Here is a 72089-nt window from a genome sequence, read left to right on the forward strand (position 1 = left end):
TTGGAATGCTTGAAACAAGTAAATATAACAAAGCTTACCTTTATGGGAGGTGAGGACACTTGAACGTTACAAACAAAACAAGGTTAAATATTTTTAAATAACATTTTGACTATAAATAACTTCTGGTACCCTGCCGGGTATTCTACTAAGTGCAAATTCTGAACAATAATTTAACTTTTCCTTTAAGGGCGTATAAGCTGAACCCACTAAAAGCCTACTATAAAGTACTATAATACAAGCTCAACTTTTCTTCTCGTTCTAGTTTCACCAATGCAGGACCGCCTAGCTCCTTGGCTGGGCCTACTGCCATTGTCTTTCTATCAGCAACCAACTATCGTTCTACGGTTCTCAGGAGGACTCTCTCTCTCTACCCCCTACGAGTTTTAGCAGCAAGTAACAAGAAAAACAAGAGGTTAACTATTTACAAATGTGGGCTTTCGAGGTTTATTTCTTTGATGTTGGTGGTTGTAGCTCCGCAGGCAGTAGTGGGCGGGGCCACCCACCCGGGCACCTGTGGGCACTCGGTGTGGTCACAGGAGATCCTTTGCTCCAGACAGGGGTCTGGGTGGCGATTGTTCTGAACCTCGCAAGAGTCGGGTACTAACTACTCCTGAGGCGGGGCTTTCCGCCACCACGGTAGTGGTGGTGTCCACGGTGCAGGTGGTGGTCTTAACGATGGTGCACGTGGGGGTCACCACCGTAATTTTGGTGATGGCAGTGGTCCGGACACAAGAGGGCACCCTTGCCACAGGGGACGGCTTCTCCGACGCTTTGTCTGATGGTGTCACGGGGCCCTGCCGCTTGTGTACATTCAGGGCGAACCACCCCCTTTCCCCAAAGTGTGGAGTGTAGGTTACCTCGTTCCCCGGGTAGAGATCCCGGTCCGGGTGGCCCTCTCTGAGATGGAACTCCACATGGAACTCCACATCCCTCCGGTTGACGAAGATCTCGGAATACAGGTCCGGCTCCTTGATGAAGTCCCATCCCCCACGGAGCTTGAAATCCACAACGGTGCCCTGCCTGCGCGGGGCCTGGTGGGTGGTGCGGTCCTTGCCGGCCCGGTCCTTCACCGCGAGGTCCCACCAGTAATGGGCCTCTCGCTGGGCCTGGTACTTCCTCTCCTGCTCCTTCCACTGCCGATCCAGCTGGGGCTGGTATTCTTCCCAGCTAAGGGCCTCCACTGTTATGATCAGGTGGCCTTGGAGCAGCATGAAATGACCTTCGCTGGAGCAGTGGTAACTTTACTGACCGCAAACCCTGATCCTATCACCGCAACTAAAAGTAGCCGTGGGGTGTGCCTAACCAGACCTAGATACCTCGACACAGCCGGAGAACTAAATATTCCTAAAGATGGAAATAGGAAAACTCTCTTGCCTCAGAGTAGACCCCCAAAGGATAAGTAGCCCCCCACAAATAATGACTGTGAGTAGGAGAGGAAAAGACACACGCAGACAGAAAACAGGGATAAGCAAAGGAGGCCACTTCTACCTAGATAGGAAAGGATAGTACAGGATACTATACAGTCAGCAGAAAACACTACAAAATATCCACAGCAGAAAAATACAATACAATACAATATAAATGTGGAGAGTATATCTGCGACTCCAGCGAATCCAACTAGACTGAGAAAAACATCAGGCACAGTCTTAGCAGGAACAAAATAGAAACAAGATCAGCACAGAAAATAAACACACAGCAGTGTGTCTAAAAAATGAAGCAAACACTTATCTTTGCTGAATTGGCAGCAAGCAGGAGAGGCCAGGCAGGGACCAACACTTCCAAAGGAACATTGACTACTGGCAAGGACTAATGAGTCCTGCACAGCTAAATACCCCAGTCAGAATTGCAATTAGCAGAAACACCTGTCCAAGACTGCTGCTCAGGAATAACTGCATTACCCTCTACAACCACCGGAGGGAGCCCAAGAGCAGAATTCACAACAGTACCCCCCCCCTTGAGGAGGGGTCACCGAACGCTCACCAGAGCCCCCAGGCCGGTCAGGACGAGTAAGATGAAAGGCACGAACCAAATCAGCGGCATGGACATCAGAGGCCGAAACCCAAGAATTATCCTCCTGGCCATAACCCTTCCATTTGACAAGGTACTGAAGCTTCCGCCTCGAAAAACGAGAATCCAAAATCTTCTCAACCACATATTCCAACTCCCCATCGACCAACACAGGGGCCGGAGGATCAACAGAGGGAACAACGGGCTCCACATATTTCCGCAACAAAGATCTATGGAAGACATTATGGATAGCAAAAGAGGCCGGAAGCGCCAGACGAAAAGACACCGGATTAATAATCTCAGAAATCCTATAAGGACCAATAAACCGAGGCTTAAACTTAGGAGAAGAAACCTTCATAGGAACATGACGGGAATATAACCAAACCAGATCCCCAACCCGAAGCCAGGAACCAACACAGCGACGTCGGTTAGCAAAACGTTGAGCCTCCTCCTGAGACAACACCAAATTGTCCACCACCTGAGCCCAAATCTGCTGCAACCTGTCAACCACAGAATCCACACCAGGAAAGTCAGAAGACTCAACCTGCCCAGAAGAAAAACGAGGATGAAAACCAAAATTACAAAAAAAAGGCAAAACCAAAGCAACCGAACTAGCCCGATTATTAAGGGCAAACTCGGCCAATGGCAAAAAAGCCACCCAATCATCCTGATCAGCAGACACAAACCATCTCAAATAAGTCTCCAAAGTCTGATTAGTACACTCGGTCTGGCCATTTGTCTGAGGATGAAATGCAGAAGAAAAAGACAAATCAATGCCCAGCCTAGCACAAAAGGCCCGCCAAAACCTAGAAACAAACTGGGAACCTGTGTCGGACACAATATTCTCAGGAATACCATGCAAACGGACTACATGCTGAAAAAACAACGGAACCAAATCAGAAGAAGGCAATTTAGGCAAAGGCACCAAATGAACCATTTTAGAGAATCGGTCACAAACAACCCAGATAACCGACATCCTCTGGGAAACAGGAAGATCGGAAATAAAATCTATAGAAATATGCGTCCAGGGCCTCTCAGGGATCGGCAATGGCAAAAGCAACCCACTAGCATGGGAGCAACAAGGCTTGGCCCGTGCACAAGTCCCACAGGACTGCACAAAAGACCGCACATCACGTGATAAATAAGGCCACCAAAATGACCTACCAACCAAGTCTCTGGTACCAAAAATGCCAGGATGACCAGCCAACACAGAACAGTGAACCTCAGAAATCACTCTACTAGTCCATCTGTCAGGAACAAACAGCTTCCCCACAGGACAGCAGTCAGGTTTGTCAGCCTGAAATTTCAGAAGAACCCGTCGTAAATCAGGAGAAACGGCAGAAGGACCACCCCTTCCTTCAAAATACCGACTGGTTCCAAGACCTCAGGAGAATCAGACAAAAAGCTCCTAGAGAGGGCATCAGCCTTAATATTCTTAGAACCCGGAAGGTACGAGACCACAAAATCAAAATGAGAAAAAAACAAGGACCATCGAGCCTGTCTAGGATTCAACCGTTTGGCAGACTCGAGGTAAATCAGATTCTTATGATCGGTCAAGACCACAATACAGTGCTTAGCTCCCTCAAGCCAATGTCGCCACTCCTCAAACGCCCACTTCATAGCCAACAACTCCCGTTTGCCGACATCATAATTGCGTTCAGCAGGCGAAAACTTATGGGACAAGAAGGCACACGGTTTCATTAAGGAACCAACAGGATCCCTCTGAGACAAAACAGCCCCTGCCCCAATCTCAGAAGCGTCAACCTCAACCTGAAACGGAAGAGAAACATCCGGTTGACGCAACACAGGAGCAGAAGTAAAACGATGCTTAAGTTCCTGAAAGGCAGAGACAGCCGCAGAGGAACAATTCGCCACATCAGCGCCCTCCTTTGTCAAATCAGTCAAGGGTTTAACCACGCTGGAAAAATTAGCAATGAAACGGCGATAAAAATTAGCAAAACCCAAAAATTTCTGAAGGCTCTTCACGGATGAGGGCTGAATCCAATCATGAATGGCCTGAACCTTAACCGGATCCATCTCTATAGACAAGGGAGAAAAAATAAAGCCCAAAAAGGAAACCTTCTGCACCCCAAAAAGACACATAGACCCTTTCACAAACAAGGCATTGTCACGAAGGATCTGAAATACCATCCTGACCTGCTGCACATGAGACTCCCAATCATCGGAAAAAATCAAAATATCGTCCAAATATACAATCAGGAATTTATCAAGATAATCCCAGAAGATATCATGCATGAAGGACTGAAAAACAGATGGAGCATTAGAGAGTCCGAATGGCATCACAAGGTATTCAAAATGGCCCTCGGGCGTGTTAAACGCAGTTTTCCAATCATCACCCTGCTTAATACGAACAAGATTATAAGCCCCCCGAAGGTCAATCTTAGTAAACCAACTAGCTCCCTTAATCCTAGCAAACAAATCGGAAAGCAAAGGTAAAGGATATTGAAACTTCTTATTCAAGAGGCAATAATCAATACAGGGTCTTAAGGAACCATCTTTTTTAGCAACAAAAAAGAACCCTGCTCCCAACGGTGAAGAAGATGGCCGAATATGCCCTTTCTCCAAAGACTCCTTAACCCCTTCCCGACCTTTGACGCCACGTAGGTGTCATGAAAGTCGGTGCCAATCCGACCCATGACGCCTATGTGGCGTCATGGAAAGATCAAGTCCCTGCAGATCGGGTGAAAGGGTTAACTCCCATTTCACCCGATCTGCAGGGACAGGGGGAGTGGTAGTTTAGCCCAGGGGGGGTGGCTTCACCCCCCCGTGGCTACGATCGCTCTGATTGGCTGTTGAAAGTGAAACTGCCAATCAGAGCGATTTGTAATATTTCACCTATTATAACTGGTGAAATATTACAATCCAGCCATGGCCGATGCTGCAATATCATCGGCCATGGCTGGAAACACTAATGTGCCCCCACCCCACCGATTGCCCCCCCAGCACTCCGATCTGTCCGGTACACTGCTCCGGCTCCCCTCCGTCCTGTGCTCCGCTCCCCCCGTGCTCTTGTCCGCTCCCCCCGTGCTCCAATCACCCTCCCCGTGCTCCAATCACCCCCCCTGCACTCCGATCCACCCCCCTCCGTGCTCCGTTACACCCCCCGTGCTCCGTTCCACCCCCCCGTGCTCCGTTCCACCCCCCCGTGCTCCGTTCCACCCCTCTCGCGCTCCGATCCACCCCCCTATGCTCCGATCCCACCCCCCGTGCTCCCCCCCACCCCATCATACTTACCGATCCTGCCGGGGTCCGTCCGTCTTCTCCCCGGGCGCCGCCATCTTCCAAAATGGCGGGCGCATGCGCAGTGCGCTCGCCGAATCTGCCAGACGGCAGATTCGTTCCAAAGTGCATTTTGATCACTGAGATAGACTATATCTCAGTGATCAAAATAAAAAAAATAATAAATGACCCCCCCCCCTTTGTCACCCCCATAGGTAGGGACAATAAAAAAATAAAGAATTTTTTTTTCCACTAATGTTAGAATAGGGTTAGGGTTAGGGGTAGGGTTAGGGTTAGTGTTAGGGCTAGGGCTAGGGTTAGGGCTAGGGTTAGGGTTAGGGGTAGGGTTAGGGGTAGGGTTATGAGTAGGGCTAGAGTTAGGGCTAGGGGTAGGGCTAGGGTTAGGGGTAGGGTTAGGGTTAGGGCTAGGGTTAGGGTTAGGGCCAGGGTTAGGGCTAGGGTTAGGGTTTCGGTATGTGCACACGTATTCTGGTCCTCTGCGGATTTTTCAGCTGCGGATTTGATAAATCCGCAGTGCTAAACCGCTGCGGATTTATGGCGGATTTACCGCCTTTTTTCTGCGCATTTCACTGCGGTTTTACAACTGCGATTTTCTATTTGAGCAGTTGTAAAACCGCTGCGGAATCCGCACAAAGAAGTGACATGCTGCGGAATGTAAACCGCTGCCTTTCCGTGCAGTTTTTCTGCAGCATGTGTACAGCGATTTTTGTTTCCCATAGGTTTACATTGAACTGTAAACTCATGGGAAACTGCTGTGGATCCGTAGCGTTTTCAGCAGCGTGTGCACATACCTTTAGAATTAGGCTATGTGCACACGGTGCGGATTTGGCTGCGGATCGGCAGCGGATTGGCCGCTGCGGATTCGCAGCAGTGTTCCATCAGGTTTACAGTACCATGTAAACATATGGAAACCAAATCCGCTGTGCCCATGGTGCGGAAAATACCGCGCGGAAACGCTGCGTTGTATTTTCCACAGCATGTCAATTCTTTGTGCGGATTCTGCGGCGTGTTACACATTTTCCTCAATAGGAATCCGCAGGTGAAATCCGCACAAAAAACACTGGAAATCCGCGGAAAGTCCGCAGGTAAAATGCAGTGCCTTTTACCCGCGGATTTTTCAAAAATGATGCTGAAAAATCTCACACGAATCCGCAACGTGGGCACATAGCCTTAGGGTTAGGGTTGGAATTAGGGTTGTGGTTAGGGTTAGGGGTGTGTTGGGGTTAGGGTTGTGATTAGGGTTATGGCTACAGTTGGGATTAGAGTTAGGGGTGTGTTGGGGTTAGTGTTGGAGGTAGAATTGAGGGGTTACCACTGTTTAGGCACATCAGGGGTCTCCAAACGCAACATGGCGCCACCATTGATTCCAGCCAATCTCGTATTCAAAAAGTCAAATGGTGCTCCCTCAATTCCGAGCCCTGACGTGTGCCCAAACAGTGGTTTATCCCCACATATGGGGTACCAGCATACTCAGGATAAACTGCGCAACAATTACTGGGGTCCAATTTCTCCTGTTACCCTTGTGAAAATAAAAAAATGCTTGCTAAAACATCATTTTTGAGGAAAGAAAAATGATTTTTTATTTTCACGGCTCTGCGTTGTAAACGTCTGTGAAGCACTTGGGGGTTCAAAGTGCTCACCACATATCTAGATAAGTTCCTTGGGGGGTCTAGTGTCTAAAATGGGGTCACTTGTTGGGGGTTTCTACTGTTTAGGCACACCAGGGGCTCTGCAAACGCAACGTGACGCCCGCAGACCATTCCATCAAAGTCTGCATTTCAAAAGTCACTACTTCCCTTCTGAGCCCCGACGTGTGCCCAAACAGTGGTTTACCTCCACACATGGGGTATCAGGGTACTCAGGAGAAACTGGACAACAACTTTTGGGGTCCAATTTCTCCTGTAACCCTTGGGAAAATAAAAAATTCTGGGCTAAATAATTATTTTTGAGGAAAGAAAACGTATTTATTATTTTCACGGCTCTGCATTATAAACTTCTATGAAGCACTTGGGGGTTCAAAGTGCTCACCACACATCTAGATAAGTTCCATTCGGGGTCTAGTTTCCAAAATGGGGTCACTTGTGGGGGGTTTCTACTGTTTAGCCACATCAGGGGCTCTGCAAATGCAACGTGACGCCCGCAGAGCATTCCATCAAAGTCTGCATTTCAAAACGTCACTACTTCAATTCCGAGCCCTGGCATGTGCCCAAACAGTAGTTTACCCCCACATATGGTGTATCACCATACTCAGGAGAAACTGGACAACAACTTTTGGGGTCAAATTTCTCCTGTTACCCTTGGGAAAATAAAAAATTGCAGGCTAAAAGATCATTTTTGAGAAAATAATTTTTTTTTTTATTTTCATGGCTCTGCGTTATAAACTTCTGTGAAGCACTTGGGGGTTCAAAGTCCTCACCACACATCTAGATTAGTTCCTTTGGTGGACTAGTTTCCAAAATGGGGTCATTTGTGGGGGATCTCCAATGTTTAGGCACACAAGGGCTCTCCAAACGTGACATGGTGTCCGCTAATGATTGGAGCTAATTTTCCATTTAAAAAGCCAAATGGCGTGCCTTCCCTTCCGAGCCCTGCCGTGCGCCCAAACAGTGGTTTACCCCCACATATGGGGTATCAGCGTACTCAGGACAAACTGGACAACAAAATTTGGGGTCCAATTTCTCCTATTACCCTTGGCAAAATAGGAAATTCCAGGCTAAAAATCATTTTTGAGGAAAGAAAAATAGTTTTTTATTTCATGGCTCTGCGTTATAAACTTCTGTGAAGCACCTGGGGGTTTAAAGTGCTCAATATTCATCTAGATAAGTTCCTTGGGGGGTCTAGTTTCCAAAATGGGGTCACTTGTGGGGGAGCGCCAATGTTTAGGCACACAGGAGCTCTCCAAACGCGACATGGTGTCCGCTAACGATGGAGATAATTTTTCATTCAAAAAGTCAAATGGCGCTCCTTCCCTTCCGAGCCTTACCATGTGCCCAAACAGTGGTTTACCCCCACATATGAGGTATCAGTGTACTCAGGAGAAATTGCCCAACAAATTTTATGTTCCATTTTATCCTGTTGCCCATGTAAAAATGAAAAAATAGAGGCTAAACGAATTTTTTTGTAAAAAAAAAAGTACTTTTTCATTTTTATGGATCAATTTGTAAAGCACCTGGGGGTTCAAAGTGCTCACTATGCATCTAGATAAGTTCCTTGGGGCGTCTAGTTTCCAAAATGGGGTCACTTGAGGGGGAGCTCCAATTTTTAGGCACAGGGGGGCTCTCCAAACGTGACATGGTGTCCGCTAAAGAGTGGAGCCAATTTTTGATTCAAAAAGTCAAATGGCGCTCCTTCCCTTCCAAGCCCTGCCGTGCGCCCAAACAGTGGTTTACCCCCACATATGAGGTATCAGCGTACTCAGGACAAATTGGACAACAACTTTCGTGGTTCAGTTTCTCCTTTTACCATTGGGAAAATAAAAAAATTGTTGCTAAAAGATAATTTTTGTGACTACAAAGTTAAATGTTCATTTTTTCCTTCCATGTTGCTTCTGCTGCTGAGAAGCACCTGAAGGGTTAATAAACTTCTTGAATGTGGTTTTGAGTACCTTGAGGGGTGCAGTTTTTAGAATGGTGTCACTTTTGGGTATTTTCAGCCATATAGACCCCTCAAACTGACTTCAAATGTGAGGTGGTCCCTAAAAGAAATGGTTTTGTAAATTTCGTTGTAAAAATGAGAAATCGCTGGTCAAATTTTTACCCTTATAACTTCCTAGCAAAAAAAAATATTGTTTCCAAAATTGTGCTGATGTAAAGTAAACATGTGGGAAATGTTATTTATTAACTATTTTGTGTCACATAACTCTCTGGTTTAACAGAATAAAAATTCAAAATGTGAAAATTGCGAAATTTTCAAAATTTTCGCCAAATTTCCGTTTTTATCACAAATAAACGCAGAATTTATTGACCTAAATTTACCACTAACATGAAGCCCAATATGTCACGAAAAAACAATCTCAGAACCGCTAGGATCCGTTGAAGCGTTCCTGAGTTATTACTTCATAAAGGGACACTGGTCAGAATTTCAAAAAACAGCAAGGTCTTTAAGGTCAAAATAGGCTGGGTCATGAAGGGGTTAATATAGCTCCTCATGGCAGTATGTTCAGGTACAGACAGGTTGAAAAGTCGGCCCTTAGGAAACTTACAGCCTGGAATCAAGTCAATAGCACAATCGCAGTCCCTGTGTGGTGGAAGCAAACTCGACTTGGGCTCATCGAATACATCCTGAAAATCAGACAAAAACTCCGGAATTTCAGAAGAGGGAGAAGGGGCAATAGACATCAGAGGAACATCATTATGAACCCCCTGACAACCCCAACTCGTCACGGACATGGACTTCCAATCCAAAACAGGATCATGTACCTGCAACCACGGAAAACCCAGCACGATAGCATCATGCAAGTTATGCAACACTAGAAATCGACAGTCTTCCTGATGGGGTGGCGCCATGCGCATGGTCACCTGTGTCCAAAACTGGGGCTTATTTTTAGCCAAGGGTGTAGCATCAATGCCCCTTAAAGGAATAGGGTTCTGCAAAGGCTGCAAGGGAAAACCACAACGCCTGGCAAACTCAAAGTCCATTAAGTTCAGAAGTAGCCGTGGGGTGTGCCTAACCAGACCTAGACATCTCGACACAGCCGGAGAACTAAATATTCCTAAAGATTTAAATAGGAAAACTCTCTTGCCTCAGAGTAGACCCCCAAAGGATAGGTAGCCCCCCACAAATAATGACTGTGATTAGGAGAGGAAAAGACACACGCAGACAGAAAACAGGGATAAGCAAAGGAGGCCACTTCTACCTAGATAGGAAAGGATAGTACAGGATACTATGCGGTCAGCATAAAACACTACAAAATATCCACAGCAGAAAAATACAAAAACTCCACCACCTAACTAAAGATGTGGAGAGTATATCTGCGACTCCAGCGAATCCAACTAGACTGAGAAAAACATCAGGCACAGTCTTAGCAGGAACAAAATAGAAACAAGATCAGCACAGAAAATAAACACACAGCCGTGTGTCTAAAAAATGAAGCAAACACTTATCTTTGCTGAATTGGCAGCAAGCAGGAGAGGCCAGGCAGGGACCAACACTTCCAAAGGAACATTGACTACTGGCAAGGACTAATGAGTCCTGCACAGCTAAATACCCCAGTCAGAATTGCAATTAGCAGAAACACCTGTCCAAGACTGCTGCTCAGGAATAACTGCATTACCATCAACAACCACCGGAGGGAGCCCAAGAGCAGAATTCACAACACTCCACCATCTCCCCTTCCTGCATCTTCACCCCGGGGAACCCCATGAAGTCAGGTCCCGGGTTCACCCAGCGGCATACTGTGCGCTCGGCATAGACCTCACCTGGCATGGTGATCGGCTAGATCGGGGCCTTTAAGAAGTGTTCCATGCCCATGGCCCGGTCCCAGTGTGGAAGGCGCTGACGGGTGTGGGGCCCAGGGGAAGGGGGTACCGCGACGAGGCCTATCAACAGGTCCTCTGCCTGCGGAAAGGGGTCAGCAGACTCACCGACCGATGCGGCTTCCTCCCTTGCAGCCGGCTCCAGTGATGGTAAAGGATCTGGTGTCGGGGGTTCCTCCGCCAGAGCCTCCTGGCACGAGGCCTTGGTCTCCAGCCGCCACTGGAGAAGCTGCTCCATGAGATCCTCCATCTCGCCCTGCAGAAGACCGGTCCCAGCCGTCAAGATCTGGCTGCTGTGCTCGTCCGGGTAGCTGGGGGAACCCTCTGTTTCAACCCCGCATTCTGGGTCTGAGCGACTGGTCATGGCGTCCTCCATGTGGGTCGCTTCCTGGTCTCTTTCCCACTCTCTCCTTCGTGGGCGGTTCCGTTTTCTCTGTCTCTGCCCTCCATTGAGAATCAGGAGGCGGATCTCGGCCGCTGACAGACACGTCCTCAAGGTACAGAAATATTTAGACTGGGCGGTCATTGTCGTTCGTGCTCTTCAGTTCTTTCACGCCCACTTCCACGCCCTTCTTCTTCTCCTGCGCTCCTTGTGGCGCTGTAATGGCGGCGGTTTTGGCGGGAATCTTGCGGCAATCAGCAATACACAGTCCTTGCAATAAATCATGGTTCAGCGTTTCCAAGGCACACATGACCTGATTCTTCAGGCTTAAGTACAATCATGTTCGTGACGCCAAGTTATAGCGTCCCCAGACACAGGGCCACAGGTTACTCGGTACCGGTCCTTTCTGTCTCAGTTCTGGGGTTGTCACAGTGGCTAGACCCGGTCCGTGACCCTGCTAAGGGGCGTCCAATAAAAGAGGTGATGATAATTTGTCAAGGTTTCGTGACGCCACCTGTGGTGTTCGGTCAGGGCGACCGACGCTGCTTGGGGTCCGCTGGGGTGATGGAATGGCAGCTAGATGGTATACCTTCCCACAGGTGAAGTATGTCCCCAGGGCTTACCAGTAAGGTGGATGGTGATGGTGTGAGGTGCAGACAATAACGAGGACACAAGGTTGCAGTCTCTTTACCTCTTTACTGAAGACTTCAGGATCCACAATCCAGAGCACGGTTAACAGGGCTGTCTGAGACCGGCCGGTCCGAAGGCACTTCCAGAGTTCTCTTTGCAGGTGGAAATCAGTGCCTACCACTAGCGCCTGTGTGTTGTAGTGCTTCCCTGCTGAGCATTCGGGATAGTCCTCAGAACTTCTATTCTCGTTTGTTCGTTCTAATTCGTTCCAGTTCTTTCTAGTTCTCCGTCCCCCAGGTATGTTATGGCTAGGACGCACCCATTTGACGAGTAGGCTCGGAGTTCTTCCGGGACCCTAGAGACGCCCCTCTCCACGCGTTGCCCCCTATGTCTGCTTAGGTGATGTAAGGTAGACAGCCAACCTATAATTAACTGTCCTGTGGAGTTTGAAGTAAGGCATAGAGTCAGTTACTTGCTCGGTGTTCCGGCCACCGGCTACGCGCCTCAGTAGGATATTGTCGTCCTCCGGGCATGACTCCCACTGGCTCTCCTTTGTGCTTGATCTCATTTCTCTCTGTCTACAATATCCTTCGCTTCGTGTCTCTTTCTTAGGATACCGCTGCGGGGTGTGCAGGCGCGGTTCTGTAACGTTCTATTCTGGTCGCTAGGTACCTGCCAGGTTCCCACGCCTGACAGGGCCCCCCCTGAATCTTCTCCCTGCAACACCCCCTGCCACGGGATGTTGCCTGAATCCAACCCAGTCAGTTTCTGACTAACTTCCTATCCAACGCCTAGTTTTACCAGTGTGAGGAGTGGCCTAGTAAATAAAACCTTTTGCTCCCCCTAGTGGCCGGAGTGTGAAGTGTAATGTGTGCTGGTGATACCTGGTCAGAAGAACTCCTTTAGTGCCATCAGACGTACCATCACTCCCCTTAGCAGCAGAGCGTCATACTGCAACGACCAGGTCTCTGGGGTGCTGCAAAAGGATATGCTGTTTGAAGGAACAACGGATATAGCAGGGGTAGCAGTTCAGGTAGGGTTAACTAATCCAGTCAGTCGGGTTTCAGGCTGTGGGGGTTTAAAGGCAAGTGGTGGCATCAACAACAGCTGACACAGGTTTGGTCCGGTGAAGTCCTGGAGTGAATGATGATCCGTCTTCCGGTGGCAGTGGTTAGCCTCTGTTACCCCGCACTGGGCTTCAAGTCCACATACTGATGCGGCAGAGCAGAAATGGGCCACAGCAGTGTTTGAGCCTAACGTAGCTCAGCAAATATATACCAGAAGGTCAGGACACAGATAACAGTAACACACTCGGTGTTTCTCAGGTGGCCCACATGCTGTACTTATGGGTCCAATGTGTTTGGCACTTTGCTCTGTCTGGGTCAGTGGGCACACTGCACATCTCTGTGCACAGTCTCAGCGGGGGGCAGCGAGGATGCTCGAACGCAGGCCTGCGTGGTGGCCATGCTCGAGGAACGGAGCACTCTCTTCCCCCTGCTGCATGCTGTCTGTCCGCTTCTGCACGCGCTGTGGCTTTATTACCAAGTCTAGGTCTGGTCCCCTAAGCTTTCCCCCGGACAACAGAGGTGATAGCCCCAACAGTTCCCGACCCGGCGCAAGGAAGGTACCCACAGCCTGATCCTTCTGCTTACAATAACACCAAAACGTTTTCTCCACTCATGGTTAGTGGTTCGGTGAAGCCATTTATTGTCAAACTACTGTGTTTTCTCTTTTTAAATCATAATGACAGCCCAAAACATCCAAATGACCCTAATCAAATGTTCACATACCCCATTTCTTAAAAAAGTGTATTGCCCCCTCTAACATCAATGACAGCTTGAAGACTTTTGTGGTAGTTGTGGATGAGGTTATTTATTTTCTCAGATGCTAAAGCTGCCCACTCTTCTTGGCAAAAAGCCTCCAGTTCCAGTAAATTCCTGGGCTGTCTAGTATGAACTGTATGCTTGAGATCTCCCCAGAGTGGCTCAATGATATTGAGGTCAGGAAACGAGATTGCCAGTCAAGAACCTTCACTTTGTTCTGCAGTAGCCAATGACAGCTCGACTTGGTCTTGTGGTTTGGAATGGATCATTGTCATGCTGGAACGTCCAAGTATGTCCCATGTGCAGCTTCCGGGCTGATGAGTGCAAATTTGCATCCAGTATTTGCTGATAATGTGCTGCATTCATCTTTCCTTCAACTTTGTCCAAGTTTCCTGTGCCTTTGTAGCACACACATCCTCAAAACATCAGTTATTCACCTCCATGCTTTACAGTAGGAATGGTGTTGCTTTCATCATAGACCTTGTTGACCTCTCTCCAAATGTAACGTTTATGGCTGTGGCCAAAAAGTTCAATTTTGGTCTCATCACTCCAAATTACCTTGATCAAAAGGTTTTGAGGCTTGTCCCTGTGCTGTTTTGCATATTGTAGGAGAGATACTTTGTGGCATTTGCACAGTAATTGCTTTATTCTGGGGACTGGACCATGCAGCCCATTTTTCTTCAAGTGCCTTTTTATTGTGCATCTTGAAACAGCCAAACCGCTAGTTTTCAGAGAGTCCAGTATTTCAGCTGATGTTATTTGTGAGTTTTTCTTTGCATCCCAAACAATTTTCCTGACAGTTGTGGATGAAATTTTTGTTGGTCTACTTGATGGTGGTGTTGTTTTTACAGAGCTTCTGATTTTCCATTTGTTAATCACAGTTTGAATGCTACTGACTGGCATTATCAATTGCTTGGATATCTTTTTGTATCCCTTTCCTGTTTTATACAGTTCAACTACCTTTTCTTGTAGATCAGTTGATAATTATTTTGCTTTCCCCATGACTAACAATCCAGAAACTTCAGTGGCTGGATGATAGGAGCAAGAGTCTGTCTGGATCCCAGAAACTCACTCAGCTTTTATGCACGCACACGGATTACAAGCAAACAGGTCACACACGAGGATGTTACCTTTAGTAGTCATTCAAACCCATTCATATCAACTTCTGTGCATGTTATCAGGCCAAAATCGCAAGGGTATGTGAACTTTTGACCAGGGTCATTTGGATGTTTTGGATTGTTGTTATGATTTAAAAAGAGAAAACACAGTAGTTTGACAATAAATGGCTTCACCCAACCACTAACCATGACTGGAGATCAAGTTTTGGTGTTATCATTCATATTCTCTGAAAAAAGGCCAACAAAGCAACAATTCTGCTGGATTATATAAACTTTTGAGCACAACTGTGGTTGAGCGTGAGCGTGAGCCAGTGATGTTACTGCGGAACAAACATCCACATCAATCAAATCCAGAGGATGGTGATTAGCAGCAGAGAGGAGGTACAGATGCTGCAGCAATGATTCCCAGTGAACCATACCATCCGATTTACATACAGCGCGGAAGCAATTCAAAACTTTTTTTTAGGGGAATGCAGTATATGAGCTGTAAAAGGTGGTGGCCTTTGTTCAGACACTAAAAAAAACTGATGACAGGTTCCCTTAAATTTGTCGACAGAAAAAAAGCAGTTTTAACTTCATTAAAACAAATACTGATTTAGTGGTTAACTTGTTTAAACAATTACTGAGCTGTCCTGACATTGGAACCTGTACAAAGTTTACTCAGAAGGTAAATTAATGAAAAGCTTCACATACATGTGTGCTATATACAAATAAAATGTTAACTCCTATTAATAATTAGATCAACCATTGTAACTGAGGCTATTGTAGGTCGTATAGTCATCAAAAGACCATTAGTTAGCTGACTGATGAACACGGCTTAGCCTAGGAGGTGAATGTTCTCAATATGGAGATGGGGAAAAGTGCTGTTATATACCGTAGCTTTATTGGAATCAAATCTATAGGATTTGAGTATACTGAAATAAAAAATGAGGAATCCTCCTTTCACCTAACATTTGTTGTCAGAGTAGACAAATATTAATCAAATATATGTGAGGGGTTTAATTTGCATTGCTGATGTTTCTAATAAACAGTATTTTTCTGTGGCAAGAAGTCAGATACTACAAATTTCGCCTCATGTATTGCATTTAGATTGTTATCCAAACTTCAAAACAAAGATGGTCCTAATCTCTAGTATTAACCCCTTCACCCCAAAGCCTGCTTTCAACTTCCTGATCAGGCCATTTTTTCCAATTCTGACCACTGTTATGAGGTCATAACTCTGAAATGCTTCAACGGATCCTGGTGATTCTGAGACTGCTTTCTCGTGACATATAATACTTTATGATAGTGATAAAAGTTCTTCAATATGACTTGCGTTTATTTGTGAAGAAAAAATGGAAATTTGGCAAAAATTTTGAATATTTCGCAATTTTCAAACATTTAGTTTTTATGCCCTAAATCAGAGAGATGTGTCACACAAAATAGTTAATAAATAACATTTCCCACATGCCTGCTTTACATCAGCACAATTTTGGAAACATAATTTTTTTTGTTAGGAAGTTATAAGGATTAAAAGCTGACCAGCGATTTCTCATTTTTACAACAAAAATTGCAAAACCAGGGACCACATCACACTTAAAGTGACCTTGAGGGGCTTATATGACAGAAAATGCCCAAAAGTGACATAACTAAAAAAAAACTGCACCCATCAAGGTACTCATAACCGCATTCAAGAAGTTTAATAACCCTTCAAGTGCTTCACAGGAATTTTGGAAATGTTTAAAAAAGTGAACATTTAACTTTATTTCACAAAAAAATTACTCCAAATCCAATTTGTTTTATTTTCTAAGGGTAACAGGAGAAATTAGACCCCAAAAGTTGTTGCACAATTTGTCCTGAGTACACTGATACCCCATATGTGGGGGTAAACCACTGTTTAGGTGCATGGCTGAACTCGGAAGGGAAGGAGCGCCATTTGACTTTTCAAAGCAAAATTAGCTAGAATTGAGATTGGATGCCATGTTGCGTTTGGAGAGCCCCTGATGTGCCTAAACAGTGGAAACCCCCCACAAGTGACACTATTTTGGAAAGTAGACCCCCTAACAAACTTATCTAGATGTGTGATGAGCACTTTGAACCCCCAAGTGCTTCCCAGACGTTTTATGATGTAAAGCTGTAAAAATAAAAAATCATATTTTTTTCACAAAAATGATATTTTCGCCCCCAATTTTTTATTTTTCCAAGGATAACAGGAGAAATTGGACCACAAAAGTTGTGCAAATTGTCCTGAGTATGATGATGCCCCATATGTGGGAGTAAATTATTGTTTGGGCACATGGCAGAGCTCAGAAGGGAAGGAGTGCCATTTGACTCTTCAATAAAAAATTGGCTGGAATTTAGATCAGACGCCATGTCGCATTTGTAGAGCCCCTTATGTGTCTAAACAGTGGAAATTCCCCAATTCTAACTCCAACCCAAACCCCAACGCATCCCTAACCCTAATGCCAACCCTAGCCATAACCCTAACCACACCCCTAACCCTAATCCCAACCCTAACCATAACCCTAACCACAAACCTAACCCCAACACACACCTAATCTTAATCCCAACCTCACTGCCCTTGGAATTTATTTCCCGCTTTCCAGTACACTATGTGGTAAAATGAATCGTGTTGTTCAAAAGTACAACTCCTCCCGCTAAAAACATACTCTCATATGGCTATATGGACCTAAAAATAAAAAATTATGGCTCTTGAAAAAAGAGAAGTAAAAAATGAGAACTCAAAACTGGAAAATGTCCCCATCACAAAAGGGTTAATTCACATTAATTAGCTATTTCTTATTGTTAATGTACCATACACGGACATATTGTGAGATCCGTTAGTGCAGTAAATCTATAGGAAACCTGATATCATAATTTTAGAACCTTGACCTGTATTATGTTTTCTGCTCACTTCTATTTTTCTTGCCATAGTGAGCCGACATCAGACCATTTAACAAGCGAGTTCAATTTTGAGATTTCAGCCTTAGAATTGTGAGTAGTGCCCCTGTTTCCATATATAATAATGATCATTCATGTTTTATTATATATGGGATGTCATTGTTGTTTGTAATGGTCAGGCTTGATGTTCACATTTAGGTTCATAGTTCCTTTCGGCAGGCAACAACATTTTACAGCAAAAAGGCATTAGTCTTGTGTCCTGCTCTGTCTTATTTATTTAAATATCAGTATGGGAGCCTGGGCTGTAGACTTACATTACATCCTACAATGTTGGGTTCTGTACTGGAAATTGGAGTCTAGGGGAGATATAAGGAGCATGGAATCTGATGGTCTGTGCATACAGTGGGGGAAATAACTATTTGATCCCTTGCTGATTTTGTAAGTTTGCCCACTGACAAAGACATGAACAGTCTGTAATTTTAAGGGTAGGTTAATTTTAACAATGAGAGATAGAATATCAAAAACAAATTTCAGAAAATCACATTATATAAATTATATAAATTTATAGACATTTTGCAATGAGAAATCAGTATTTGATCCCTCTGACAAGCAAGACTTAATACTTGGTGGCAAAATCCTTGTCAGCAAGCACAGCAATCAGATGTTTTTCTAGTTGATGATGAGGTTTACGCACATGTCAGGAGTTATTTTGGTCCACTCCTCTTTACAGATCATCTCCAAATCATTGATTTTGAGGCTGTCTCTTGGCAGCTCGAAGCTTCAACTCCCTCCATAAGTTTTCTATGGTATTAAGGTCTGGAGAATGGCTAAGTCACTCCATTACCTTAATGTGCTTCTCTATGAGCCACTCCTTTGTTGCCTTGGCTTTATGTTTTGGGTCATTGTTTTGCTGGAATGCTGGAAGACCAAGCCACGACCCATTTTAATGTCCTGGTGGAGGGACGGAGGTTTTCACTCAGGATTTTACGGTAGATAGTTCCATCCATTCTCCCATTGATGCAGTTTAGTAGTCCATTGTCCTTAACAGAGAAACACCCCCAAAACATGTTTCTACCTCCATGCTTGACAGTGGGGTCGGTATTCTTTGGGTCATAGGCAGCATTTCTCTTCCTCCAAACACGGCAAGTTGAGTTAATGCCCAAAACCTCAACTTTTGTCTCATCTGACCACAGCACCTTCTCCCAATCACTCAAAGAATCATCCTGGCGTTCATTGGCAAATTTTAATTTCACATGTGCCTTCTTGAGCAGGGAGACCTTGCGGGCACTACAAGATTTTAAACATTTACGGAGTAATGTGTTACAACTGGATTTTCTTGGTGACGGTTGTCCCAGATGCCTTGAGATCATTAACAAGTTCCCTTGTGTAGTTTTAGGCTGATCTCTCACCTTCCTCATGATCAAGGATACCCTGCAAGGTGAGATTTTGCATGGTTCCCCAGATTGATGTCGATTGAGAGTCATTTTGTATTTCTTCCATTTTCTTACTATTGCACCAACAGTTGTCTCCTTCTCACCCAGCGTCTTACTTATGGTTTTGTAGCCCATTCCAGCTTTGTGCAAGTTTATGATCTTGTCCCTGACATCGTTTGAAAGCCCTTTGGTCTTGCCCATGTTGTAGAGGTTAGAATCTGACTGATTAATTAAGTCTGTGGACAGGACTCTTTTATAAAGGTGACACAGTAAGACAGCTGTCTTTAATGCTGGTAACAATTTGATTAGGAGCATCTAACTGGTCTGTAGGATCCAGAATGCTTAGGCTGCGTGTCCACGATCAGGATGGCCGGCGGTATCGTCGGAGCGGCTTTGCCGCTCTGCGCTAAGCCCCACCCCCTTCTGGGACGCGATGATGCCGGATGTATTCACAGCACACATCCGGCATCATCGCACCCATCGCATAGGGCCCTGTGCTATATCTTGCGGCGACGCAGCGTCGCCGCAAGATATACGGACATGCTACGATCTGAAAAGACGCGCAGCATGTCCGGAGTCGCAGGGCCGCCGCGTGCATGTTACCACACATAATGGAGACGGGATTTCATTAAATCCCCTCCACTATGCTGTAACATCTGCACGCTGCGTGTCGGACGCTGCGGCTCTATGCAGCGTCAGACACGCAGCGTTTCCTGCACGTGGAAACATACCCTTAATGGTTGGTAGGGGATCAAATACTTATTTCTCACTGCAAAATGTAAATAAATTTATATAATTTTTACAATGTGATTTTCTGGATTTTATTTTTGATATTATATCTCTCAATGTTAAAATTAGCCTATCCTTAAAATTATAGTCCTTTCATGTCTTTGTCAGTGGGCAAACTTACAACATCAGCAAGGGATCAAATACTTAGTTCCCCCACTGTATACCTTATTTTTCGGACTATAAGGTGCACTTTTTTCCCCAAAGAATTTTTGGGGGAAATGAGGATGCGTCTAATAGTCAGAATGTACTTACCAGGAGTGTGTTGGCAGCAGAAGTCGGGTAATTCTGCCGGCCTTGGGCAGTGAAGAGGGTGTCTTCAGTGGTCTGACACTGCATGGCGATGATATGACTCCCATCCCAGACTGGTGAGGCAGTATTCGGCAGTGCTCAGTGGTGCGGGGGCTATGCTGAAAGCCCGGAGCCCCCACATTTCCATGTGCAGATTGAGATCTCGGCAACGGGGGATGTGCGGGGGCTCCGGGCTTTCACAAAATGTTGGTGGAGACCCCTGCACCACACCACCGAGCACCGCAGAACCTGCTGCACAAGTCTGGGATAGGAGTCATATCATTGTCGGACTGCCGAACACCTCCTGTGACCTCGCTCCACCTTCTTTGACGATTTTCCCCCGGTAAGCTGAAAACAGACTGAAACTCTCACGGTGCTAGCAGGGATCTCACCGAGGTCACGGCCATTCAGCACAGCTGGGAATGCAGCCACAGTGACCTGAAGTAACCTTAATGACGTCACCACCAGTCTCTGAGGCTGCACCCGCTGCAGTTCAGTCACCAATGGTTCTCAGCCTGGTCGGTCACATCTTGGCACTGTCCAGGCTAAAAATTATTTATTCCCCAGACATGGATTACGGTGAGGGAGAGAAAGACAGACAGGTATGGTATATTGTGTTTTTTTTAGTTTAGTTTTATTACAGGAGAACGAGGGCATTGGTGAAATAGGCGTTTGGTGAGTATAACTGTGTTTGTAATTTTTAAATAAAAATGGAAAACTGTGTTTAGTCTTATTTCAAATAAAGGACTTTATTCTGGCTGTGTCTTTATTTACCATACAACTATAGGATTAGTAATGGATAGGTGTCTTATAGACGCCTCTCCATTACAAAGCTGTGGGCTTGATGTCACCTGACAATACAAAGGTGACATCAACCCCACAAATATGAACCCCACTTGCCACCGCTACAAGTCAAGTGGGCAGAGCCGGGCAAAGCATCAGAATAGGCACATCTAATAGATGTGCCTTTTCTGGGCAGCTGTGGGCTGCTATTTTTAGGCTGGGAAGCCATATCCATGGCCCCTGACCGGCCTGAGAATACCAACCCCCAGCTGTCTGCTTGAGCAAGGCTAGTTGATAAAAATGGGGGTAACCTCATGCCGTTTTTTTAATTATTTATTTACTGTAAATAAATGAAAAAACAGTGTGGGGACCCCTCTATATTATTGATAACTAGCCTTGTTGAAGCTGACAGCTGAGGGTTGCAGCCCCCAGCTGTGTTCCGCCTGACTGGTTATCAAAAGTACAGGGGAACCCATGCTGTTTTTTTTTATTATTTACAGCGCAGAACCTGCTGATGAATACACCCATCAGCCCCTCCTGTTCTCACTGTTATTAGCGGCAGCAGGTGACAGATGATGGGATCAGTAGTCCCATCAGCTGGCACCAGTGACTGGAGGTAAACTTTATACCTCCGATCACAGCTGAGCACTTTCACTGTCTTTTGACAGCATGGGAACCGCGGCTCTCTGACCGCGAGGGATGACTTCACCGCAGATCAGAAGCGGTGTTTGCTGAGCTGTCCTGCACATGACAGCAAGACAAATACAGGATGCTCAGGCTCCCCATTCAAGTGAATGGTGTATGGGTTTGGGTTTGGGTCTGGGTACTGTTCTGCTACCCAAACCCGAACTTTTTGTAACTGTTCGGCTGAGCCCGCCAGACCCAAACGTCCAGGGATCCTCACATCTATATTCCTTAGGACTATGCTAAAATCTACTGGTATTAAAATCATCATGTAATGACACTGATCATTCCCTGAATAAAGCCATCAGTGACAAAACTCAGGGTTGGACTTCATGACCAAAATGTCTTTGGAATTATTTTTAATTACGAGTGCTTTTTAAAAACTAGTTCTTGTGTATATAAAATAAATGAGTTCTATTGGAAACCATAGTTGGATGGTGTGCAGTATGTTCTTCATTAATTGTTAGGCATGTCTATAGAGGGTATATGCAATCAATTGGGTAACGCAAAGTCTAGAGAGGTACCCCTATGTAAAGTGGAAAAGTGGAAAGAGATAATGTAGGATCACAAACAACTACATACCTAGATTCTCCCCCTGCCAAATTGTGGTGGTAAGTGACTTCTGCTTTTTGGAGTATAACATGTGTCTCATTTGAAATCAAGGACATGTAATGTGGTAGCCATATAAGTGACCTCTTGTTTCCAAAATAACATATTATTACAAAGGGAATTTGCCCCACTAACTTATAAAATTCTCCACTAATGTATGAATGGACATGATACTGATAATATGCATCTTCATAAGGCTAGGTGCACATGACCATAGATTCTCTCATTTGAGAAAATCAGATCAATTATGAAAATTACACTATAATCAGAGTTTGATCAGAGTGTCAGCATAGTTCAATCTGACTTTCTCGGCTGCACTCCATTCTGTGAGTGCGCAGCATTTGGACTGCAGTGAAATGTAATCTGAGAGCAGTCTGATGATTTCCGTGCGCTGATAGACTTGCATTGCAAAGTACGACCCAGATATTGGGTTAGTAATATTTAGAAGACACTGCACACTCTTAATTGATACTTATGCAAAATAGTGCATAATTTATTGAATATAACACTACACATTAGTGACACATGGAAGCAATATACAATTCTAGGATAAGCGACCACTTCTAGTAACAATTCAATTGACATTTCGGCATTCCTGAGCCTTAATCATAATATGCTAAAAAACACAAAAAACAGAACAAGGGTAAATAAACACAACAAAAATTATATACATATATACAGCATCCGTGCATGATGAAACAATAAATAATACGCCAAGGTATAAGATGGATGGCAAGCAACTAAATAGATTTCCAAGCACCAAGGATGCACCAAAGTGAATAGAACTCCTAGAGTTATGTCAGATGTGAATCCCATAGGAGGTCAAGAGGTCAAAAGGTTAGGACCAAGAGAAGAAGGGGAGCAGGATAATAGGCAATCGTTACCTTGGTAAAGCAATGGTAGGTACACATAGCGAATTCCTCGCTTACAGGTATAAGTGGTGCTATAAAGGATTGACAGGAGGTAAATATAAGTACGGTGTGCCAATACAGGATACAAATGAAGAAAAGGGGGTGCCTGGTTCAATACCTATTAGATGATAAGGCGGTATGTGGCCAGTCATGGTATGCTGCCCTGTGTGCTGAACCTATATTGAACCGAAGTAAAAAATCATAAGAATCGCTCTACATTAGAGATAAAGGTGAGTTGGAGTTAAAATAAAGTAAAGGGCTGTCCGGGAATTGACAGGAGGAGGGGAGAAAGGGGTCTGTACAGAGGAGTGGGAAGCCTGTATTAAGAGGGATCGCAATGCCTGCAGCTCATAGGTCTCCCGTGGAAGAAGCTGTATTAAATATCAGGGAATATGGAGGCAGAGGATATGGGGGCAAAGTCCCACTGTACCTGGGGTGGATGTCTTGCTTAGCGGCGCTTCCGCAAGGAGGAGATACTGCGCATGTGTGTGTGTCACCATAGTAACTTACTTTTGTATAGAACCTTGCGGTGATCGCAATATATAGTAATAATGCTCCTACGGGCATATAAATTAATATTAAGGGATAGCTGGACTATATAAAAGAGAGTTTGGTATGACTACAAGATATATGCGCTGTGTGTGTATCACTATAGTAACCGTCTGTGTACGACCCCTTGCAGTAACCAGGATACACAGTTCCTAGCCACATATCGTATTGAAACAGGCACGCTTTTTTCATTTGCATCCTGTATTGGCACACCGTACTTATATTTACCTCCTGTCAATCCTTTATAACACCACTTATACCCGTAAGCGAGGAATTCGCTATGTGTACCTACCAAGGTAACGAGTGCCTATTATCCTGCTCCCCTTCTTCTCTTGGTCCTAACCTTTTGACCTCTTGACCTCCTATGGGATTCACATCTGACATAACTCTAGGAATTCTATTCACTTCGGTGCATCCTTGGTGCTTGGAAATCTATTTAGTTGCTTGCCATCCATCTTATACCTTGGTGTACTATTTATTGTTTCATCATGCACGGATGCTGTATATATGTATATAATTTTTGTTGTGTTTATTTACCCTTGTTCTGTTTTTTGTGTTTTTTTAGCGATATTATGATTAAGGCTCAGGAAAGCCGAAACGTCAATTGAATTGTTACTACAATTGGTCGCTTATCCTAGAATTGTATATTGCTCCCATGTGTCACTAATGTGTAGTGTTATATTCAATAAATTTTGCACTATTTTGCATAAGTATCAATTAAGAGTGTGCAGTGTCTTCTAAATATTACTTGTACGGGGACTCTTCAGTCCATGACACCTGCACCTCACCTTTCAAATTGACTGAGTGCACACCATTGTACCTCACAGATATTGGGTTAAACTTGGGCATGCACCGATTTTTTTCCTCGAACAATGTCTCTCTCGGGAAAACATGTGACTTGTGCATGACCCCATAGACTAACAGTGGCCCGAGTGCGATCCAAGGTTTTGCCGGATTGCACTAGGACAGCAAATGCTCTCATCTGCACCTGCCCTAAGAATGAGTAGGGATTTCAATATATACAGTAAGTTACACCTTATGCTAGATATTTTCTTATAAAATTAAACATGAATCTGCTCAGCTTTTTCTGCTCTAAATCATAATGCTTGAAGAGAAGAAAGTATATACCAGCTCACCAGTCAATGCATTAGCTGAACTTTGGGAGCACGGACCCGCTGTGTCCAAGCATGTATAATCCAAAAGAAAAGAGATGTCCAGCTCCACCAAATCCGTGAAGTTAAAATTTCTTTATTCACAAAACTTGTAACATAGAGGATACAAACTTCAGCACAAAACCAAGAGGGTGTGAATCTCGACGCGTTTCTGGAGACTGAGCTCCCTTAATCATGACATAGATATTTTCTCATAAAATTAAATATGAATCTGCTCAGCTTCTTCTGCTCTAAATCATAATGCCAGAACAGGGTCGATATTAAACAAAGTGTGCCTCTTGCCAAAAATTAAAAGTGGGGCCCCAAATGTTGACATACAGTATTGCTCCATCAGATAGAAACATTTAAGGTACAACTACACGAGCCAATTTCAATCTTTGAGCAAGCGCTGATCAACCATATTGAATTCGATCAGCAATTGTTTAACTCCATCTTTAAACTGTCGGATGAAGAATTATAGAGACAGATTGATAACTAATAGAACATTCTGTCCCAATTATGAAATATTGCTATAGGCATCACATCTGATTTACACCAGCAATGTGTAGCCAAGAACAATGATTTTTGCTCCAGCATAAATTATCCCATCACCCGATGAATAAGCGTTTTTCTTGTTTGGTAATTGCCGACATGTTTACACTTAAAGGGGTTGTTCAGACTAAAACAACCAGTCTGCAGTCACTTTATGTGACTGCAGACTTGTGAATCCTAGGATTCAGCACTGGGAACAACGGTAACGTGACTGCAAGTACATGATATGCAAACTACCAGCCATAATCCAACTAGACTGTTTCTGGCGTGCTCACGTCATAGAGTGACTGCGGACTTGTTATTTTAGACCAGACAACTTCTCATCTATTGGGTCAACATTTTTAAAAGAGGATACTATATATTCACACACTACATGCTAAGCACACACACTGTATGTTGCACGCACACTACAAGTTTCACAAACTCTGTGTATTACATATGCATGTTACGCACACCCACACTGCATGTTAGGCACACTGCTTTGTACACACATTACAAGTTGCATAAATACACACTACATTTAACACACACACACACCCACACTGCATGTTACACACACTGACTTTTACACACGTTACATGTTACATAAATATACACAATATACACTGCGCATAGCATACACCCAAACTGAATGTGACACACTGCATATTGCACACACTCAGACATTGCATGTTGCACACACATACATACAGTCATACAGTACATATTACACAAACTGTATGTCATACACACACAAGGCATATTTCACACATACAGGAAACATTTATATCTTTGTACCGTGTTAGCCAGTAATCATCTTTTCAGTTAGCCATTAAAAGGTATCAACCACTGAGGACTCTCAATTCTAAATATTTTTCTATTACACACATAGACACATTGCATGCTGAATACACATACTGCAAGTTAAACATACTGTGGAACACATACAAGGCTCGGTCTCTTCAGTTCCTCAAATTTCCTGCACAATGACTATGATGTCACTAAAGGTCTCCTCTGTGATGTACAGTGGGTGAAAAAAAGTATTGGACAAGTCAGCAATTTTCTAAGTAAATATATTTCTAAAGGTGCTACTGACATGATATTCTCATCAGATGTCAGTAGCAACCCATCCATTCCACACAGACAAATTAATCAAAATATAGATGTCCATAAATTAATTTATGTGTAATAATGAAAAATGACACAGGGAAACAGTATTGAACACATGAAGAAAGAGAGGTGGAAAAAGCTATGGAAAGTCATTACACCAGCTGACATCTATCAGTAATTAGAAAGCAATCCTGCAACTTACTAAAAAATAATATCAGCTGATTCAACTAATGGCCTAAAAAGGTGTATCATTACCAAGATGCCACACACGAAACATCTCATGGTGGGTAAAACCAGTGTCTCAAAACTTTCACAACCTTATTGCTGCAAAGCATACTGATGGCACTGGTTACAAAAGAATTTCTAAACTACAGAAGGTTCCAGTGAGCACTATTGGGGCCATAATACGGAAGTGGAAAGAACATAATTTCACCATAAACCAGCCACAACCAGATACTTCTTGCAAGACAGTAGAGTGAAAAGAATTATCAGAAACATTTTCCAAGAGCCAATGACCACCTGTGGTGAGCTACAGAAAGACTTGTAATCAATAAGTAAAACTGTGTCAAAGAAAACTATAAATAATGCACTCAACTTCCCTGTTTTGTATGCAAGCCCATCGCGCAAAACTCCATTGCTGATCAAAAAGCATGTTCAAGCGCAGATAAAGTTTGCTCAAGAACATTTAGACAAGCCTGTGAAATATGGGAGACTATAATCTGGTCAGATGAGACCAAAATTGGACTGTTTGGATGCCACAATACATGCCATGCTTGGAGTCCAAAAGGCACTTTGAACCACTCCAAAAAAACCATGCCAACAGTGAAGTTTGGAGGTAGGAACATCATGGTGTGGGGCTGTTTTTTCAGTGTATGGCAGTGGCAAACTTCATGTAATTTAAGGAAGGATGGATGGACAAATGTACCAAGACATTATTGTTAAAAATCTGCTGCCATCTACCAGGATGATGAAGATAAAATGAGGGTGGACATTTCAGCAAGGCAGTGATCCCAAACACACAGCCAAGGAAACTTTCAATTGGTTTCAGAGAAAGAAAATAAGTTGCAAGAAGCAGCATCATCAATAACACCTAATGTCACAGCTGCACCAAAGAGAAGCCAATCCAGGCCACGGGTGAGTTCATTGTTTGACCACATATATCATGATAAATTTCAAGTTGAAAATTGTGATTGGCCTCCGGAAGATGGTATAAATAATATCTAAATAGTCCTTGGCAGAATAAAGGTTCCCCACCCCTGTCATAAATAGTCTAATATATATGATGTATGTAATGTAATGGTTTATTGGTCTTTGCACACACCTTCATCAAAGCTACTGGCTGTGTGCGGGGTATACACAGCCTCTAGGACTGAATTTTGGAACATGAGACACTGCATTCTTCTGTACAAGCAATTTTTCCAAGGGAAAGTTCTACTGTAATAGCTGTGATGAGCAGACCACATTTTTGGGGGTGATCCCTAACAATTCTGGGTAAAGATAATGAGAGAGTTTATTATAGGTCCATACAACAGAAATCCATATATATGACCATGTACATAAAGCTAATAATGCTTCTTTCTTCTCATTAGATAAATATAATTTCTGTCATCTTTTGTTTGAAGATACACAAACAGAACAAACAGCTTGGAAGTTCTGTAGAATGCTAAATGACCGTAATTAGTAATCCCTAACAACAATACAAATGTATTTTAACTATGAAATAATAATTATCCCAGTGAGAGTGAACCTGGTGTTTTTAAACCACTTACCTTTTTAAGAACCTGTACACAAGAATTATAATTGCACTTCCATTCATTTATATGTGAATATCAGTAAAGACATTTGGCGTCTCATCAGCCTAAACAGCAGATGGAGAGAGTCTGTCCTACGTGCTTTATCCTGGGAATTACAAGTTTAAGTGTTTTAATAGACATTGAGGATTAACTGATGTGCACAAAATTGCATGTCTTCAACCATGGTGATTATATGTGTATGTAAGCATTAATGTAAGGAATTGAAATAAACAATTACATTTTATATTTATCTATTGCATTATGTGGGATTTCATGAGAGTTCTATTCTCAAGTCATAACACAAAATCTTATTTTGCAGAAGTCATTTTTTTCAGCATACTTGGGTACCGATTCAATAAGACTTTGTACGCCATTTTTAGTGTTGGGAAACACAGGAATCAGATACACAGAAATCAATAATGAATTCTGTGAACTTTATCAGTGGCGTGAGTAACTTGTTATCAGGAACCAGGGTAATATTGTTGGCTTAAATAAAGGCCGCCATTTTCCATTAATTTGAAGGGGTGCACATAGTCATTCCATGTCCCGCCCCAACTCCTCCACACCTCCAACTGTTTTGGTGAAGATGCTTAAAATGGCATAAAAATAACAAAAGCCACAGATACACTAACAGCTCAGTGTTACATTGATTTAGTAGTGGAACCAATTATATGATTATTTCTCCAAAGTGTCCCATGAGCCATTTTCAATGACAAACCGCATGGCACATCTGTGATATCATTTGTCAACAATTTCAAAGGGAGCTGGTAGCAGCAGATCTTGATGACTTGTGGGTGCACATTCATTCAGTGTGGTAAAACATTCCTCAGACAACCATTAATAACTTCATTGACAGCATACCATAGAGATCAAGTGTGTGAATTTCTGAGAGTGATGCTCATATCCAATACTGAATAGATTGAGATTATTTGAATTTTTTTTTTGTTCCCATTTTTTACATCCTTTTCATATTATTAGCATGTCTAGGAATCCGGAGATTTTCATAAATCCTTCTTGCTGTTGCAATTTCATTGTTGAGAAATGTATGTTTAGCATTATTAGCAAAGAGAACGCTACATTATTTCACTGTACAAGTTCTCTAATATAAATCATCAAGATTCTTTGTTTGAAGCAGAAAACTAACTAATATTATGTGATCTAATATCTTGCACAACTTAGTAATTTCCATGCCACATTTTTATATTCAATCAAAAGAACCCTTTTAGGTGGGATGATTTTATTATAGGAGCCTCCAATTATTACCCAAAGGTAGATGTCAGGGTAAGGCCGGAGTCACACTACCATATAATATGGACGAGTGCTATACTACAAAAAATCGCATAGTACTCGGAACAGTGTTTCTCTACCCAGGACAACATCTGCAAAGAGTTTGTATGTTCTCTCCGTGTTTGCGTGGGTTTCCTCTGGGTACTCCGGTTTCCTCCCACATTCCAAAGACATACTGATAGGATGCTTATATTGTGAGCCCCATCGGGGACAGTGATGATAATGTGTGCAAACTGTAAAGCGCTGCGGAATATGTTAGCGCTATATAAAAATAAAGATTATTATTATTATTATTATGGGGCAGCTCCCATCACAGTTGTTTTCTCGTCCATTTTATATGTGCGAGTGAAATTGCAGCATGCTGTGATTGTCCACGCATTTCAGCCAAGGCTTGCCAATGAAAGTCTATGGGTGCGAGAAAACCTCGCACACCACACGGACCATCAGTGTGACTTGCAAGAAATACACACAGGTGTCCTACAGAAAAGCCGGCAATTCAGTGCGGTGTACAGAAAAATCACACTGACAGGTTAAAATAGAATAGATAAAATAAATGTCTACACATAGTATAGGTGTATATACATGTACAGTATATATATACTGTATATATGTGTGTCACTGACAAATATATACAGTACGGACCAAAAGTTTAGATGCACCTTCTCATTTAAAGATTTTTCTTGTTTTTTCATGACTATGAAAATTGTAAATTCACACTGAAGGCATCAAAACTATGAACTAACACATGTGGAATTATATACTTAACAAAAAAGTGTGAAACAACTGCAAATATGTCTCTTATTCTAGGTTCTTCAAAGTAGCCACCTTTTGCTTTGATGACCGATTTGCACACTCTTGGCATTCTCTTGATGAGCTTCAAGAGGTAGGCACCGGAAATGGTTTTCACTTCACAGGTGTGCCCTGTCAGGTTTAATAAGTGGGATTTCTTGCCTTATAAATGGGGTTTGGACCATCAGTTGTGTTGAGCAGAAGTCTGGTGGATACACAGCTGATAGTCCTACTGAATAGACTGTTAGAATTTGTATTATCGCAAGAAAAACCAGCTTAGTAAAGAAAAACGAGTGTCCATCATTACTTTAAGAAATGAAGGTCAGTCAGTCTGAAAAATTGGAAAAACTTTGAAAGTGTCCCCAATTGCAGTGGCAAAAACCATCAAGTGCTACAAAGAAACTGGCTCACATGAGGACCGCCCCAGCAAAGGAAGACCAAGAGTCACCTCTGCTTTTGAGGATAAGTTTATCCGAGTCACCAGCCTCAGAAATCGCAGGTTAACAGCAGCTCAGATTAGAGACCAGGTCAATGCCACACAGAGTTCTAGCAGCAGACACATCTCTACAACAACTGTTAAGAGGAGACTTTGTGCAGCAGGCCTTCATGGTAAAATAGCTGCTAGGACACCACTGCTAAGGACAGGCAAAAAGCAGAAGAGACTTGTGTGGGCTAAAGAACACAAGGAATGCACAATAGACCAGTGGAAATCTGTGCTTTGGTCTGATGAGTCTAAATGTGAGATCTTTGGTTCCAACCACCGTGTCTTTGTGCGACGCAGAAAAGGTGAACGGATGGACTCTACATGCCTGGTTCCCACCATGAAGCATGGAGGAGGAGGTGTGATGGCGTGGGGTTGCTTTGCTGGTGATACTGTTGGGGATTTATTCAAAATTGAAGGCATACTGACCCAGCATGACTACCACAGCATCTTGCAGCGGCATGCTATTCCATCCGGTTTGTGTTTAGTTGGACCATCATTTATTTTTCAACAGGACAATGACCCCAAACACACCTCCAGGCTGTGTAAGGGCTATTTGACCAAGAAGGAGAGTGATGGGGTGCTACGCCAGATGACCTGGTCTCCACAGTCACCAGACCTGAACCCAATCGAGATGGTTTGGGGCGAGCTGGACCGCAGAGTGAAGGCAAAAGGGCCAACAAGTGCTCAGCATCTCTGGGAACTCCTTCAAGATTGTTGGAAGACCATTCCCGGTGACTACCTCTTGAAGCTCATCAAGGGAATGCCAAGAGTGTGCAAATTAGTCATCAAAGCAAAAGGTGGCTACTTTGAAGAACATAGAATATAAGACATATTTTCAGTTGTTTCACACTTTTTTGTTAAGTATATAATTCTACATGTGTTAATTCATAGGTTTGATGCCTTCAGTGTGAATGTACAATTTTCATAGTCATGAAAATACAGAAAAATCTTTAAATGAGAAGGTGTGTCCAAACTTTTGGTCTGTACTGTATATATGTATATATGTATTCTATGTGTATATATCTATTCTACCTTTTATATTCTTAACCTGTCAGTGTGATTTTACTGTACACCGGACATGATTTGCCGGCTTTTCAAAGGACACTGGTGCGTAAAAATTGGACAACACTGGCATGGTGCGAATGCTGTGCGATTTTTTTCTGGCACCCATTGACTTGCATTGGTGAGTCTCGTCTGAGAATCGCAGCAATACGCAGCATGCTGCAATTTTTTTCTCAGTCCGATTTCAGCTGAGAAAAACTGGCAGATGAGATGTCACCTATTGAATAACATTGGTCCGAGTCAAATCCAATTTTTTTATCAGATTGCACTCGGCCATTTTTCTAGCAAGTGAGTATGCGCCCTACAGCTGTGAATTGCACATGCCTGGTGGAATCCACAGCTCACAGTTGATGTGGCCACAGCATAGCATAAAGGGTTCAACACAGGCCACAGACTCTTAAGGCCAGGGGCTGCAGTAGTGGTGGTGTGAAAGTGTACACAACACAAAATCCTGTGAGCCACACCTTCTTGATGAAAACCATAAAAATAACCACAAGATAAAAAGGCCCATATATCCGGAACCATAAGGAGGAAGAAGAATAAAGAATAAACAAAATGATTAGCCAGAAGACAAGACAAGAATAAATAAAATAAGCGCAAAGACTGGCAACTTTTGACCTGATGACAGGTCCTCTTTAAACATATTTCACTGTGTAACATTGCCGGATGCAAATTGTAGCCAAATCGAAATTGAATGGTTGTATATCAGCCTGCATATAATTTAGCTTCACTGGTTTCTGTAAGATTTATAACCGGTGACTTTTTTTTCTAAACTGTACTTGGAAACTGTTCAAGGTATCATCTTGGAAAGACAACAATGTGACAGCAAGTCATGAATAATGAGGATTGCTGTGCTGTGCACAGCGTTTGGGCTTCTTATTTCATAAAACGGTTTTAATATAATCAATCATCTTTTTAGAATATGTTCTAATGATTAGAAACGGCAGTGCTTTTGTATAATCACAACAAAAAATGCAATGCAAACGTGTTGTGTGAACAAAGGGAGTGTGTCATAAAAAAATGTTTTTCAACAATTGAAGAAATGTAAAGTAAACTTTTTTAATAGTATAAAATACAAAAAATGATTTAAAAAGTTTTAATATTTTCAACTGTCGGACACGAGGGGGAGCAGTTGCTTAAACGTGCCATGAAAACCTAGTGCACTGCTGGCTCAAATTACGACTGCAGTAAAAGTGGGTAGGATCTGCTCACATGTGTGTGATGTCACCCCTTCCTGCCCCTTCTGGGCGTTTACAAAAGGATAAAGGAAAATGAAGTTTAACCCCTTAATGACCAGAGGTATTTTTGTTTTGCATTTTCATTTTTTTCACACCTTTTCTTCCCAGAGCCATAACTTTTTTATTTTTTGGTCAAAATGGCCATGTGGGGACTTGTGTTTTGCAGGACGAGTTGTACTTTTGAACAATACCATTAGTTTTAACATATCTTGTACTGGAAAACGACAAGAAAATTCCAGTGCAATCCCACAGTTTTTGGAATTTTTTTTTACAATGTTCACTAAATGCCAAAACTGACTTGCCATTAAGATTCTCTAGGTCATTACGAGTTCATAGTCAAATAACTAAGGCAGCACACTGTAGCGCTAAAACATGCAAACATGAAACATGAAAGTTGAACTGCATTACTACACTAGAAATATGAAAAAATGAGAGCGTTTAGCGCATAAATTGACCAATTCATGTGTACCTGGTAGCCACATTAGGGCATCTCTCGTATACCAGGTTCTGCACTTTCCTTTCCTCGCTGAGAATAAACGTCTTCATCTGAATGGGTACCTGTGAAACCTCTTCTTAGACTAAACCTCTTCTTAGTCCAACCTCTTCTTAGAGTAAACTTTTGAAACTTGTATTCATTACGAGTTCTTAGACACCAAACATGTATAGGTTATTTTATATTTAAGTGGTGAAAGCAAATTCCTAAGTTTGTTAAAAAATTGCGCCATTTTCCGAGACCTGTAGCGTCTCCATTTTTCGTGATCTCAGGTTAGTTGAGGGCTTATTTTTTGTATGCTGTGCTGACATTTTTACTTATACCATTTTGGTGCAGATACGATTGTTTGATCGCCCGTTAGTGCATTTTAATGCAAAATTGCTGCAACCCAAAAAAATGTAATTCTGGCGTTTTGACTTATTTTCTCTTTACGTCATTTAAGGAACAGGTTAATTCTTTTTTAATATTGATAGACTGGGCGATTCTGAACGCGGCGATACCAAATATGTGTATATTTGATTTTTGTTTATTGTTTTATTTTGAATGGGGCAAAATGGGGGTGATTTGAACTTTTATACTTTTTTACTTTTTGCATGCTTCAATAGTCTGGGACTAGAAGCTGCAGTTGTCTGATCGACTCTGCTACATACAGGCCATGATCAGATCGCCTTTATGTAGCAGAAATGCTCACTTACTATGAGCGTTGATCACCGGGCGAGGCTCATAACAATCTTCAGGTGTGCTGGAGACCTCTGGTTGTCATGACCCGCGATCATGTGACGGGGTCACCGATGGGCGGGATTTCCTGCCCGCTTGCCGGAAGCACGAGTTAAATGCTGCTGTCAGAAATTGACAGCGGCATTTCACTAGTTAACAGCCGCTGGTGGATCGCGTGTATATCAGTCGTCATTTGGCCAGAAAGGTGCAGGCTCACGCCGGAGCCCGTACCAAACAGGGGGAGTCCGCCATCGGCATACTATTACGCCCGATGTGGGAAAGGGGTTAAATACAGAGCCATTTTATTAGTGACTGCAATATGATTACATAGTTAGGCAGCAATTATAACACAAGAAAGGATTAGATAAACAGCTCTGCAATCTGTATTTCACATAAGATTAGCTACATGGATTGTAGTGCACATGATAGGATTAGACACAAGCCGCAGCAGACTTTCTCACATGATAGAATTAGATACAGTACTTAGTTACAGCCTCTGTTGGTGCAGCTGGAGCGACCCCCAAGGACTAGGGGAACTCGGTACTGGGTCCTTCGGTTCTCAAGGGGGATGTCACGGTGGCTGACCTGGTCCGTGGTCCTCGAGAGTTCCGTTGTAAAAGGGGAAAGGTCTTTAAAGGGATATGTTTGTGACACCACTTGTGGTATTCGGTCTGGGTGACCAACGCTGCTTAGGGGTCCGCCGGGGTGATGTTATGGCAGCTAGATGGTATACCTTCCCACAGGTGAAGTGTATCCCCAGGGCTTCCCAGTGTGTAAGATGGTGGATGGTGAAAGGCGCAGTGAAGAACAAGGACACAAGGTTGCAGTCTCTTTACCTTTTTACTGAAGGCTTCAGCATCCACAGTCCAGAGCACCAAATCCCAGGGCAGGCAGTGTCCGGCCGGTCTGAAATCCAGAGTCCCCTTGTCCAGGTGAAAATCAGTAGCCTTCCTCTAGAGCCTGGGTGTTGTAGTGCCTTCCTGCTAAGCTTCTCGGTAAGGTCCTCACAACTGTTGTTGGTGTTATGTTTCCCTCTGTCCCCCAGATGGATAGGAACAAACCCATATGACTGGTGGTCTGGGGCTTTTTACAGGGACTCTAGCATGCCCCAGCACCCACAAGTTGCCACCATGCCTCCTGGGTATAGGTCTGGCAGGTAACATGGAATTAGCTGTTCTGACGGTCTTTGGAGCAAGGCATGAAGACGATTGCTCCTTTGGTGTTCTGGCTACCGGATCCTGCGCCTCAGAAGGACGCAGCCTGTGTAGGGCATACTCCTTCTGGTTTCCTCTCCTTTTGCTACGACTCCGTTTCTCACGCTCTACAATACAATTCGCTGTTCGTGTCTCTTTCTTAGGATGCTGCCGCATCGGTAGGCAGGTGCAGCTCTGTGTCCTTCTATCCAGGCCTCTGACAGGATCCCACCCCTGTCAGGGACCAACTACCTGAGCCGAGCTCAGATAGCAGCTCACTGGGTGACGCCCAGCCAGGTTCTGACTAACTTCCTATCCAGACCACCAGTTTTACCTAATTGTGAGGAATAAATAGGAGCATAGCTCCCCCTGGTGGACTGGAGTGTGAAGTGTGTTGTGTGGTTTTTGATACCTGGTAAAGTGATCTCCTTTATTGCCTTCAGACGTAACATCACTCCCCCCTAGAGGAGAATAATATTACTGCAACGACCAGGACCCTGGGATGCTGTACTCCCCCCCCCCCCCCCCATTAAATCCAGTACTCCGGGACTGGGAAAAGAAAACAACATACATTAGCAAAAACACATGCAATTTTTAAATGCTATAAAACAAGTTAATATATACTAAGCTTCCCTATATGGGAGGTGAGGACACTTGAACGTTACAAACAATAACTTATTTACATTGTGCGCACGACTTTAAGTCAAGTAGGAAACAGTTATTTACTAGCTATGAAACACAATTACCCATACAGGTATGCTATCTATTAAGAGAACCTCAAAGTGCAAATCAACATTTTCTTTATTCTTCTACACATGCAGGACTATCTATCAACCCCCACGGGCTCACTGCATTTTCCTCAATTTATTTACAAGTACATCAAATGTCATATTCAAATTAATTCTCAGTTCCTTCTTTCTACCAGGAGCTACAGACTCTCATGCCTGCTCAGCTGTTCTCCTTTCGTACCAACTCTGCCTAGCTGATGTTCCGCGACAAGCCCCCTTTTATTTTATTCAAAAGTGCATTATTAAACATTTTCCTATGATCTAGATTTCTGGCTACATACTATTAACTATGTAAACTTAATTCTGTCTATTACATTAACTCTATTCTGGCAAAGTGCAACCATTCAACATTCCCTCTAAGGGCAAACTCAAGTCTTTTCTGAGGTAGTGCAAACAATCACATCATCAATATTCAAGTCAGTTTTAGCAACATGAGTGACGTGATGAGAGGGACCCGTGACGAACCCCCAACGTTGGTTTGGGTGGGCTACAAGACGTGTATCCTGACCTGGAATTCTGCCACACCAATGGGTTTTTCTTCAGGTCTGTAAAACAAAACAATTCTCACAAGATTAGTAGCAGTTTCTGTTGAAGGCAGTCTCTGTAAAAGCCTCCGTTGTAAAACCAGTAGGGAGCACCTTTAAGAAGGTGCAAACTATTTACAAGGACAGTTTGTGATCATGCACAGTCCATGATTCTGCAGTTTTGTTTGAATAACCTTGTGCAAAACTGAGGATCCCTTTAACGCGGGACCCCTTTAAGAGTTAACCCTAAATGGGTTCAGTACTTTAGCAGCAAACAGTTAACAGTTAACAGTTAACTATGTACAATGTTTTCAGTGTTCTTTTATTGGAATAGCTCCGGAGGTAGTACTGGTGGAGGTAGTCCTGCTGGATAGTGGCGACTACCTGGTACGAAGTACAGTGCATCTGCACTCTGAATTGGAGTCTGTGTGCTCACAGTTCTTTGCTCTACCAGGGCACCGGCACATCTGGAGCACAGAACGACAGGTGCTCTTTCAGGAATGGTGGCAGTTGTTGTTTCTCTCACCTGGCCAGATAAGGGCGGTGTGTTATGATCCGGTGACATTGGAGCTGCATGAGAACTTTCACTGGAGAAAGTGGCCACTATACTGACCGCAACCCTGAACTTAACACCGCAACTAGAAGTAGCCATGGAGTGTACCTAACACACCTAGACACCACGTCACATCCGGAGGACTAAATACCCCTAAAGATGGAAATCGGAATACTATCTTGCCTCAGAGAAAATCCCCAAAGGATAGACAGCCCCCCACAAATATTGGTGGTGAGTCGGAGAGGAAAAAACAAACACAGGCAGAAAAAACAGGATTTAGCACAGGAGGCCACTCTAGCTAGATAGGACAGAAAAGGACAGAGTTCTGTGTGGTCAGTATTAAAACCCTTCAAAAAATCCACAGCAGAATATACAAAAAACTTCTTACATCCAACTAAAGATGTAGGAGCGTATATCTGCAACTCCAGTGAAACCAACCACACTGAGAAAACACAGACACAGTCTAATCTGGACAAAAGAAAAACAAACGAACAGTACTGAAAATAAGCACACTGCATGTGTGCCACAGGAAAAGAAACAGACACTTATCTTTGCTGAACTGGCAGATAAGCAGGAGAGGCCAGGCAGAGATCCAACACTTCCAAAGAAACATTGACAACTGGCAAGGGCTAAAGGATTCTGCACACCTAAATATCCCAGTCAGAATTGTAATTATCCGATACACCTGGCCAGGACTGCGAGTCAGAGACAACTGCATTCCCACCAACAACCACTGGAGGGAAGCCAAGAGCAGAATTCACAACAGTACCCCCCCACTTGAAGAGGGGTCACCGAACCCTCACCAGGGCCCCCAGGACGATCAGGACGAGCCAGATGAAAGGCACGGACCAAATCAGCAGCATGGACATCAGAGGCAAAAACCCAAGAATTATCCTCCTGGCTATAACCCTTCCATTTGACCAGGTACTGAAGCTTCCGCCTCGAAAAACGGGAATCCAAAATCTTCTCAACAACATATTCCAACTCCCCATCAACCAACACAGGGGCCAGAGGATCAGCAGAGGGAACAACGGGCTGCACATATTTCCGCAACAAAGATCTATGGAAGACATTATGGATAGCAAAAGAGGCCGGAAGCGCCAGTCGAAAAGACACCGGATTAATAATCTCAGAAATCCTATAAGGACCAATAAACCGAGGTTTAAACTTAGGAGAAGAAACCTTCATAGGAACATTACAGGAAGACAACCAGACCAGATCCCCAACTCGAAGCCGGGAACCAACACACCGACGACGATTAGCAAAACGTTGAGCCTCCTCTTGAGACAACACCAACTTGTCCACCACATGAGCCCAAATCTGCTGCAACCTGTCCACCACAGAATCCACACCAGGATAGTCAGAAGGCTCAACCTGCCCAGAAGAAAAATGAGGATGAAAACCAAAATTACAAAAGAAAGGCGAAACCAAGGTAGCAGAACTAGCCCGATTATTAAGGGCAAACTCGGCCAATGGCAAGAAGGCCACCCAATCATCCTGATCAGCAGACACAAAGCATCTCAAATAAGTCTCCAAGGTCTGATTAGTACGCTCGGTCTCGCCATTAGTCTGAGGATGAAATGCAGAAGAAAAAGACAAATCAATGCCCAGCCTAGCACAAAAGGCCCGCCAAAACCTTGAAACAAACTGGGAACCTCTGTCGGAAACAATATTCTCTGGAATACCAAACAAACAAACCACATGCTGAAAGAACAACGGAACCAAATCAGAAGAGGAAGGCAATTTAGGTAAGGGCACCAAATGAACCATCTTAGAAAACCGGTCACAAACAACCCAGATAACAGACATCTTCTGGGAGACAGGAAGATCAGAAATAAAATCCATCGAAATATGCGTCCAGGGCCTCTCAGGGCAATAGCAACCCACTAGCACGGGAGCAACAAGGCTTGGCCCGCGCACAAGTCCCACAGGACTGCACAAAAGAACGCACATCACGTGACAATGAAGGCCACCAAAAGGACCTACCAACCAAATCTCTGGTACCAAAAATGCCAGGATGACCGGCCAACACGGAACAGTGAACCTCAGAAATCACTCTACTAGTCCATCTGTCAGGAACAAACAATTTCCCCACAGGACAGCGGTCAGGTTTGTGTTGTGAGTTCTGTTTTTGGGCTCCCTCTGGTGGTTACTGATGGTACTGGGTGATTTGTGTTCTGCTGTCTCTGGTGTCCACCTGTTCTATTAGGATTTGGGAGTCTCCTATTTAACCGGGCTTTCTTGTCATTTCCCCGCCGGCTATCAAGGTTATCAGAGTGTTTTGTTACCTCAGCTTCTGGCTTCAGTAATCTTCAGGACAAGCTAAGTTTTTGATTTTCTTGTTCCACGTTTTGATTTATTTTTGTCTTGTCCAGCTTGCATATAATTTTTTCTTTGCTGCTGGTTGCTCTAGCGGGCTGTAATTGCTCCTCATGTTCCATGAGTTGGAACATGAGTTCAAGTAATTACAGGATGGTTTTTTGAAGGGTTTTTTGCTGACCGCGCAGTTTACTTTTGTATCCTCTGCTATCTAGTTTTAGCGGGCCTCATTTTGCTGAATCTGATTTCATACTGTGTATGTGCCTTCCTCTCATTTCACCGTCATTATATGTGGGGGGCTGCTATTTCTGTGGGGTATTTCTCTGGAGGCAAGAGAGGTCTGTGTTTCTTCTAATAGGGGAAGTTAGATCTTCGGCTGGTGCGAGACGTCTAGGATCAACGTAGGCACGTTCCCCGGTTATTGTTATTTGTGTGTTCAGGTTTAGGGCCGCGGTCAGCTCAGGTTCCATCACCCTAGAGCTCGTTGGTGCTTGTCCTTTTGTGATTCCCTGCCATTGGAATCATGACAGTATAGCCGGCCCAAAATGTTTGGGCTGAAGTAGGAGGAAAAGTAGTCTGAGGAAGTTTTTTTTTTTTTTTTTTCTCCTCTGAGGTTGCTGCCTAGCCCTAATTGCAGCCTGGCTGATTTTTTTTTTTTTTTTCCTCCTCTTAATCCTTGAATGGCTCTGACCTTAGCTGTTTATCATGGACGTCCAGAGTTTAGCTTCCAGCTTGAATAATCTTGCTGCTAAGGTTCAAAATATACAAGATTTTGTTGTACATGCTCCTATGTCTGAACCTAGAATTCCTATTCCAGAGTTCTTTGCTGGAGATAGATCTAGTTTTCTGAATTTTAGGAACAATTGCAAGCTGTTCCTTTCTTTGAAATCTCGCTCTTCTGGAGACCCTGCTCAGCAGGTTAAGATTATTATATCTTTCCTGCGGGGTGACCCTCAAAATTGGGCATTTGCATTGGCACCAGGGGATCCTGCGTTGCTTAATGTGGATGCATTTTTTCTGGCATTGGGTTTGCTCTATGAGGAACCTAACCAAGAGATTCAGGCTGAAAAAGCTTTATTAGCTCTCTCTTAGGGGCAAGATGAAGCAGAAATATATTGTCAAAAATTTCGGAAATGGTCAGTGCTTACTCAGTGGAATGAGTGCGCCCTGGCTGCAAAGTTCAGAGATGGCCTTTCTGAGGCCATTAGAGATGTTATGGTGGGGTTCCCTGCGCCTACGGGTCTGAATGAGTCTATGACTATGGCTATTCAGATTGATCGGCGTTTACGGGAGCGCAAACCTGTGCACCATTTGGCGGTGTCTTCTGAACAGGCACTTGAGACAATGCAATGTGATAGAGTTCAGTCTAGAAGTGAACGGCAAAACTATAGGCGGAAAAATGGGTTGTGCTTTTATTGTGGTGATTCAGCTCATGTTATATCAGCATGCTCTAAACGCACAAAAAAGGTTGATAAGTCTGTTGCCATAAGTACGTTACAGTCTAAGTTCATTCTGTCTGTGACTCTGATTTGCTCATTATCATCCATTTCCGTCGATGCCTATGTAGATTCAGGCGCTGCCCTGAGTCTTATGGATTGGTCATTTGCCAAGCGATGTGGGTTTAGTCTTGAGCCTCTGGAAGTCCCTATTCCTTTGAAGGGAATTGACTCTACACCTTTAGCTATGAATAAACCTCAGTACTGGACACAAGTGACCATGCGTATGACTCCCGTTCATCAGGAGGTGATTCGCTTCCTGGTGTTGTATAATTTACATGATGTTCTAGTACTTGGTCTGCCATGGTTACAAACTCATAATCCAGTCCTTGACTGGAAAACAATGTCTGTGTTAAGCTGGGGATGTCAGGGGGTTCATGATGATGCACCTCCGATTTCTATCGCTTCATCTACTCCTTCTGAGGTTCCTGTATTTTTGTCTGATTATCGGGATGTTTTTGAGGAGCCTAAGCTCAGTTCGCTTCCTCCTCACAGGGATTGCGATTGTGCTATAGATTTAATTCCTGGTAGTAAATTTCCTAAAGGTCGTTTGTTCAATCTGTCAGTGCCAGAGCATACTGCTATGCGGGATTATGTTAAGGAGTCCTTGGAAAAGGGCCATATCCGTCCATCTTCGTCCCCTTTGGGAGCAGGTTTTTTTTTCGTGGCCAAGAAAGATGGGTCCTTGAGACCTTGTATAGATTATCGTCTTTTGAATAAGATTACCGTAAAATATCAGTATCCTTTGCCTTTGTTGACTGATTTGTTTGCTCGCATTAAGGGGGCTAAATGGTTCACTAAGATTGATCTCCGGGGTGCGTATAATCTTATACGAATAAAGCAAGGTGATGAGTGGAAAACCGCATTTAATACGCCTGAGGGCCATTTTGAGTATTTGGTAATGCCTTTCGGACTTTCTAATGCTCCTTCAGTCTTCCAGTCCTTTATGCACGATGTTTTCCGTGAATATCTGGATAAATTTATGATTGTGTATTTGGATGATATTTTGTTTTTTTCTGATGACTGGGAGTCTCATGTTCAGCAGGTCAGGAAGGTGTTTCGGGTCCTGCGGGCTAATTCCTTGTTTGTAAGGGGCTCAAAGTGTCTCTTTGGAGTCCAGAAGATTTCTTTCTTGGGGTATATTTTTTCCCCTTCTACTATTGAGATGGATCCCATCAAGGTTCGGGCTATTTGTGACTGGACGCAGCCTGCATCTCTTAAGAGTTTGCAGAAGTTCTTGGGCTTTGCTAATTTCTATCGTCGTTTTATAACTAATTTTTCTAGTGTTGTTAAGCCTTTGACGGATTTGACTAAGAAGGGTGCTGATGTTGCTGATTGGTCTCCTGCGGCTGTGGAGGCCTTTCAGGAACTTAAACGCCGGTTTTCTTCTGCTCCTGTGTTGCGTCAGCCTGATGTTTCGCTTCCTTTCCAAGTTGAGGTTGATGCTTCCGAGATTGGAGCGGGGGCGGTTTTGTCACAGAGAAGCTCCGATTGCTCGGTGATGAAGCCATGTGCGTTCTTTTCTAGAAAATTTTTGCCCGCTGAGCGGAATTATGATGTGGGTAATCGGGAACTTTTGGCCATGAAGTGGGCATTTGAGGAGTGGCGTCATTGGCTGGAGGGTGCTAGACATCGTGTGGTGGTCTTGACTGATCACAAAAATCTGATTTACCTTGAGTCTGCCAGGCGTCTGAATCCTAGACAGGCTCGTTGGTCACTGTTTTTCTCCCGTTTCGATTTTGTGGTTTCATACCTGCCAGGTTCAAAGAATGTGAAGGCGGATGCTCTTTCTAGGAGTTTTGTGCCTGACTCCCCTGGAAATTCTGAGCCCACTGGTATCCTTAGGGATGGGGTGATTTTGTCGGCCGTCTTCCCAGACTTGCGACGTGCTTTGCAGGAGTTTCAGGCGGGTAAACCTGATCGTTGTCCGCCTGAGAGACTGTTTGTTCCGGATAGCTGGACCAGTAGAGTCATCTCTGAGGTCCATTCTTCTGCGTTGGCAGGTCATCCTGGAATATTTGGTACTAGAGACTTGGTGGCCAGGTCTTTTTGGTGGCCTTCCTTGTCTAGGGATGTGCGTTCTTTTGTGCAGTCTTGTGAGGTTTGTGCTCGGGCTAAGCCTTGCTGTTCTCGAGCCAGTGGATTGTTGTCACCTTTGCCTATCCCGAAGAGGCCTTGGACGCACATTTCCATGGACTTTATTTCGGATCTCCCTGTCTCTCAAAAAATGTCCGTCATCTGGGTTGTGTGTGACCGCTTTTCTAAAATGGTTCATCTTGTACCCTTGCCTAAGTTGCCTTCCTCCTCTGAGTTGGTCCCTCTGTTTTTCCAGAACGTGGTTCGTTTGCATGGGATTCCGGAGAACATCGTTTCTGACAGGGGATCCCAGTTTGTGTCTAGATTTTGGCGGACGTTCTGTGCTAAGATGGGCATTGATTTGTCCTTTTCGTCTGCATTCCACCCTCAGACGAATGGCCAGACGGAGCGAACTAATCAGACCTTGGAAACTTATTTGAGGTGTTTTGTTTCTGCTGATCAGGATGACTGGGTTACCTTTTTGCCGCTGGCCGAGTTTGCCCTTAATAATCGGGCTATTTCTGCTACCTTGGTTTCTCCTTTCTTTTGTAATTCGGGGTTTCATCCTCGTTTTTCCTCTGGTCAGGCGGAGCCTTCTGATTGTCCTGGAGTGGACATGGTGGTGGATAGGTTGCATCAGATTTGGAGTCATGTGGTGGACAATTTGAAGTTGTCCCAGGAGAAGGCTCAGCAGTTTGCTAATCGCCGTCGCCGCGTGGGTCCTCGACTTCGTGTTGGGGACTTGGTGTGTTTGTCTTCTCGTTTTGTTCCTATGAAGGTCTCTTCTCCTAAGTTCAAGCCTCGGTTCATCGGTCCTTATAGGATCTTGGAAATTCTTAACCCTGTGTCGTTTCGTTTGGATCTCCCGGCATCGTTTGCTATTCATAATGTGTTCCATCGGTCGTTGTTGCGGAGGTATGAGGTACCTGTTGTTCCTTCACCTGAGCCTCCTGCTCCGGTGCTGGTGGAGGGAGAATTGGAGTATGTTGTGGAGAAGATCTTGGATTATCGTGTTTCCAGACGGAAACTCCAATATTTGGTCAAGTGGAAGGGTTATGGTCAGGAGGATAATTCTTGGGTGGTTGCCTCTGATGTTCATGCTGATGATTTGGTCCGCGCTTTTCATAGGGCTCATCCTGGTCGCCCTGGTGGTTCTCGTGAGGGTTCGGTGACCCCTCCTCAAGGGGGGGTACTGTTGTGAGTTCTGTTTTTGGGCTCCCTCTGGTGGTTACTGATGGTACTGGGTGATTTGTGTTCTGCTGTCTCTGGTGTCCACCTGTTCTATTAGGATTTGGGAGTTTCCTATTTAACCGGGCTTTCTTGTCATTTCCCCGCCGGCTATCAAGGTTATCAGAGTGTTTTGTTACCTCAGCTTCTGGCTTCAGTAATCTTCAGGACAAGGTAAGTTTTTGATTTTCTTGTTCCACGTTTTGATTTATTTTTGTCTTGTCCAGCTTGCATATAATTTTTTCTTTGCTGCTGGTTGCTCTAGCGGGCTGTAATTGCTCCTCATGTTCCATGAGTTGGAACATGAGTTCAAGTAATTACAGGATGGTTTTTTGAAGGGTTTTTTGCTGACCACGCAGTTTACTTTTGTATCCTCTGCTATCTAGTTTTAGCGGGCCTCATTTTGCTGAATCTGATTTCATACTGTGTATGTGCCTTCCTCTCATTTCACCGTCATTATATGTGGGGGGCTGCTATTTCTGTGTGGTATTTCTCTGGAGGCAAGAGAGGTCTGTGTTTCTTCTAATAGGGGAAGTTAGATCTTCGGCTGGTGCGAGACGTCTAGGATCAACGTAGGCACGTTCCCCGGCTATTGTTATTTGTGTCTTCAGGTTTAGGGTCGCGGTCAGCTCAGGTTCCATCACCCTAGAGCTCGTTGGTGCTTGTCCTTTTGTGATTCCCTGCCATTGGAATCATGACAGGTTTGTCAACCTGAAATTCCTGAAGAACCCGTCGTAAATCAGGGGAAATGGCAGAAAGGACCACCTCCTCTTTCAGAATACCGACCGGCTCTAAGACCTCAGGAGAATCAGGTAAAAAACTCCTAGAGAGGGCATCAGCCTTAATATTCTTAGAACCCGGAAGGTACGAGACCACGAAATCAAAACGGGAAAAAAACAAGGACCATCGAGCCTGTCTAGGATTCAGCCGTTTAGCAGACTCGAGGTAAATCAAATTCTTCTGATCGGTTAAGACCACAATACAGTGCTTAGCTCCCTCAAGCCAATGTCGCCACTCCTCAAACGCCCACTTCATTGCCAACAACTCCTGAATGCCGACATCATAATTGCGTTCAGCAGGCGAAAACTTACGGGAAAAGAAGGCACACGGTTTCATTAAGGAACCAACAGGATCCCTCTGAGACAAAACGGCCCCTGCCCCAATCTCAGAAGCGTCAACCTCAACCTGAAACGGAAGAGAAACATCCGGTTGGCACAACACTGGAGCAGAAGTAAATAGACGTTTAAGCTCCTGAAAGGCAGAGACAGCCGCAGAGGACCAATTCGCCACATCAGCGCCCTTCTTCATCAAATCGGTCAAGGGTTTAACCACGCTGGAAAAATTAGCAATGAAACGGCGATAAAAATTTGCAAAACCCAAAAATTTCTGAAGGCTCTTCACGGATGTGGGCTGAATCCAATTATGAATGGCCTGAACCTTAACCGTATCCATCTCTATAGATAAAGGAGAAAAAATGAAGCCCAAAAATAGACTTTCTGCACCCCAAAGAGACACTTAGACCCTTTCACAAACAGGGCATTGTCACGAAGGATCTGAAATACCATCCTGACCTATTCCACATGAGACTCCCAATCATCGGAAAAAATCAAAATATCGTCCAAATATACAATCAAGAATTTATCAAGATAAGTCCAGAAAATATCATGCATGAAGGACTGAAACACAGATGGAGCATTAGAGAGTCCGAATGGCATCACAAGGTATTCAAAATGGTCTTTGGGCGTGTTAAACGCAGTTGTCCATTCATCACCCTGCTTAATACGAACAAGATAATATGCCCCTCGAAGGTCAATCTTGGTAAACCAACTAGCTCCCTTAATCCTAGCAAACAAATCGGAAAGCAAAGGTAAAGGGTATTGAAACTTGACCGTGATTTTATTCAAGAGGCGATAATCTATACAGGGTCTCAAGGAACCATCTTTTTTAGCAACAAAAAAGAACCCCGCTCCCAACGGTGAAGAAGATGGCCGAATATGCCCTTTCTCGAAAGACTCCTTATTATAGCTCCGCATGGTGGTATGTTCAGGCACAGATAGATTAAAAAGTTGACCCTTAGGAAACTTACAGCCTGGAATCAAGTCAATAGCACAATCGCAGTCCCTGTGCGGTGGAAGAAAACTGGACTTGGGCTCATCGAATACATCCTGAAAATCAGACAAAAACTCTGGAATCTCAGAAGGTGAAGAAGAGGAGATTGACATCAAAGGAACATCATTATGAACCCCCTGACAACCCCAACTAGTCACAGACATGGACTTCCAGTCCAACACAGGATTATGTACCTGCAACCATGGAAAACCCAGCACGATAACATCATGCAAGTTATGCAACCCCAGAAATCGACAATCTTCCTGATGGGCTAGCGCCATGCGCATGGTTACCTGTGTCCAAAACTGGGACATATTTCTAGCCAAGGGTGTAGCATCAATGCCCCTCAAAGGAATAGGGTTCTGCAAAGGCTGCAAGGGAAAACCACAACGCTTGGCAAACTCAAAATCCATAAAATTCAAGGCGGCGCCTGAATCCACAAACGCCATGACAGAAAATGATGACAATGAGCAGATCAAGGACACAGATAACAGAAATTTAGGTTGTACAGTACTGATGGTAATAGAACTGGCGATCCTCTTTGTCCGCTTAGGGCAGACAGAAATGACATGAGAAGCGTCGCCACAATAATAACACAACCTATTTTGGCGTCTGAAACCTTGTCGTTCCATTCTAGACAGAATTCTATCACATTGCATAGGCTCAGAAATTTGCTCTGAGGATAAAGCCACAGCGCGCACAGTTCTGCGCTCCCGCAGGAGTCGGTCAATCTGAATGGCCAGAGACATAGAATTACTCAGACCGGAAGGCGTGGGAAACCCCACCATAACATCTTTAACGGATTCAGGAAACCCCCTTCTGAAGATTGCCACCAAAGCATCATTATTCCATTTAGTCAATACAGACCATGTTCTAAATTTCTGACAATACAATTCTGCCGCCTCTTGACCCTGAGACAGGGCCAACAAGGTCTTCTCAGCTTGATCCACAGAATTAGGTTCATCATATAATAGTCCTAATGCCTGAAAAAAGGAGTCAATATTAAGGAAAGCCGGATTCCCAGATTCCAGGGAAAACGCCCAATCCTGCGGGTCGCCACGCAGCAGGGAGATTACGATCTTTACCTGCTGAATGGAATCACCAGAGGATCGAGGTCTCAGGTCAAAAAACAGTTTACAGTTGTTTTTAAAACTCAAAAATTTAGACCTGTCACCAGAAAACAAATCAGGAGTAGGAATCTTCGGTTCTAAAGCAGGAGTCTGAACAATATAATCAGAAATACCTTGCACCCTAGCAGCAAGCTGGTCTACACGAGAAGCTAATTCCTGAACATTCATGATTGCACCAGGCTCCTCAGCCACCCAGATATTAAGAGGGAGGAGAACACAAAGCAGACTGGAGAAAAAAAATGGCTCAAGAGCTTCCTTCCCTTCTTCTGAGATGCATTTAACTCATTGTTGGCCAGTTGTACTGTTATGATCCGGTGACCTTGAAGCTGCATGAGAACTTTCACTGGAGAAAGTGGCCACTATACTGACCGCAACCCTGAACTTAACACCGCAACTCGAAGTAGCCGTGGAGTGTACCTAACACACCTAGACACCTCGTCACAGCTGGAGGACTAAATACCCCTAAAGATGGAAATCGGAATACTATCTTGCCTCAGAGAAAATCCCCAAAGGATAGACAGCCCCCCACAAATATTGGCGGTGAGTCGGAGAGGAAAAAACATACACAGGCAGAAAAAACAGGATTTAGCACAGGAGGCCACTCTAGCTAGATAGGACAGAAAAGGACAGAGTTCTGGCCAGGAATGCGAGTCAGAGACAACTGCATTCCCACCAACAACCACTGGAGGGAACCCAAGAGCAGAATTCACAACAGCGGTGTTGGGCAATGTGGAGCCTCTGGTGACAACGGCTCCGAGTCTCTAGGTGGAGATGGCAGGGAGTCGATGGGCACTAGGAGGGTCTCGTCGGTGGCCGGGGCAGGTTTGGATTGCTTACCTGCCACTGCGGCGTCTCTGGTGCCGGTCTCCTCCTCTGCAGGCTGGGGCTCTGATGGCTGGCTGTGTCGCTGCTCCTCACTGCTGGCGGTCACGCGATGACACAGCTCCTCCACCTCTGCTCCAAGAACCTCCTGGTTCATACAGCCTTGTAGGGTCCTGCTCTGTTCCCATTGACCAGGACAGCTGTGGGTTTTCTCCCCCTCTTCCGGGCGACCTCCGCTCACCATGTTGCCAACCAGGTTCTGCCCAATGTCCTGGAGTCAGTCTTGTGGAGGTGTGTCCATGCAGTGAGTCATAACTCCAGATGTTAAACTAATTACCATTGTCAAAGACTTGAACATCCTTATCAGTTTGAATTCCAAGATTGTGATTTTTCTCCTTAAAGGGAACCTGTCACCCCCAAAAAGGAAGATGAGCTAAGCCCACCGGCATCAGGGGCTTATCTACAGCATTCTGGAATGCTGTAGATAAGCCCCCTATGTAACCTGAAAGATGAGAAAAGAGGTTAGATTATACTCACCTGGGCGGGCGGGCGCTCCGATCCAATGGGCGCCCGGTCCGGGGCCTCCCATCTTCATAGGATGACGTCCTCTTCTTGTCTTCAATCTGCGGCTCCAGCGCAGGCGTACTTTGTCTGTCCTGTTGAGGGCAGAGCAAAGTACTGCAGTGCGCAGGCGCCGGGACTCTTTGACCTTTCCAGAATGCTGTAGATAAGCCCCTGATGCCAGTGGGCTTAGTGTTGTGAATTCTGTGATCAAGCTCCCTCCTGTGGTCACAAGTGGTACTGCGGCTTCTGAGTTTCCTTCCTCAGGTGATGAGGTTAAGTCGTTAGGTGCTGCTCTATTTAACTCCACCTAGTGCTTTGATCCTGGCCTCCAGTCAATGTTCTAGTATTGGTCTTGCTTCATCCTGGATCGTTCCTGTGGCCTGTCTGCTCAGCATAAGCTAAGTTCTGCTTGTGTTACTTTTGTTGCTATATTTTCTGTCCAGCTTGCTTTTTTGGTTTTGCTTGCTTGCTGGAAGCTCTGAGACGCAGAGGGAGCACCTCCGTACCGTTAGTAGGTGCGGAGGGTCTTTTTGCCCCTCTGCGTGGTTGTTTGTAGGTTTTTGTGTTGACCGCAAAGCTATCTTTCCTATCCTCGGTCTATTCAGTAAGTCGGGCCTCACTTTGCTAAATCTATTTCATCTCTGTGTTTGTATTTTCATCTTAACTCACAGTCATTATATGTGGGGGGCTGCCTTTTCCTTTGGGGAATTTCTCTGAGGCAAGGTAGGCTTATTTTTCTATCTTCAGGACTAGCTAGTTTCTCAGGCTGTGCCGAGTTGCATAGGGAGCGTTAGGCGCAATCCACGGCTACCTCTAGTGTGGTTTGATAGGTTTAGGGATTGCGGTCAGCAGAGTTTCCACGTCTCAGAGCTCGTCCTATGTTTTGTGGTTTTTGTCAGGTCACTTGTGTGCTCTGAACTTCAAGGTCCATTGTGGTTCTGAATTACCTGTTCATAACAGCTTAGCTCATCTTCCATTTTGGGGGTGACAGATTCCCCTTAAAATGACTTTTCAGTATTAAGACTTTTAAAGCCATCATAAAGTGTCCAGGTCCAGAGAAATGTTTTCCCACAGGCATGACCAGTTCATTCCTAATTGTGTAGATTCTTCCTCATTCATAGCTTTTCCTCACTTTTCCCAATATACGAGATACCTCGTAGATACCTCCAGGGCACCTTGTACAGTGAGTGTATCATGTATACCACATTGCAGAATGTATATGAGAAGAAATCCATGATTTTATAGTCCTGATTTGTGTTGGGTATGTAAATTGTATTTGTTGGTAATATATACTGTCGATACAAATCTTGCATTTTTATGGTTACAGGGGAATGTGCTGTCCCTGATGACGATTAGAGGACACTTCTGACAAGGAGATTCCTTAAGTTAGTGGGCTATTTGTAGGAAAAAAAGTGGTAATTCTGGGAATTTTTCTTTCTGTCTGTGGTCCGTGTGGGAGATAGGTTGAAGATCATTTCCAATCATCCTGGTGTTATTCTCCCTCTGTTTGTTGTCCAGAAGACTGCTTCTTTGGATCCTTGTAGCTCTGTGGATCTGTTCATCTACTTCCAGTGGATGTTATCTTGGGATCCTTGTAGCTCTGTAAAGTATACTTACTTATAGGTGGAGTCCTTAACTTCCTTTCATACAGGACCCGTTGAAGCGCAGAGGAGCGTGAAGTGGCCGTCGTTCACTTTGGGTTGCATTCTGAGCTTGCTGCCATGTTTTAACTTTTACAAATAAAGGATACATTTAAGGGACGGTGAGTGCCATTTTTCTTTCCTCTCACATTCCACAAAATTGTTCTTTGCCTTCTTAGCACCCAGGATCCCTGCTGCATGGAAGTTTGTATGAAGACTATGTAAGGTTAACATTTAAGGTTAACACATAGTGTCATTTATCTGTTTCATTTGCTACTTTTCTCCTGTGTACATTGTTCAGCCAGTATTTTCCTATGGACGTGGAGTCCAATAAGATGGATCCTGTGCTTCCAGCAACTACTAATGGAATCCAGACAGGAAGACAGAACGTTAACACTCTTTTTATAGATTGTAACCAACATTAACACACTACAGATCATACACTCTAAGACCTTCGAATTCAAATTGATCAATTTGGCAGAAAGAGAGGTGTGACTTTTTTGGGCAATTAACTCCTTAAAATCTTATGTGGAATGTGAGAGAGCCTCTCCCAATCTCAGAGTTTTCAAAGACATCTCACACTACCAGGAGGGCAAGATTTTTATTACTGAGTGGGAATATGTCCATCTACTATGCTCCCGCGATTTATTCAAATTGATGTTGAATTACAATGAACAGGACTATTTGGAGATGAAAAATAGTTAGCTCACATGGTAAGAAGATTTCCCAACGTCCAGAACTGGCACGTATGAAAGCTGAGCAGCCGGTATAAAAACAATGAAGAGCAGGTGAGATCCAGCGAGAAACTGTGTTTTAGTAATAAAATATAGCTTTTAATGGGCCATTTAAAAAAGGGATAACATCACCAATAGTGCTCCACTAAAAATGACATAACACATAACAGCATCATACACACAGTGCAGCGTTATGACCAATGCGTTTCGACTTTCATCTTAAAAGCTATATTTTATTACTAAAACAAAGTTTCTCACTGGATCTCACCTGCTCTTCATTGTTTGGAGGTGAACACTCAAATGGATGCAGAAAAGGAACAGCTTCGCTCATGTCTGATCGAAACCTAATGACAGAATTTAAAAAAAAATAAATAAAACTGTGATACCTGTCCAGGCTGAAATCAAAAATAGGAAGCAAAATAAAATCATCAGCGATAAAAATGACTTTGACACGAGTAATTTCCTCACTTGAAATAAAATGAAATCACCATCTAAAAAGAATAGGGCACCCAGGCGCAATAATAAAAAAATTGCAAAGTGATTATTGGACTACCGATTCGGACTCTAGTGCTACAGATGATACAGCATTCACTCATCCCCTTTTATTTCTGAGACATTCCATTTATCAGAAACACAAGAAGGGGCGGCATGAGGCAACAGTTTCCTCAGAGGACAAAAATGCAAGCAGGTGTCATAGAGAAGCTAACAGAAGGGGTCGAGATGGATGGATGGAAGGTTCCGTGGGAAAGCAACACACTCCATACTGGGGGTCCCAACAGGGAGAGGAGGGCCAAAAGGGGAGGTGCGCCAATACTGTTTGCTTTTGCAGTGAATGCAAGAGCTGCCACAAATTTGGCCACACCCCAAAACCCCTTGGAAGAGATATGGAGGAGGGTCTCATAAAACAATTTTCCCATTATTAGGAAGTAGGTCTCCCATACTGTTTGCCTATGCAGTGGATACAAGGGCTGGCAAAAATTTTGAGCCACTCCAATGCCCCTTTGAAGAAATGGAGAGGGGGGCCTCATGAAAAAAGTTTCCAATTATGCAGGAGCAGGTCTCTATACTTGTAATGCAAGTATACACTTATTGTATGGGCTGACAAACATTTTCCCCTGGGGGTATACATGAACATCTACTATATAAAGCTGAATGTGTGTGTGTGTGTGTGTGTGTGTGTGTGTGTGTGTGTGTGTATGTGTGTATGTCCGGGATTGGCATCTGCACCGTCGCAGCTACAGCCACAAAATTTTGCACAGTCACACGTCTGGACCCCGAGAGCGTCATAGGCTATGTTGTGAGGCGAAATTTTAACCCCGCGCGTTCCAATTCACCAAACAATTTTGCCCCTATCTACATAATGGGGAAAAAAGTGAAAGGAAAAGTATTGGAAGCGTCGCAGCTACAGCAGCAAAATTTTGCACAGTCACACGTCTGGACCCTGAGAGCATCATAGGCTACGTTGTGAGGTGAAATTTTAACCCCGCGCTTTCCAATTCACCAAACAATTTTGCCCCTATCTACATAATGGGGAAAAAAGTGAAAGGAAAAGTGTTGGAGGCGTCGCAGCTACAGAAACAAAATTTTGCACAGTCACACGTCTGGACCCTGAGAGCGTCATAGGCTACGTTGTGAGGTGAAATTTTAACCCCGCGCTTTCCAATTCACCAAACAATTTTGCCCCTATCTACATAATGGGTAAAAAGTTAAATGAAAAGTGTTGGAGGCGTCGCAGCTACAGCCACAAAATTTTGCACAGTCACACGTCTGGACCCTGAGAGCGTCATAGGCTATGTTGTGAGGTGAAATTTTAACTCCGCGCTTTCCAATTCACCAAACTAATTTCCCCCTATCTACATAATGGGGAAAAGTGAAAGGAAAAGTGTTGGAGGCAAATTGACAGCTGCCAGATGTGAACAAGGGGGACTTAAAGAATGAGAGCGATGGCGCAAAAGAGTATATACCGATCAGTTGCTAAGGTGGGGCCCCGACATGAGATACTCACCACACATGGGGATATGAACACACACACAAAATGCGCCACACACTACCACGTGCTTGAACACATATACCACCCTCAGCACACATTTCACCACACATACACCAACCTCGCCACGTAAAAGTCGAAACACAAAAGTCGCTGCTCAAAACTCGCCACGCGCAAAACTCGCCACATGCAAAAACTAGGCTCACGCAAAACTCGCCACAAGTGCAAAACTCACCTCATGGAATACTCGCCACACGCAAAACTTGCACACGCGGAAAAATTGCCACATGCACAAAATTTGCAACACATGCAAAAGTTGCCTCACACAAAACTTGCACATACTCAAAAGGCACCAGACATAAAACTCACCACGCGCAAAACTCGCCATGCGCAAAACTTGCTGCACACAACTTGCTACACTAACCTGTTACATGCAACTCGACACACAAAAAGTTGCTACACGCATGTTGCCACACAAAACTCATCTCACAAAAGTCGCTACATGCATGTCGCCACACACAACTCAACACACACAACTTGACAAACGAAACTCGCCCTAAAACACACACAAGTCTGGTATTAGCCTTTAAAAATAAAAATCTGATTAATAAGCAGACAAACTACAAGAGCAACAAATGTACCATATAGGAAATACAGCAGCTGTCAGTCACATGACCTGTCTATTATGTGTATGTGTGAGCTAATATATGCTGCCAGGGGGAGGGCTTCCTGTTGGCTGGGGATTTATCAGGCTGCCAATTTATCTTACAAATACTGAGGTAAAAATACTGAGCAAATAACGTGTTAACGAGGTCTAATACAGGAGATCACACAGGTATATACTATATACAGGGGAGATGACACACAGATATATACTATATACAGGAGAGATAGCACACAGGTATATACTATATAGAGGAGGAGATGACATACAGGTACATACTATATACAGGAGGAGATGACATACAGGTTTATACTAAATACAGGAGGAGATGACACACAGGTATATACTATATACAGGAGCAGATTACCTACAGGTATATACTATATACAGGAGGAGATGACATACAGGTATATGCTATATATAGAAGATGACATATAGGTATATACTATATACAGGAGGAGATGACACACAGATATATACTATATACAGGGGAGATGATACACAGGTATATACTATATACAGGAGGAGATGACATACAGGTATATACTATATATAGAAGGAGATGACATACAGGTATATACTATATATAGGAGGAGATGACATACAGGTATATACTATATATAGGAGGAGATGACATACAGGTATATACTATATATAGGAGGAGATGACATACAGGTATATACTATATACAGGGGAGATGACACACAGCAGGTATATACTATATACAGGGGAGATGACATACAGGTATATACTATATACAGGAGATGACATACAGTTGTATACTATATATAAGGGAGATGACAAACATGTATATACTGAGGTGAAAATGAGAGGTGTGAGGTGAAAATGAAAAGGTGTGAGTGCAAAATGAGAGGAGTGAGGGAAAATAGTGTAGTGATTGGAAAATGACAGATGTGAGGTCGAAATGACAAGTGTTGGGGGGAATGAGAGGAGTGAGGGAGAAAATGAGAGGTGTGAGGGAGAAAATGAGAGATGTGAGGGAGAAAATGAGAGGCGTGATGGGAAAATAAGAGAAGTGACGTGCTATAACTAACCACAGATATTTACTATGCCCAGGCAACGCCGGGCTCTTTAGCTAGTACTATATAAATATAATTTTTTGTACTGACATCATAAACACCCTTTAAAAAATTATGTTGCATCAAGGACCCCAGTTACCCTGGTGATCTAGTGGTGGTAGATGATGAGGATGAGGAGAAGGAGGAGGACAACAGCAAATAACTAAAATCAGGAAGCGTACACCCAGGTGTGGGTGTGAAGAGGTGCATGAGAATAGACTTCCCAAAAAAGACACTGGATTTGAGTTTTTGTTACGCTGCTATCATTCGGTGGTGTACAGAAGTCTGGCCCAATCCAGCTCTTGTTCATTTTTTGTAAGAGTCAGCCTGTCAGCATTTTCAGTTGACAGGTGGATGCGCTTATCTGTTATATCCACCAGCGGCACTAAAAACCCGCTCTGACAAAACACTAGAGGCAGAGCAGGCCAGGTCCTCCATGCATAGATAGCCAGTTCATGCCATGTATCCAGCTTGGATAGCCAATAATTATAAGGCAAAGAGGAATCACGGACTTTGGAACGGTCAGCAAGGTATGTCCTCAGCATCTTCCCAAACTTTGCACTCCTTGTGAGAGTATTTCGTGCCTCAGGGCCTGTGTGATGGTAGAGAGTGTTCCCCTGCCTCTGCTGGATTGGAGTTGTGTCTCTATCACCTGTACTTCTTGGTTGTCCAAAGAACTGTGACCTCTATCGCCAGCGTTTTCAGATGGGAATTTTTTTAAATAATTCCACAACAAGGGCCTTTTGCCTACTGCCCCATTTTAGTAGATCTGTCAGCCTCCTAAATAAGCGATATAAAGTTCTCTTTGTAGCGTGGGTCTAGAAGTGTCACCAACCAGTAATGATTGTCACCCAAAATTTTGTTAACGTGAGGGTCACGGTCAAGGCAGCGTAACATAAACTCAGCCATGCGTGCCAGACTGCTAACAGGCAAGACTTCCGTGTGTCATGGTTGTGGTCTGGGTTCTCTCCCGGTTCCTCACGGGGTAAATTGTCTTTGGTCTCCTTTTGGATCTGGGAGGGACATATATACCCACACCAGGCTTAGGTTCCCTGTCAGTTATACTTACGCCCTCGGCTGAGTGTGCTGACCCTCGTGTGCCTGTGCTTTGTACCTGCTCTTGTGCTTGATCTTTTGGTTCTGACCTGGTTTGTCCCTTTGTTGTGATTTGGTATTCTGTCTTGGTACTGTTTGCTTGCTTGTTTGGTATATTGACTCTTGCCTGGCTTTTTGACTACCTGCTCTGTCTTTCCCCTCTGGTACCGCGACGTCCCCTGACTGTCCTCAATGTTACGTGTTTCATCCTCTGATTGTTACCCCCACCTGTCCGAGAGCTCTCCTTCTTTCCCTGATGGAGCCTAGCTTTCCAAAGGTCTGGTAGTGGTCTCTGCCCCGGCCACCCTCCCCGGAGGTCACGTGCTTCAGGTCCTGCATGCCTGCACATCTCTTCGCCATCGCCGCTCCACATCTCTGGGATGCTAAACTGACCCCGGACTCTGTCATTCAGGGCACTTGCACTAGGCTAGTCTGTAAGTGGAGTGCATGACATTATAACTGACCAATACTTTTTCCTCTGTGTGTGTTTGAAGGATTTTGTAGGTCCTTCATTATTATGGATCCAATGTATGCTCTTTCTGAGCAGGTTAAGCACCTGACTCAGATGTTCCAGAAATTAAATGTGGAGCAACGACCTCTGGCTCAATCTCAGCAGCGCATAGCTGACATTGTGCAGGGGGCTTTGTCATCTGGTGCTCAGGGGGCGGGGGCATGGGATGTTACATTAGTTTCCCCTAAACCTCTGGTTAAGCTACCAGACACTTTTTCCGGAGATAAAAAAGGATTTAAAGTTTTTAAGGAGGGTTGTAAGTAGTGATGAGCAAATATACTCGTTACTCGAGATTCCTCAAGCATGCTCGGGGGTCCCCCGAGTATTTTTTAGTGCTTGGAGTTTTAGTTTTTCTTGCCGCAGCTGAATGATTTACATCTGATAGCCAGCATAAGTACATGTGGGGGTTACCTGGTTGCTAGGGAATTCCCACATGTACTTAAGCTCCCTAACAGATGTAATTCATTCAGCTGCGGAAAGAAAAACTAAAACTCCAAGCACTAAAAAATACTCGGAGGACCCCCGAGCATGCTCGAGAAATCTCGAGTAGCAACTATATTCGCTCACCACTAGTTGTAAGCTTTTTTCTCATTAAGACCGCACTCTTCTGGGGATGAATGTCAGAGGGTGGGGGTCATTATGTAGCTGCTAAGGGTAGCCCCTCAGGCTTGGGCTTTTTCCCTTCCTTCTTCGGCCCCAGAGAGAGTGACGGAGGATGTATTTTTTTAGGCCCTGGGGCTATCTATCATGATCCTGATCGAGTGTGTCTAGCTGAGGACATGGTGATTAGTGTGTGTCAATGGAAGCACTTGGCCCAGTGGTTTTGTTCAGAGTTCATACGCAGGGCCGCTGAGGTATCTTGGAATGATGCTGCCCTCTGGGGATTGTTCCGTAGAGGTCTGTCTGAACGTCTGAAAGATGCCTTGGCACTTCACCCTCCACCTGATACTCTGGAGGATGCTTTGACCTAGGCCGTCCAGATGGATCACAGGCTGCGGGCGAGAGGGGTGATGCAATTTGAGACCCCGTTGTTCACCAGTGGAAGGGCAGCCAGTCCTACATCTGAGCCTATGACGCCATCACGCTTAAGGAAAAAGAAAGGAGACGCCACCGCAAGAAGCACTTGTGGAGAATCTGCACATTGCAAAAGAGACTGTCCCTCTAGTCCATCATCGGTGAAGACTTCGGTAAATGACTAAGTCTGGGTAACGATCGGGGAGGTTGCCTAGACTCTCAGGTACTTTTGTCTTCGCTTTCTAAAATCCTTCTCCAGGTGGAGAAGGTACCATTTTGATCCCTTGCACCCTACTATCATATTAGGGGTTTTTTAGGGAAAGGGAGGGATAGCAACCGACGAGCGTGGGCGCCACTGCGCAGGTTTAGGGTGCCAACCTCTGGAAGTAGGTAGGGGGACATTAGTTGTTGTGAATTCTGTGGTCAAGCTCTCTCCTGTGGTCATGAGTGGTACTTCGGCTGGTTCTGTCTGTGAGCTTCCTCTGGTGGATGTGAGTGGGGCTGTGGCTTCTGAGTTTCCTTCCTCAGGTGACGAGGTTAAGTCGTTAGGTGCTGCTCTATTTAACTCCACCTAGTTCTTTGTTCCTGGCCTCCAGTCAATGTTCCAGTATTGGTCTTGCTTTCTCCTGGATCGTTCTTGTGGCCTGTCTGCCCTGCATAAGCTAAGTTTTGCTTGTGTTACTTTTGTTTGCTATATTTTCTGTCCAGCTTGCTATATTGGTTTTTCTTGCTTGCTGGAAGCTCTGAGACGCAGAGGGAGCACCTCCGTACCGTTAGTCAGTGCGGAGTGTCTTTTTGCCCCTCTGCGTGGTTGTTTGTAGGTTTTTGTGCTGACCGCAAAGCTATCTTTCCTATCCTCGGTCTATTCAGTAAGTCGGGCCTCACTTTGCTAAAATCTATTTCATCTCTGTGTTTGTATTTTCCTCTTAACTCACAGTCATTATATGTGGGGGGCTTGTTATGAAAGGCAATTCAGAATCACAATGGACATGGAGGTCAGAGCACATTCAGTGAACTGACAATAACCCAAAATAATAGAACGAGCTCTGAGACGTGGGAACTCTGCAGACCGCAATCCCTAAGCCTATCAAACCACACTAAAGGTAGCCGTGGAGCGCTCCTGACCAGAACCTAGGCGCCTCGTCACAGCCTGAGAAACTAGCTAATCCTGAAGATAGAAAAATAAGCCTACCTTGCCTCAGAGAAATTCCCCAAAGGAAAAGGCAGCCCCCCACATATAATGACTGTGAGCAAGATGAAAACACAAACATAGAGATGAAACAGATTTAGCAAAGTGAGGCCCGACTAGCTGAACAGAACGAGGATAGGGAAGATAACTTTGCGGTCAGCACAAAAACCTATAAAAAACCACGTAGAGGGGACAAAAAGACCCTCCGCACCGACTAACGGTACGGAGGTGGTCCCTCTGCGTCTCAGAGCTTCCAGCAGGCGAGAAAAACCAATAAAGCAAGCTGGACAGAAAAATAGCAACAAAATAACATAAGCAAAACTTAGCTTTGCAGAGCAGCAGGCCACAGGAATGATCCAGGGAAAAAACAAGTACCACACTGAAACATTGACAGGAAGCATAGATCAAAGTATCAGGTGGAGTTAAGTAGAGAAGAAGCTAACGAGCTCACCAGATCACCTGAGGGAGGAAACTCAGAAGCTGCAGTACCACTTTCCTCCACAAACGGAAGATCCCAGAGAGAATCAGCGGAAGTACCACTTGTGACCACAGGAGTGAACTCTGCCACAGAATTCACAACAGTACCCCCCCCTTGAGGAGGGGTCACCGAACCCTCACTAGAGCCCCCAGGCCGACCAGGATGAGCCACATGAAAGGCACGAACAAGATCGGGGGCATGGACATCAGAGGCAAAAACCCAGGAATTATCCTCCTGAGCATAACCCTTCCATTTAACCAGATACTGGAGTTTCCGTCTTGAAACACGAGAATCCAAAATCTTCTCCACAATATACTCCAATTCCCCCTCCACCAAAACCGGGGCAGGAGGCTCAACAGATGGAACCATAGGTGCCACGTATCTCCGCAACAATGACCTATGGAATACGTTATGTATGGAAAAAGAATCTGGAAGGGTCAGACGAAAAGACACAGGATTAAGAACCTCAGAAATCCTATACGGACCAATAAAACGAGGTTTAAACTTAGGAGAGGAAACCTTCATAGGAATATGACGAGAAGATAACCAAACCAGATCCCCAACACGAAGTCGGGGACCCACACGGCGTCTGCGATTAGCGAAAAGTTGAGCCTTCTCCTGGGACAAGGTCAAATTGTCCACTACCTGAGTCCAAATCTGCTGCAACCTGTCCACCACAGTATCCACACCAGGACAGTCCGAAGACTCAACCTGTCCAGAAGAGAAACGAGGATGGAACCCAGAATTGCAGAAAAACGGTGAAACCAAGGTAGCCGAGCTGGCCCGATTATTAAGGGCGAACTCAGCCAAAGGCAAAAAGGACACCCAGTCATCCTGATCAGCAGAAACAAAGCACCTCAGATATGTTTCCAAGGTCTGATTGGTTCGCTCGGTCTGGCCATTAGTCTGAGGATGGAAAGCCGAGGAAAAAGACAAGTCAATGCCCATCCTACCACAAAAGGCTCGCCAAAACCTCGAAACAAACTGGGAACCTCTGTCAGAAACAATATTCTCTGGAATGCCATGCAAACGAACCACATGCTGGAAGAACAAAGGCACCAAATCAGAGGAGGAAGGCAATTTAGACAAGGGTACCAGATGGACCATCTTAGAAAAGCGATCACAGACCACCCAAATGACTGACATCTTTTGAGAAACGGGAAGGTCAGAAATAAAATCCATAGAGATATGTGTCCAAGGCCTCTTCGGGACCGGCAAGGGCAAAAGCAACCCACTGGCACGAGAACAGCAGGGCTTAGCCCGAGCACAAATCCCACAGGACTGCACAAAAGCACGCACATCCCGCGACAGAGAGGGCCACCAAAAGGATCTAGCCACTAACTCTCTGGTACCAAAGATTCCAGGATGACCAGCCAACACCGAACAATGAAGTTCAGAGATAACTCTATTCGTCCACCTATCAGGGACAAACAGTTTCTCCGCTGGGCAACGATCAGGTTTATTAGCCTGAAATGTTTGCAGCACCTGCCGCAAATCAGGGGAGATGGCAGACACAATTACTCCTTCCTTGAGGATACCCGCCGGCTCAGATAAACCCGGAGAGTCGGGTACAAAACTCCTAGACAGAGCATCCGCCTTCACATTTTTAGAGCCCGGAAGGTACGAAATCACAAAGTCAAAACGGGCAAAAAACAATGACCAACGAGCTTGTCTAGGATTCAAGCGCTTGGCAGACTCGAGATAAGTCAAGTTCTTATGATCAGTCAATACCACCACGCGATGCTTAGCTCCTTCAAGCCAATGACGCCACTCCTCGAATGCCCACTTCATGGCCAGCAACTCTCGGTTGCCCACATCATAATTACGCACAGCAGGCGAAAACTTCCTGGAAAAGAAAGCGCATGGTTTCATCACTGAGCAACCAGAACCTCTCTGCGACAAAACAGCCCCTGCTCCAATCTCAAAAGCATCAACCTCGACCTGGAACGGAAGAGAAACATCTGGTTGACACAACACAGGGTCAGAAGAAAAACGACGCTTCAACTCTTGAAAAGCTTCCACAGCAGCAGATGACCAATTGACCACATCAGCACCCTTCTTGGTCAAATCGGTCAATGTTTTAGCAATACTAGAAAAATTGCAGATGAAGCGACGATAAAAATTAGCAAAGCCCAGGAACTTTTGCAGACTTTTCAGAGATGTCGGCTGAGTCCAATCATGGATGGCTTGGACCTTAACAGGATCCATCTCGATAGTAGAAGGGGAAAAGATGAACCCCAAAAATGAAACCTTCTGCACACCAAAGAGACACTTTGATCCCTTCACAAACAAAGAATTAGCACGCAGGACCTGAAAAACCGTTCTGACCTGCTTCACATGAGACTCCCAATCATCCGAGAAGATCAAAATGTCATCCAAGTACACAATCAGGAATTTATCCAGGTACTCTCGGAAGATGTCATGCATAAAGGACTGATACACTGATGGAGCATTGGCAAGTCCGAACGGCATCACGAGATACTCAAAATGACCCTCGGGCGTATTAAATGCAGTTTTCCATTCATCACCTTGCTTAATTCGCACCAGATTATACGCACCACGAAGATCTATCTTTGTGAACCAACTAGCCCCCTTAATCCGAGCAAACAGATCAGATAACAATGGCAAGGGGTACTGAAATTTAACCGTGATCTTATTAAGAAGGCGGTAATCTATACAAGGTCTCAGCGAACCATCCTTCTTGGCTACAAAAAAGAACCCTGCTCCTAATGGCGACGATGACGGGCGAATATGCCCCTTCTCCAGGGATTCCTTCACATAACTGCGCATAGCGGTGTGCTCAGGCACGGACAAATTAAACAATCGACCTTTTGGGAATTTACTACCAGGAATCAAATTGATAGCACAATCACAATCCCTATGCGGAGGTAGGGTATTGGACTTGGGCTCATCAAATACATCCCGGTAATCAGACAAGAACTCTGGGACCTCAGAAGGGGTGGATGACGAAATTGACAGAAATGGAACATCACCATGCACCCCCTGACAACCCCAGCTGGACACCGACATGGATTTCCAATCTAATACTGGATTATGGGCTTGTAGCCATGGCAACCCCAACACGACCACATCATGCAGATTATGCAACACCAGAAAGCGAATAACCTCCTGATGTGCAGGAGCCATGCACATGGTCAGCTGGGTCCAGTATTGAGGCTTATTCTTGGCCAAAGGCGTAGCATCAATTCCTCTCAATGGAATAGGACACTGCAAGGGCTCCAAGAAAAACCCACAACGCTTAGCATATTCCAAGTCCATCAAATTCAGGGCAGCGCCTGAATCCACAAATGCCATGACAGAATATGATGACAAAGAGCAGATCAAGGTAACGGACAGAAGAAATTTTGACTGTACAGTACCAATGGTGGCAGACCTAGCGAACCGCTTAGTGCGCTTAGGACAATCAGAGATAGCATGAGTGGAATCACCACAGTAGAAACACAGACCATTCAGACGTCTATGTTCTTGCCGTTCAACTCTGGTCAAGGTCCTATCACACTGCATAGGCTCAGGTTTAAGCTCAGGTAATACCGCCAAATGGTGCACAGGTTTACGCTCACGCAAGCGTCGATCGATCTGAATGGCCAAAGACATAGACTCATTCAAACCAGCAGGCATAGGAAATCCCACCATGACATCCTTAAGGGCTTCAGAGAGACCCTTTCTGAATATTGCTGCCAGCGCAGATTCATTCCATTGAGTGAGCACTGACCACTTTCTAAATTTCTGACAATATACCTCTATCTCATCCTGAGCCTGACAAAGAGCCAGCAAATTTTTTTCTGCCTGATCCACTGAATTAGGCTCATCGTACAGCAACCCAAGCGCCAGGAAAAACGCATCGATATTACTCAATGCAGGATCTCCTGACGCAAGAGAAAACACAAACATAGAGATGAAACAGATTTAGCAAAGTGAGGCCCGACTAGCTGAACAGAACGAGGATAGGGAAGATAACTTTGCGGTCAGCACAAAAACCTATAAAAAACCACGCAGAGGGGACAAAAAGACCCTCCGCACCGACTAACGGTACGGAGGTGGTCCCTCTGCGTCTCAGAGCTTCCAGCAGGCGAGAAAAACCAATAAAGCAAGCTGGACAGAAAAATAGCAACAAAATAACATAAGCAAAACTTAGCTTTGCAGAGCAGCAGGCCACAGGAATGATCCAGGGAAAAAACAAGTCCCACACTGAAACATTGACAGGAAGCATAGATCAAAGCATCAGGTGGAGTTAAGTAGAGAAGAAGCTAACGAGCTCACCAGATCACCTGAGGGAGGAAACTCAGAAGCTGCAGTACCACTTTCCTCCACAAACGGAAGATCCCAGAGAGAATCAGCCGAAGTACCACTTGTGACCACAGGAGTGAACTCTGCCACAGAATTCACAACAGTACTGTTATGAAAGGCAATTCAGAATCACAATGGACATGGAGGTCAGAGCACATTCAGTGAACTGACAATAACCCAAAATAATAGAACGAGCTCTGAGATGTGGGAACTCTGCAGACCGCAATCCCTAAGCCTATCAAACCACACTAAAGGTAGCCGTGGAGCGCTCCTGACCAGAACCTAGGCGCCTCGTCACAGCCTGAGAAACTAGCTAATCCTGAAGATAGAAAAATAAGCCTACCTTGCCTCAGAGAAATTCCCCAAAGGAAAAGGCAGCCCCCCACATATAATGACTGTGAGCAAGATGAAAACACAAACATAGAGATGAAACAGATTTAGCAAAGTGAGGCCCGACTAGCTGAACAGAACGAGGATAGGGAAGATAACTTTGCGGTCAGCACAAAAACCTATAAAAAACCACGCAGAGGGGACAAAAAGACCCTCCGCACCGACTAACGGTACGGAGGTGGTCCCTCTGCGTCTCAGAGCTTCCAGCAGGCGAGAAAAACCAATAAAGCAAGCTGGACAGAAAAATAGCAACAAAATAACATAAGCAAAACTTAGCTTTGCAGAGCAGCAGGCCACAGGAATGATCCAGGGAAAAAACAAGTCCCACACTGAAACATTGACAGGAAGCATAGATCAAAGCATCAGGTGGAGTTAAGTAGAGAAGAAGCTAACGAGCTCACCAGATCACCTGAGGGAGGAAACTCAGAAGCTGCAGTACCACTTTCCTCCACAAACGGAAGATCCCAGAGAGAATCAGCCGAAGTACCACTTGTGACCACAGGAGTGAACTCTGCCACAGAATTCACAACAGTACTGTTATGAAAGGCAATTCAGAATCACAATGGACATGGAGGTCAGAGCACATTCAGTGAACTGACAATAACCCAAAATAATAGAACGAGCTCTGAGACGTGGGAACTCTGCAGACCGCAATCCCTAAGCCTATCAAACCACACTAAAGGTAGCCGTGGAGCGCTCCTGACCAGAACCTAGGCGCCTCGTCACAGCCTGAGAAACTAGCTAATCCTGAAGATAGAAAAATAAGCCTACCTTGCCTCAGAGAAATTCCCCAAAGGAAAAGGCAGCCCCCCACATATAATGACTGTGAGCAAGATGAAAACACAAACATAGAGATGAAACAGATTTAGCAAAGTGAGGCCCGACTAGCTGAACAGAACGAGGATAGGGAAGATAACTTTGTGGTCAGCACAAAAACCTATAAAAAACCACGCAGAGGGGACAAAAAGACCCTCCGCACCGACTAACGGTACGGAGGTGGTCCCTCTGCGTCTCAGAGCTTCCAGCAGGCGAGAAAAACCAATAAAGCAAGCTGGACAGAAAAATAGCAACAAAATAACATAAGCAAAACTTAGCTTTGCAGAGCAGCAGGCCACAGGAATGATCCAGGGAAAAAACAAGTCCCACACTGAAACATTGACAGGAAGCATAGATCAAAGCATCAGGTGGAGTTAAGTAGAGAAGAAGCTAACGAGCTCACCAGATCACCTGAGGGAGGAAACTCAGAAGCTGCAGTACCACTTTCCTCCACAAACGGAAGATCCCAGAGAGAATCAGCCGAACTACCACTTGTGACCATAGGAGTGAACTCTGCCACAGAATTCACAACAGGGGCTGCCTTTTCCTTTGGGAAATTTCTCTGAGGCAAGGTAGGCTTATTTTTCTATCTTCAGGGCTAGCTAGTTTCTCAGTCTGTGCCGAGTTGCATAGGGAGCGTTAGGCGCAATCCATGGCTACCTCTAGTGTGGTATGATAGGATTAGGGATTGCGGTCAGCAGAGTTCCCACGTCTCAGAGCTCGTCCTATGTTAGTAACTATCAGGTCACTTTGTGTGCTCTTAACCGCTAGGTCCATTGTGGTTCTGAATCACCTGTTCATAACAGTACTGGAGGCCCAAAGTACTAATGCTTCTCAATAGAGGGAAAAGAGAAGTTCTGAGACCATTTTTTTCTCTGTACTGTGTTTTGTCTTTCTTTTCCCCTAGACATTTGGGTGGTTCAGGACACAGGTGTAGTGATGGACATTAAAGATCTGTCTTCATGTGTGGATCATCTCACTGCAAGAGTACAAAATATTCAAGACTTTGTGGTTCAGAATTCTATGTTAGAACCAAGAATTCCTATTCCTGATTTGTTTTCTGGAGATAGAGCTAAGTTTCTGAGCTTTAAGAATAATTGTAAACTGTTTCTGGCTTTGAAACCCCGCTCCTCTGGTGACCCAGTTCAAGAAGTTAAGATCATTATTTCTTTATTACGTGGCGACCCTCAAGACTGGGCATTTTCCCTTGCGCCAGGAGATCCTCCATTATGTAATATTGATGCGTTTTTTCTGGCGCTCGGATTGCTGTATGATGAACCTAATTCAGTGGATCAGGCAGAGAAAAATTTGCTGGCTCTGTGTCAGGGTCAGGATGAGGTAGATATATTGTCAGAAGTTTAGGAAGTGGTCTGTGCTCACTCAATGGAATGAATGTGCGCTGGCAGCAATTTTCAGAAAAGGTCTCTCTGAAGCCCTTAAGGATGTCATGGTGGGATTTCCTATGCCTGCTGGTCTGAATGAGTCTATGTCTTTGGCCATTCAGATCGGTCGACGCTTGCGTGAGCGTGAAACTGTGCACCATTTGGCGGTATTATCTGAGCATGGACCTGAGCCTATGCAGTGCGATAGGACTTTGACCAGAGCTGAACGGCAAGAACACAGATGTCAGAATGGGCTGTGTTTTTACTGTGGTGATACCACTCATGCTATCTCCGATTGTCCTAAGCGCACTAAGCGGTTCGCTAGGTCTGCCACCATTGGTACGGTACAGTCGAAATTTCTTTTGTCCGTTACTTTGATCTGCTCTTTGTCATCCTATTCTGTCATGGCATTTGTGGATTCAGGCGCTGCCCTGAATTTGATGGACTTGGAGTATGCTAGGCGCTGTGGGTTTTTCTTGGAGCCCTTGCAGTATCCTATTCCATTGAGAGGAATTGATGCTACGCCTTTGGCCAAGAATAAGCCTCAGTACTGGACCCAGCTGACCATGTGCATGGCTCCTGCGCATCAGGAGGATATTCGCTTTTTGGTGTTGCATAATCTGCATGATGTGGTCGTGTTGGGGTTGCCATGGCTACAAGTCCATAACCCAGTATTGGATTGGAGATCAATGTCTGTGTCCAGCTGGGGTTGTCAGGGGGTACATGGTGATGTTCCATTTCTGTCTATTTCATCATCCACCCCTTCTGAAGTCCCAGAGTTCTTGTCGGATTACCGGGATGTATTTGATGAGCCCAAGTCCAGTGCCCTACCTCCGCATAGGGATTGTGATTGTGCTATCGATTTGATTCCTGGTAGTAAGTTTCCTAAAGGTCGACTGTTTAATTTGTCTGTGCCTGAGCACGCCGCTATGCGGAGTTACGTAAAGGAATCCTTGGAGAAGGGTCATATTCGCCCGTCGTCATCGCCATTGGGAGCAGGGTTCTTTTTTGTGGCCAAGAAGGATGGTTCGCTGAGACCTTGTATTGATTACCGCCTTCTAAATAAAATCACGGTCAAATTTCAGTACCCCTTGCCGCTGCTGTCTGATTTGTTTGCTCGGATTAAGGGGGCTAGTTGGTTCACCAAGATAAATCTTCGTGGTGCGTATAATCTTGTGCGTATTAAACAGGGCGATGAATGGAAAACAGCATTTAATACGCCCGAGGGCCATTTTGAGTACTTGGTTATGCCATTCAGGCTTTCTAATGCTCCATCAGTGTTTCAGTCCTTTATGCATGACATCTTCCGAGAGTACCTGGATAAATTCCTGATTGTATACTTGGATGATATTTTGGTCTTCTCGGATGATTGGGAGTCTCACGTGAAGCAGGTCAGAATGGTGTTCCAGGTCCTGCGTGCAAATTCTTTGTTTGTGAAGGGGTCAAAGTGTCTCTTTGGTGTTCAGAAGGTTTCATTTTTGGGTTTCATTTTTTCCCCTCCTACTATCGAGATGGACCCTGTTAAAGTTCAGGCCATTTATGATTGGACTCAGCCGACATCTCTGAAGAGTCTGCAAAAGTTCCTGGGCTTTGCTAATTTTTATCGTCGCTTCATCAATAATTTTTCTAGGATTGCTAAACCGTTGACTGATTTAACCAAGAAGGGTGCTGATGTGGTCAATTGGTCTTCTGCTGCTATGGAAGCTTTTCAAGAGTTGAAGCGTCGTTTTTCTTCTGCCCCTGTGTTGTGCCAACCAGATGTTTCGCTCCCGTTCCAGGTCAAGGTTGATGCTTCTGAGATTGGAGCAGGGGCTGTTTTGTCGCAAAGAAGTTCTGATGGCTCGGTGATGAAACCATGCGCCTTCTTTTCCAGGAAGTTTTTGCCTGCTGAGCGAAATTATGATGTTGGCAATCGAGAGTTGCTGGCCATGAAGTGGGCATTCGAGGAGTGGCGTCATTGGCTTGAGGGAGCTAAGCATCGCATAGTGGTCTTGACTGATCACAAGAACTTGACTTATCTCGAGTCTGCCAAACGGTTGAATCCTAGACAGGCTCGTTGGTCGCTGTTTTTCTCCCATTTTGACTTTGTGGTTTCGTACCTTCCGGGCTCTAAAAATGTGAAGGCGGATGCCCTGTCTAGGAGTTTTGTGCCCGACTCTCCGGGTTTGTCTGAGCCGGCGGGTAATCTCAAAGAGGGGGTAGTTTTGTCTGCCATCTCCCCTGATTTGCGGCGGGTGCTGCAAAAATTTCAGACTAATAGACCTGACCGTTGCCCAGCGGAGAAACTGTTTGTCCCTGATAAATGGACGAGTAGAGTTATCTCTGAGGTTCATTGTTAGGTGTTGGCTGGTCATCCTGGAATCTTTGGTACCAGAGATTTGGTGGCTAGATCCTTTTGGTGGCCGCCTCTGTCACGGGATGTGCGTTCGTTTGTGCAGTCCTGTGGGATTTGTGCTCGGGCTAAGCCCTGCTGTTCTCATGCCAGTGGGTTGCTTTTGCCCTTGCCAGTCCCGAAGAGGCCATGGACACATATCTCTATGGATTTCATTTCGGATCTCCCCATCTCTCAAAAAATGTCGGTCATTTGGGTTGTTTGTGATCGCTTCTCTAAGATGATCCATTTGATACCCTTGTCTAAATTACCTTCCTCCTCTGATTTGGTGCCATTGTTCTTCCAGCATGTGGTTCGTTTACATGGCATTCGGGAGAACATCATTTCTGACAGAGGTTCCCAGTTTGTTTCGAGGTTTTGGCGAGCCTTTTGTGCTAGGATGGGCATTGATTTGTCTTTTTCCTCGGCTTTCCATCCTCAGACAAATGGCCAGACTGAACGAACCAATCAGACCTTGGAAACATATCTGAGATGTTTTGTTTCTGCCGATCAGGATGATTGGGTGTCCTTTTTGCCTTTGGCTGAGTTCGCCCTTAATAATCGGGCCAGCTCGGCTACTTCGGTTTCGCCATTTTTCTGCAATTCTGGTTTCCATCCTCGTTTCTCTTCAGGGCAGGTTGAGTTTTCTGACTGTCCTGGTGTGGATACTGTGGTGGATAGGTTGCAGCAGATTTGGACTCATGTGGTGGACAATTTGACATTGTCTCAGGAGAAGGCTCAACGTTTCGCTAACCGCAGGCACTGTGTGGGTCCCTGACTTCGTGTTGGGGATTTGGTTTGGTTGTCATCTCGTTATATTCCTATGAAAGTTTCCTCTCCTAAGTTTAAGCCTCGTTTCATTGGTCCGTTTAGGATTTCTGAGGTTCTTAATCCTGTGTCTTTTCGTTTGACCCTTCCAGCTTCTTTTTCCATCCATAACGTATTCCATAGTTCATTGTTGCGGAGATACGTGGCACCTGTGGTTCCATACGTTGATCCTCCTGCCCCGGTTTTGGTTGAGGGGGAGTTGGAGTATATAGTGGAAAAGATTTTGGATTCTCGTATTTCGAGACGGAAACTCCAGTACCTGGTTAAGTGGAAGGGTTATGGTCAGGAAGATAATTCCTGGGTCTTTGCCTCTGATGTTCATGCTGCCGATCTGGTTCGTGCCTTTCATTTGGCTCATCCTGGTCGGCCTGGAGGCTCTGGTGAGGGTTCGGTGACCCCTCCTCAAGGCGGGGGTACTGTTGTGAATTCTATGGTCAAGCTCTCTCCTGTGGTAATGAGTGGTACTTCGGCTGGTTCTGTCTGTGAGCTTCCTCTGGTGGATGTGAGTGGGGCTGCGGCTTCTGAGTTTCCTTCCTCAGGTGACGAGGTTAAGTCGTTAGGTGCTGCTCTATTTAACTCCACCTAGTTCTTTGTTCCTGGTCTCCAGTCAATGTTCCAGTATTGGTCTTGCTTTCTCCTGGATCGTTCTTGTGGCCTGTCTGCCCTGCATAAGCTAAGTTTTGCTTGTGATACTTTTGTTTGCTATATTTTCTGTCCAGCTTGCTATATTGGTTTTTCTTGCTTGCTGGAAGCTCTGAGACGCAGAGGGAGCACCTCCGTACTGTTAGTCGGTGTGGAGTGTCTTTTTGCCCCTCTGCGTGGTTGTTTGTAGGTTTTTGTGCTGACCGCAAAGCTATCTTTCCTATCCTCGGTCTATTCAGTAAGTCGGGCCTCACTTTGCTAAAATCTATTTCATCTCTGTGTTTGTATTTTCCTCTTAACTCACAGTCATTATATGTGGGGGGCTGCCTTTTCCTTTGGGAAATTTCTCTGAGGCAAGGTAGGCTTATTTTTCTATCTTCAGGGCTAGCTAGTTTCTCAGGCTGGGCCGAGTTGCATAGGGAGCGTTAGGCGCAATCCACGGCTACCTCTAGTGTGGTATGATAGGATTAGGGATTGCGGTCAGCAGAGTTCCCACGTCTCAGAGCTCGTCCTATGTTAGTAACTATCAGGTCACTTTGTGTGCTCTTAACCACTAGGTCCATTGTGGTTCTGAATCACCTGTTCATAACAATTAGTATTTCAATAGGGTGAATTTTCTCCCCCTCCCCTCTTTAATTGCAGACAAAATAGGTTGTGCTTTGTGTTTGTCTTGTGAGTCAATTTTGGACAATGTTTTTATGAAAAGGTTGGTTTTGTTGGCTATAATATTAAAAGTTATGTTTAAATTGATAAATTCAAAAAATTGGTACATTTTCGGTGAATAGTTTTTTTTGTACGGTGATATAAAAGTAATAGCTCCCAAAGGTAAACCCTTAGGTAAATTGTTTGTACTGGAACATTTCCTTCTCAGACTTCTCCAGGAGTTTCCTGATTTGGCATTGAGTGCCCATCCTGGGGTTTCGGCCACCCAGGGGGCTGTTGCTACGAGTTTCTGGTGGCCCTCTATGATTACAGATGTTAAAAAATTTGTGTCTGCCTGTGGGGATTGCGCTCATTCTAAAAATTCTCGTTGCCAGCCATCCGGGGAATTAGTGCCTTTGCCAATTCCGGAGAGACCATGGACACATTTGTCCAGGGACAACTCTGTGGTGTGGGTGGTGGTAGATAGGTTCTCCAAACAGGCCCATTTTGTACCTCTGTCTGCTTTACCGTCCGCTGAGACTTTGGCCCGCTTGTTTATACAACATGTGGTCCTGCTGCATGGCATACCAGTAAATATTGTGTCGGACAGAGGTGTGCAGTTTGTGGCCAGATTTTGGAGGGCTTTTTTGCAAGAAGTTGGGGGTTACATTATCTTTTTCCTCTGCTTATCACCTGGAGTCCAACGGACTAACTGAATGCACAAATCAGACACTGGAGCAAATTCTAAGATGCTTAGCCTCTGCTAGACAGGAGGACTGGTGTGAGGTATTACCCTTGACAGAATTTGCGTTCAACAGCCGTGTGAGTCAGTCTATGGGGAAATCTCCTTTTCTGGTCAAATATGGGTTCAACCCGCATTTTGGGGAATTTTCTCGTATCGATTCAGGTTGTCCTGGGGCTGAGGGTATGGTTTAACGTTTGAGAACCCTTTGGAGGGAAGTTCAGAGTAACATCTCCAAAGCCCAGGAATGATATAAACGGTTTGCAGATAGGATGAGGGGGTCAGGTCCAGCATTCATTGTGGGGGATAAGATGTGGTTGTCCACTCACCATATCAAACTCAAGGTACCCTCGATGAAGCTGGGACCTAAGTTTATTGGGCCTTACATAGTGATGGAAAGAGTCAATCCTGTGGCCTACAGGTTACAGTTGCCCACCTCATTCAAAATATCTGATGTCTTTCATAGGCTTCTCATAAAACTGGTGGGGACAGTCGAAAAA

The sequence above is a fragment of the Ranitomeya imitator genome, chromosome 5, assembly GCF_032444005.1.
Source record: "Ranitomeya imitator isolate aRanImi1 chromosome 5, aRanImi1.pri, whole genome shotgun sequence".
In the NCBI taxonomy this organism is placed as follows: Eukaryota; Metazoa; Chordata; class Amphibia; order Anura; family Dendrobatidae; genus Ranitomeya; species Ranitomeya imitator.